This window comes from Hyperolius riggenbachi, chromosome 9 (genome assembly GCF_040937935.1).
Source record: "Hyperolius riggenbachi isolate aHypRig1 chromosome 9, aHypRig1.pri, whole genome shotgun sequence".
Lineage (NCBI taxonomy): Eukaryota > Metazoa > Chordata > Amphibia > Anura > Hyperoliidae > Hyperolius > Hyperolius riggenbachi.
The window spans coordinates 105,462,770-105,534,858 of NC_090654.1; the positions used below are offsets into that span (position 1 = coordinate 105,462,770).

At 43.3% G+C, this 72,089-nt stretch overlaps 1 protein-coding gene across 1 annotated transcript; it reads left to right on the forward strand.

Moving 5' to 3' along the window:
- The first annotated feature begins 15,280 nt into the window (after window positions 1–15,280).
- On the forward strand, window positions 15,281–48,133 carry LOC137533507 (olfactory receptor 6N1-like). The gene is made up of 6 exons (XM_068254883.1): window positions 15,281–16,159; window positions 31,992–32,211; window positions 32,264–32,338; window positions 33,888–34,225; window positions 44,319–44,373; window positions 48,108–48,133. Exons 1-6 carry the CDS (start codon window positions 15,281–15,283, stop codon window positions 48,131–48,133), a joined length of 1,593 nt encoding a protein of 530 aa, XP_068110984.1.
- Window positions 48,134–72,089: the final 23,956 nt, after the last annotated feature.

Here is a 72,089-nt window from a genome sequence, read left to right on the forward strand (position 1 = left end):
TTGATTCACAAAATCAACTCATCGTAATGCACGTGAAGGTTTACGCACATAAAGATTTACTTGCATGCACTACCTCAGCAACATGTGCGCATTAACACGTGAACACCTTTGTTAGTGCGCGCACGTAAATCTTTCGACCAAGGTGTTTGCGTGTTAATGCACGCACTTTGCCACAGTAGCGCGCATGTAAATCTTTATGTGCATAAACCATCATGCGCGTTACATTGCGTGCATGGTCATGCTATGCGTTGGCACGGTTTTGTGAATCAAGCCCATGTCTACCAACTGCAAATATGTTTAGAAGAACCTCTGAACAATGAAGCTAAGGACAAGGGGAAAACAGGGCATGTGCACCAGCACCACAAAGGTCAAAGCAAAAAAAAAGTGAAGTTTTGATTTTTAAAAGGAACTGTTGCAAAAATCTTAAAATTTAAAACACATATAAATAAGAAGTACAATTCTCCCTACGCTCCCCCTCTAGGTGTCGCATGCTGGTTTGGGGGTCCCGGGCGGTAAGAGTCCCCTTCTGTCATGTGCACCAGTGTTTGTGTTTTTAAACTGTCTACGACTTGGTAAGTATGTGGAATCCTCAAAGGGTACTTAAACTGAAAACGGGGAGAAAGAGGCACCCAAAGGTAATAAAATGTATTAAAACCAAAAAAATAAATAAATGAGAGGTGGCTTACCTCAAAGATGACTCACAGAACAATGTGAAATCTAGAAAGGTAAATTTGCACTAGGGCAATGCGTTTCATGAGTACATAGGACTAACTTCCTCAGGGCAAAAATTAGTGCCCGGGTACCAGAGTAGAGACCAGGGTACCAGAGTAGAGACGGTTGTACACTCCACCTGCCTTATTGGTTTGTTGCGTCTATTGCAACCTTATTTTGTGAGTACCAATTCTCAATCTGATAACCTATTACTGCAATCTAACATACTACACCTTCTGGGCTCCCATTCACTCTATCAATAAAAAACCATACACAAGCAAGCTGACATGCACTAGTTTGGAACAATAAATGGATAATGTGAATGCACTGGTCGCCCCCTCTATATTAACCAGTAACTTGTATATCCAGAGGTAGCGCCACACAGATATCAAACACAATCAATGTCCACTTGGATTTAACACTCTATGTATCAAAGCCGCATATGCTGCTCAGCATAAGTTATTCCTTCAATCTTCAAATTGCTGTCATCTAATTTCAGATACAGAATAGCCTCCACCACACCCTTAAAATAGGACTCATCATCCACTGAGACCCACTGGTGGGTCAGATGCAGCCTTGGGACCATTATTGGGTCATTCCCCACCTCCTTGGCATCTTCCTTATGTCTTTACCGTATAATCCTCATTCAGCATAATACTTTACTAGCTCAATAAAAATACTCAACATAGTGTAAAACCGTCTCACATTTATTGCTTATAAAGTTTTGTATAACGTGCTCTCCCTTTCTCGCTGGCCACGGGCAGGCTTTGCCTAGTGGTTCCACGTGCTGCACCACCAAAGTGCGCACCTCCGCCGGACACCGCTCATGTGGGATGCCAGCCACTCCAGGACCTTTGCGTGTTCAGTCTTGCTTCCATGCTTAGGCTCCGCCCGACATGTTTCATCACCATGTGACTAATCAGGGACCTACATGGTGATGAAATATGTCAGACGGAGCTTAAACACGGAAGCAAGACTGAGCACACAAAGGTCTCGGAGCGGCTGGTGTCTCACATGAGCGGTGTCTGGTGGAGGCATCACACTTCGGTGATGCAGTGGAACCACTAGGCAAATTCCCAGCGAGATGGGGAGAGCCCGTTATAAAAAACTCTCTGCAACTTTACTGAATAGTAAAACGTGAGTGATTTTATAAGCAAAAAATGTGAGACGGTTTTACACTATGTTGAGTATTTTTATTGAGGACACAGTTCCCATTCATTGATCTAAGTTACCATTAGAAAGACCGATTGCTTCTTTCAGAAGCCGCAATCTTTCTAAAGAAAAAAAAGTTTCCCGTCCTCCCTACACTTCCTGTAAGCGAGAGAGCTCGCCTACAGGACTAAAACATCTTTTTTGACTGTGGCCATCTTGTGGCCAAATAGTAAAACTACATCTACATTTTTTTAATAAATACAATTTATTACATTTAAAATTAACTGTTTATCCCCCAAAATACCCAAATAATTTGTTTAATTAAAAAAATGACAATAAAAAACAAAAAAACTAAGCATAAATAGTTACCTAAGAGCCTGAACTTTTTAAATATGCATGTGAAGAGGGAATATTACTATTCTTTTTTTAATTATAAGCTTGTAAATAGTGATGGATGCAAAACTGTAAAAATACACCTTTATTTCCAAATAAAATATTGGCGCCATACATTTTAATCGGGACATAATTTAAATTGTATAATAACCGGGACAAATGGGCAAATAAAATACGTGGGTTTTAGCTATGGTAGCATGTATTTTTTTAAAGGGAACCTAAACTGAGAAGGATATGGATTTTTCCTTTTAAAATAATACCAGTTGCCTTGATCTCCTGCTGATGATCCTGTGTCTCTAATGCTTTCAGCCACAGCCCCTGAAGTCAGACTGGATTAGTTGCATGCTTGTTTCAGGTCTGTGATTCAGCTACTACTGAAGCCAAAGATCAGCAGGACTGCCAGGCAAATGGTATTGTTTAAAAGGAAACATCCATATTCCACTCAATTTAGGTTCCTGTTAAAGCTATAATGGACAAAAACTAATAAATAATGATTTTTCCCCATTAAAATGCATTTAGAAAAAAAATAATTCTTAGCAAAATGTACCACCCAAAGAAAGCCTAATTAGTGTTGGAAAAAACAAGATATAGATCAAGTCATTGTGATAAGTAGAGATAAAGTTGTTGGCGAATGAATGGGAGGTGAAAATTTCTCCGAAGCATACGGTGAAAAATGACTGAAGGCTGAAGTGGTTAAGCAGAGCAGCATATGCGGCTTTGATACATAGACTATTGCATCCAAGTGGGCTTTGTTTGTATTTGATATCTGTGTCGCGCTACCTCTGGATGTGCAAGTCCCATTTACTCTGTGTTTTTTTTTCTTTTTTAAAGTACAGTTCTACTGTATCACACCAACAACTTAAACTGACAAGTGACATGTTGATATAAACATGTGTATGTAATATAAACTTGTGTATGTAAAGTCCTTCTCAGTGCACAAGTGCAGACCCTCTAGACCAGTGGTCCTCAAACTAAGGCCTGCGGGCCGAATGCGGTCCCCTGAGGCTTCTGCACTGGCCCCCAAACACTAAATGTATAACTTATACAGTAGATCTTGCCCACAGCACCTTTAAAGATCGGTGACCCGCATATAGAATAGCAGTGCTGGCATCATCCATCCACATACTGTAGAAGCCAGCAAGCAGTCATTCGCTGGCTTCCAATCAGGTTCATCAGGTCACGCTGCTGTCCAACTGGATGGCAGGCTGTCACCTGGGTATGCTTCACTGTCTGGTGCACAAAGATGTTCTTTGGGGGCCACATGACTGAATGGCTGCTGCTGGGAGGTCTCCTCCGAGCAACATTGGGGGGTGAAATCAATACATAGATTCAATGTAATGTTTTTCAATATCATTTTATGTATGTTCCGGCCCCCCAGCAGTCAGAAGTATGTTGACCTCGGCCTTTGACAGAAAAAGTTTGGGACCCTTACTCTAGACCCTCTCCTTTTTCCTTTTGTATAAAGTGCCACTCGCACATACTGTATAATGAGGCCATATTTATTTTTTGTATGTTTCTCACTAAAAGGGTTTAAAAATAAACATTCAGGTATGCAAATTACAGTTTTTCTGTAGTCTTTAGCATAACCTTCACTGATAACTAATTACATTCATAAAACCCTTTCCTAAAAAAAAGCACTGAGTGAAGGGATGAGATAACATAAAAAGGTCAATAGGTCAGTCATAAAATGTAGACCATCGTACAAAGTACACAGCGCTGGCAAGGTTAAATCAATGTTCACACTATTGGTGGTGCGCGTTCTAAAATCCAATCAAAATTACACAATTATACAAGCTAGATCGCGCTACTGCTTCAGTGAGTCCTTGCTACCATATACATGAATAAATTGTCCATAGACCTATCCGGTACGGTTCCATATATTTCTTCAAGCTAGACTGTGGGCGTTCAATACTGCTTAGGCTTCTGTGCATATACACCTCCACCACACCCTTAAGACTGGGCACTCACCCTTATCCACAGACCCTCTGCCAGATGGGTCTATTGTGCCTTGGGATACTCTTAGGCGATCCCCAGCCTTTACGATCCAAACTTGAAAGGTTAAGCAACTTCTTCACAAAGCATGCACCTCAAAGTAAAAGCACAAAGCCTCTCATAGCGTAAAACCGTTCAACTTGTTTAATAAATGTTAAAAATGCACACTCACATGTCCATAAGATAAAATAGCGCACAGAGTTTTTTAAAATGGGCTCTCCCCCATATGGAGGCCGTCAGGCAGGGCTAGAAGTGGAAACGGACCCCGGAACGTCTCATCCCCCTCGCCGCTGGTCCACCACGCCAATGCACTTCCTCTTTGATGTCTCCGCCCTACTAGTTTCGTCGATGACGACTCATCAGGAGCTGACCATTGAGGAAAGTGATTGTATCTATATATGTCAGTGTGGTCCCTCCCTCCCATACGTCACCTCTGCTTTCCCCAGTGAAAGCGCAACTCACCAGGTGAAGACCAAGGGACGCCGCCCGCTGCCTCCTTCTACGCCAGGACGCTATGCCCGCCCCTTCTGTGACATCACGCGCGAACCTCGCCGGATGCGTGCCACGCCCCCATGACACCTGACGCTCACGTACCAACAGCGCGCATGACTTGCCGCTGCTATGGCAACGCATCCCCCGCTCACCACTTTTGTCCAAAGCACCCGCGTGACGTCCAGGCATGTGGGTTGGGCTTCCTCTTAAAGCTACGAGCCAGGAAAGATAAAAACATATAAAACATCAATTTACCATACGTTGCAGATATTCTTTATTATTATTACATGCCTCTCTCCTTCTGCGCAACTCTATGGGTGCTTCACCATTCAACTTTAAACCATAACTCATACAATGTCATTACGTAAATTTTAACCATGTGTAAATGTGATCCACACTTTAACCCCTCTCAAAAACTCCAGAACCCTCCCAATTGTACCCTACAATATCTAATCCCTCCTTATACTACCCAACACCTTTGTATACATAACACCCAAGTCGCGCAGGTAGCCTCGAGGCATTACACTTATCCCATATACAAATCAGATCAATCTTTACCTAAAGGCATATACACACACATTTTCTTCTTTTACCCAATCACATTTTAAGGACACTAGCTTATTCTGATCACATATTGTCAGGGCTCAATTTTAGTCATTACTTAGAAAGCATATCAGGTCAATATCTGCATTCAACCCTCTAGGTCTCAGGGACCCCATATGGTGTATCCACCATGTTTCCCTCTTAGATACCTCCCTCACTGTGTTCCCCCCTCTCCAATGCTTCTTCACTTTTTCTAATCCACAAAATGACAGCAATGCTGGGTTTGACTGGTGCGCTTCTCTAAAATGGGCTGACACTGTGTGTCCCACCAGACCCCTCGCCACATTACGCAGATGTTCACCTATGCGTTCTTTGAGGGGCCTGGTGGTCCTCCCCACATACTGTAACCCACATGGGCACCACACAAGATATACCACATTTTTATCATTACAGGAAATAAACTGTCTGATTTTTGTTGTTCTCCCATTGGCCTGACTAACCACCTGGGTGGTCCTTATAGTTGAAGCTTCCCTGCATCCTTTACATCGTCTGCAGGGAAAGAACCCTGGCTGTTGCCACCCCTGGAGGGTAGGGCCCTTATTAGGGCCTCCCACACAGCTAGGTGCCAGTATATACCTTAAATTAGGACTTTTTCTATAGATAAATTTGGGTGCATTAGGCAGTATAGTTTTTAATTCATTATCTGCTCTCAATATATGCCAATATTTAGACACTATTTTCTGCATGGATATATACTGATTACTATAATCGGAAATAAATGCCATTTCAAATTTGTCATTATTTTGCCTATCACCACCGTGACCCGTGATTAGTGTATTTCTATCCATTTCTCTAACTTTGTGCAACTCTTCTTCCAAAAATTGCCCATCATACCCTTAGACTCACATTAACTTTCTTATGAGGGTGTTACAATATGCCATGGAAAGAAACTATTTCTGGCATGCAGGGGAATTTTATAAACAGCACAGGGGATGCGCCATGGGGGCGGGCTTTGCCCCTAGTCTGGTGAACCTGTTTATGGGTTTATGGGAAGAAGAGGTGTTGGCCAGTAGGGAAGCACGTGGTGTGGTGATATGGAAAAGATACATTGATGATTTATTCATTATTTGGGGGGGCACCAGGGAAAGTTTGATCACTTTTTTTGAATTCTTGAACAGGAATGATTTAAACATTAGATTGACCTTTGAGGCCAATGAGAATGAAGTGAATTTTTTGGATCTTACAGTACAGGTGGTGGAGGGTTCACTAGCTACTAAGAATCACTTTAAGAGTACAGACCGCAATGGATACATATCAGTCAAAAGCGGTCATTACCCTAACTGGATTAAAAATGTGCCTCGGGGACAATTCACACGACTTAGACGAAATTGCACTAATATAGGGGAATTTGAGTCTCAATGTGGCACTCTTGTAGCTAGATTTAAGGAAAAAGGGTATGATGGGCAATTTTTGGAAGAAGAGTTGCACAAAGTTAGAGAAATGGATAGAAATACACTAATCACGGGTCACGGTGGTGATAGGCAAAATAATGACAAATTTGAAATGGCATTTATTTCCGATTATAGTAATCAGTATATATCCATGCAGAAAATAGTGTCTAAATATTGGCATATATTGAGAGCAGATAATGAATTAAAAACTATACTGCTTGCACCCAAATTTATCTATAGTAAAAGTCCTAATTTAAGGAATATACTGGCACCTAGCTGGGGGGGGGCATAGCGTCCTGGCGTAGAAGGAGGAGGCGGGCGGCGTCCCTTGGTCTTCACCTGGTGATTTGTGTTTTCACTGGGGAAGGCAGAGGTGACGTATGGGAGGGAGGGACCACACTGACGTATATAGATACAATCACTTTCCTCAATGGTCAGCTCCTGATGAGTCGTCATCGACGAAACTAGTAGGGCGGAGACATCAAAGAGGAAGTGCATTGGTGTGGTGGACCAGCGGCGAGGGGGATGAGACGTTCCGGGGTCCGTTTCCACTTCTAGCCCTGCCTGACGGCCACCATATGGGGGAGAGCCCATTTTAAAAAACTCTGTGCGCTATTTTATCTTATGGACATGTGAGTGTGCATTTTTAACATTTATTAAACAAGTTGAACGGTTGTACGCTATGAAAGGCTTTGTGCTTTTACTTTGAGGTGCATGCTTTGTGAAGAAGTTGCTTTACCTTTCAAGTTTGGATCGTAAGGCTGGGGATCGCCTAAGAGTATCCCAAGGCGCAATAGACCCATCTGGCAGAGGGTCTGTGGATAAGGGTGAGTGCCCAGTCTTAAGGGTGTGGTGGAGGTGTATATGCACAGAAGCCTAAGCAGTATTGAACGCCCACAGTCTAGCTTGAAGAAATATATGGAACTGTACCGGATAGGTCTATGGACAATTGATTCATGTATATGGTAGCAAGGACTCACTGAAGCAGTAGCGCGATCTAGCTTGTATAATTGTATAAAATGTAGACCACATACATTGAAATGAAACCGAAAGCCCAATATAGTGTAGTATGTACTGCAAAATGAAGGGTATGTGACAGAGTACAATAGATATACTCACAAGGCAGGGTTACCTCTAAGGCAACCACTGTACAGGCAGGTGAGGAGATTGTCCTGTCCCCACTCAGGAATAAAAAGTCGCTATCTATAGATAGGAGAAATTGTGGTATCCCCCTCCACCAAGGGTGGCTGTATATACAGTAGCTATGTAGAAAAAATAGAGACACCAAAAGGATAATAAAATCACAATGATAAAAAATTTAAAAATGGACAGTCATTCAATGTATGTCACAATGATAACAAGTTTAAAAATGCTTTGATATATTTGATAAAAATGCTAGGATATATTTGCTTAAATCAAACATGAACTGATAATTACCTGATTAAGATAAACATCTATCCTCCTACTCATAAAAATGACCCTTTTAGAATCTCCCTGTTATATTTTCAATTTGAAAGCTAAAAAAGTAGGTTTAATGTTTTATTTTCTAAGCTGAATAACAGTCATTCAATGTACAGTATGTTACAATGATAAAACGTTTGAAAATGCTTTGGAGGCAGTGGTGGACTTACCTCCTGCAAGCAGACAATAGAAACTGTCAATTTAAGTAAATACAAATTTTATTGGCATACTCCAAAGGGGGCTTACACAGGAATAAACCTGCTTCCTAAGGCAATAACATATAGGAGGCGGAGCACACAACAGCATCAAGTCCGGGTGACACCAGGTACCTCTGTCAAGTCAGAGGCCCCTGGTGTCATGCAGACTTGATGCTGTTGTGTGCTCCTATATGGTATTGCCCGAGGAAGCAGGTTTATTCCTGTGAAACGCATTGCAGCCCCCCTTGGAGTATGCCAATAAAATTTGTATCTACTTAAATTGACAGTTTCTATTGTCTGCTTGCAGGAGGTAAGTCCACCACTGCCTCCAAAGCATTTTCAAACTTTTTATCATTGTAACATACTGTACATTGAATGACTGTTATTCAGCTTAGAAAATAAAACATTAAACCTACTTTTTTAGCTTTCAAATTGAAAATATAACAGGGAGATTCTAAAAGGGTCATTTTTTATGAGTAGGAGGATAGATGTTTATCTTAATCAGGTAATTATCAGTTCATGTTTGATTTAAGCAAATATATCCTATGGGATGTTTTAATAATTATTAAAGTTACTGCATGTGACATACTGAAAACTAGAAAACAACTACTGAATGAGTTCCTGTGTGCATTAGTCCCCAAAGAGTTTGTTGTCAATATTCCAATTAATTAACGTTACTGAAATGTATAAATAGTGAGCATCAGCGTGCCTATTGGGGAAAGTAAGAATCCCATTACTGATTGTTGCTTCAACAATCAGCTTTAACAATTAGTTCAGAAGATACTATATGTTCAGGTAATGGTAAATCAACTTTGTTGGAGCTTCATGTGCTGTCAAAGCAGGAATAAGGCCCGGTTTACATTAGCGTTCGCTATCCGGATTTTCCAGATCTGATCCGGACCGCATACTGTACAAATGGAACGTACGTTCCGCATAGCAATGTAAAGTCTATGCGGACGTTCACACGCGTCCGTTCCGTACGTACCGGAGCCGGATTGGATCCGGACTCCGGACTCTTTTCCAACATGCGCTATTTTTTGGGTCCGGATCTCCGGCCCACGCACCCGGACCGGAGCCGGACCTGAGCCTGACAGCACCATCCGGAACACAGAAACCAATGGGAAACGGAAGGCACAGAACACACTGCCTACAAAAACCTGACGTTCTACCCCACTTCCTATGCGTATCCAAGCGGCCATTTCGGATGGGGACACATGGGTCAAGCATGTCTGGAGTGGAGCAGCAGTGACAGACGTGCTGGAGCTGTTTGGCAGAATGTCGGAGGTGGAGGTGAGGCCTACAGCGGAGGAACCTGATTCTACAGGTGCACCAGGTGCACCTTCTGCTGACCCCAACATTTTTTTCTTAAAATTTCGCTATTTTTTGCCCACGGATCCGGATGGCAGCCTGATGCATGCCTGATGCAAACGGAAGAGATCCGGATCGGATCCCGATCGGAACCGTACGGTTCCGATCCTGATCAGGTCCTGATCCGATCAGGATCCGGTCCGTTTGCATGGCAAAACGCAAGTGTGAACGGGGCCTAATAACTTCAGAGGTAGAAAGAAAGTGTGCAGATGAATTTGCATTTTCATCAAATATAATCTGCTGTTGCTAGAGAATGTTCAACAATGCATTCTTGATGCAGCCTTAACCAAGTAAGTAGTACTATTACCTACCCTTTACCACTTTCCTTATTTGGGATGCATTACACTAGACAGCCTACCTTTTTTGTTTACCTAAACTTTCCTTTCTTTGTACATATATATCCATTGTCCTCATCAGCTCCTCCTCAGGTTCCCTTTTTTCTCTTCCCAAACATCCCTTTTTTGTAAATTTTAACCGCTGTCCTCACCAGCTTCTTTTTATTTGATCCATAGCACTGTGAATCATGCTTTTTGGTTTTACACTTTCATGTGTTCTTCAGAGACTGCCAATATATCGAGATCTTTACTGGAGTATAAAAGGGCACTGCACACATGTTTGGCCTATTTTAGTTTTGGCTGAAGAGTCCCATCAAAACCTTAGTGAGAGTCTTAACTCTACAACATTTCTACATCCCTATGCCTGCATAGTGCATGCAGTTCCATTTCTTGAAATTACAAGCACAGGCCTAGTCTTTGTCAAAATTTTGACTTATTAAGATCACTCTTTATTAGTCATATTTGGGAGGAGAATTAAGGAAATATAGGTAAAAAACAATCTATGAAAAGCCTTTCCAAGCACCCTTTTTAATCATAGGTATAGCAATTATGTATGGGCATCTTTAAGGATCCAACCAGGCAAGAACAATTGGTGGGCGTTGTACACACAGACTGATTGTCTGTTTAAACTACAACAATAGTGTAGCCTGTCAGTCAAGCCTAATTGATGGATGTCAGGTAGAGAACACTGAATTACCAATTATTCTGCACACAAACACCCCTTATTTTTCCTCTAGCTCAATTTCAGTTTTGTAAATAACAGATCAGGGTAAGGGGTGCATTAAAAGGGGTAGAATTCTTGTTTAGAATTCATTGAATCCATATTTGTGCAAGACAACTGGAACCATATAACTCACACCTGGCGTCACGGATGTAGACGGCCACAACTATGTCACTGACATAGATTCATGGCCAGTCTCTCCCAATCATCATTCCTCTTTATGGGGTGGTGTATAGTGAGCTGCTCCATTGGATTGCATTCGGCATGCATACAGTAATCACCACATCAGTAATAGTAGAGATCATATGAAGTATTTTTGGTGCTATTGCTTTTTTTAATACTTGTTTATGCTTTTTACTGTCCTAGGTCTCATTCGTCTTCTGATTACAGCATTTTACAGAGGACAGTAAAAAGCATAAAAAAGTGTAAAAACCCATACCAATGAAAAGACTTCAAAATATTCTGTACTACTGCTGATGACGATTACTGTATGCATGCAGCATGTCTAATGCAGTCCTGAGAAGAAGCAGCTCAGTATATATGTTACGGCCAGAACCCGAAGTTTGGCCAGAACTAGAAGTGGCCGGCCACTTCGGGTTCTGGCCGGCCAATGCGCGAACTGGCCGCTGCGCTGCGGCCAATGTGAGAAATGAAACAATTCCTGTAAGGTTTAATGTGATGTTGCGGCCGCAGCGCAGCGGGCAAAATGTATCACACATCTTTACTTTATTCAATGGCATTAAGCCGCCCGGCTTTTTCCTCTGCCTCTCTCTCCTCCCCCCCCCCCCCCCGCCTCTCTCTCCCCTTCTCTTATGGGCAGCCGGGCGGGGACACGCGTGTCCAGGAGAGTCGTTCCTCGCGGCAGGAGAGCAGAGCGGGGAGGCTGCAGACATTGCTTCTGCCAGCACCCGCTCTGCAAGAACGGCAGGATACCCCTGCCGCGACGAACGACTCCGGAGGGACACGCGTGTCCCCGCCCGGCTGTGCCCATAAGAGAAGGAGAGAGAGAGAGGCGGGGGGGGGAGGAGAGAGAGGCGGGGGGAGGAGGAGAGAGAGGCAGAGGAAAAAGCCGGGCGGCTTAATGCCATTGAATAAAGTAAAGATGTGTGATACATTTTGCCCGCTGCGCTGCGGCCGCAACATCACATTAAACCTTACAGGAATTGTTTCATTTCTCACATTGGCCGCAGCGCAGCGGCCAGTTCGCGCATTGGCCGGCCAGAACCCGAAGTGGCCGGCCACTTCTAGTTCTGGCCAAACTTCGGGTTCTGGCCGTAACATATACACGACATGACCATCTCATAAAGAGAAACAATGTTGGATAGACTGGCCACGAATCCATGCACTTGCTAAAAACAAACAACCCCACATCACCCTAATCATCAGAAGACTCAGAATGAAGGACAGGCTGGCGGACTGAACTGACTGACAGACAACAAGCGACTGGAATAACTGACAGAACTGTGACCAATACTGGGGCTTCCAGGAGGTGAGTGTGACAGGGTGGGCAGTGGGGGAAAGAGAGGGAAAAGTTGCGAAAGACTGACAGATAAAAGGTGGTAAAAAGGAGAGAGAATGCCTATGGATAAAACATAACATGACAGGTGCCTGGACTCACTGAAACACACTGCTGGGCTGTGGGCTGGCTCTGTCCTCTGTGTGTCACTCTCTGATTCCCTCGGAGACATGCTGGCTCCTCTGTGTCTCTTCTCCCCCCCCCCTCCTGTCAGCGTATGGCTTACTGCTCTCTGTGTAGTAGCTGAGACACGCTCCGGTGCTTACAGACTCTTGTCCTTCCTTCTCACTTGAATCTGTCTCCTCTCTTGAAATTTTGCGCTGGCCAGTGACGTATACCATGACAGACAGTGCCGGGGAGGAATCAGGAGGAGAGGTGGCACTTCCTGTCTGTAACAAGAAACAGTAGCAAGTGTGGGCGGGCGGCTGTTAAAATACTTTGTTTCACAGGCCCTCCTGCATCCAAGAAGTGTACTGCACACTGCACACAGCGGCAGCACATGAAAACGGGGACTGTGGGCAAAAAGCAGGTCAGGCACATAGCGCTCATCATGACCAGCGCTCATTGGCTGGAGCCTTTCCAGCCTCTGCCTCGGCCCGGCCCTGGGTAGGGAAAGCATTATCTAGGTCTGTGTTCTTGTTTCTCACTGACTAGTTGCTGAAAGCACCCCAAATAGCCATTTTGAGGTCTAGTACATCGGTCTCCTGTGTTTTTTTGTGTGTGTGACACTCCACAGCCCACTGACACCTACAGCTGTGCACACTACTGCTATTTGTTGCCACATTAGGTTGCAGGCACAGAGTACCACTCCAGTGCATTATTTTTCACTGTATTCTTATAGTACTATTGCATTTTTTTCTGTGTGTGACACTCTACAGCCAACTGACTTCCAGAGCTGTGCACACTACTGTTATTGTGACCACGTTATGTTGCAGGCACAGAGTACCACTCCAGTACATTATTTGTAGGAATGTAATGTGATTTCTGCCCTTTAGTGATTAAAACATGACTGCATCAACTCTGTAATTTTTGATGGGACTTTTGGCATGGATCCCCCTTCGGCATGCCACAGTCCAGGTGTTACGCAGAACGCAGAACATTTCTATTGCACTTTTCTTCTGGCGGACTCAAAGCACCAGAGCTGCAGTCACTAGGTCTCCTACTGAATAGGCCTACTGAATAGGCCACAAGCCTTGATGAAGAGGGACCCTGCGAGGCCCCCAAAACAATTGTCGGTGTACTCGTGGATATAATGGCTCAATAAAAGAGCGTGCTTGATTATGAAGACGGTGTGCTGGTATACTTGAAGCTCCTACTGAATAGGTGCTGGCTTACTGAACAGGAGGAGCCAAGATTCAAACCGTGTCAGAGGCAGAGTCCTTAAAGTGAATGTTTACCATTTAAAAAATAAAAAAGTCGGATACTCACTTAAGGAGAGGGAAGGCTCGGTCCTAATGAGCCTTCCCTCTCCTCTCCCGGTACCGGTCCCTCGCAGGATCCCCCGTGGCAGTATTCGACCAGTTCGGTCAAATACTGCCACTTCCGCATGCCGAAGGATACTTTCGGAAGCACTCGGGCTCCCGATGACGTGGCCGCTCCATACTACGCATGCGCGAGCGCACTCTATGACGCGCTCGCGCATACGTAGTATGGAGCGGCCCGTCTTCTGGAGCGCGAGTGCTCCCAAAGACCTCCGAAGTCCCTGCGGCGGCGGACGCGAACGGGGGAGCCAGCGCAGCACCGAGGGCACCGGGCGAGGAGAGGGAAGGCTCATTAGGACCGAGCCTTCCCTCTCCTTAGGTGAGTATCTGACTTTTTTATTTTTAATGTGGTACCCATTGGCTTTAACCATTACACTATCCAGCCACTGGAACAAGTTTTGCATCACTTTTTATGGCCAGAAACAGTGTTTGTAGGTTTTAAAATTTGCCTGCCCGTTGAAGTCTATGGCGGTTCGCTGAGTTCGTTTGTTCATTAACATTTGCGGAAGTTTGCATTCTTAGTTTCACCAAAATTGATGTTCAGGCAATCTCTATTTTATAGTTCTGTGTAATTTTCATAATAAATGTCTTCACATTGAAAAATATCAACGAATGTATTGGGCCCTATCCAACTCCCTTTTTCTCCTAACTTTTTTAGAGATAATCTTTTTTTTAGAGATAATCTTTAAACTTCTGTTTAAAATATTGTGTGTATGGAGAGAGAAGGCGAGGCCAGCACTGCAGTTAGGGTTCTTTATTGTTGCAAAGAAAGACACTTTCAGTTATGTTGCAGCCAGGTGTCAAAGCAGGGGGACACAGACCTGGCGCCCACTTAACCTGCTTTGACACCTGGCTGCAACATAACTGTAAGTGTCTTTCTTTGCAACAATAAAGAACCCTAACTGCAGTGCTGGCCTCGCCTTCTCTCTCCATACACACAAAATTTGCTACTTGACCTCTGCCGGAGCACGCAGTTTAGAGGGACCCACATCCTTACAGCTTACAATACAGCACAGCCCAGCCCGGCCTCCTGTTGCAATCTCAGCTGAGTGCTGGAACTCCACTTTCTCTTTGTTTACACCAATTCTGTTTAAAATAACTTCTGCATTTAGCAATTGAAAATTTGAAGCACCAAACAGAAGGTGAAAAAATACTGTCAAAATTATTCTGAGTATTTACTTGCTTGCTGGTAGCTTAAAAGGCATTTCATTTATAATGTGAAAATATCACCTAGAAGAAAACTTATGAGAAAAATTAAATGGATCGAGCCCATTGCGTTTTACTACTACCCCCCTAGTAAAGTTCTTTTTATTTTTTTCAATATACTGTTTATTTACAGTATATGTTTTGATGGTGGAATTTATTTATTATGTGAGCATGAATGGATGTTTTTGTCGGTATTTATTTATCTTTCTTGTAAGTAATTATTTTTCTTTTTATGTTTGTTAGATATCCATAACATGAGCCATGGAACGAGTAAACAAAACAACGGTGAAAGAATTTATTCTGCTGGCCTTTTCTAGTTTCCAGCAGTTCCAGATCTTATTTTTCATTGTTATATTATTAATGTATATGATAAGCATTATGGGCAACTTTTTTATCATCATTCTTGTTAAAACAGGTCCTTCACTCCACAGTCCAATGTATTTTTTTATATGCATTTTTGCAGCCTTAGAAATCTCTTTTGTATGTGTTACTATTCCCAAACTGCTTGCCAATTTGATTTCGGCTAGTAGACTAATTTCTTTCATTAACTGCTTTGTGCAATTATATGTCTTTAATGCACTCGGGATGACAGAATGTTGTTTACTTTCTGCAATGGCCTTTGACAGAAATTTAGCAATTAACCATCCATTAAGATATTCCACAATTATGAACGATGTATTGTGTATTGCTTTAGTGACTCTACCTTTTACAATCGGTTTTGTTATTACTTTTATTCTTACAGTCTTCACAGCAGAATTGGATTTCTGTGGACCCAATCAGATCAATCATTTTTTGTGTGACTTTGCTCCATTACAAAGTTTGGCTTGCTCTAACCCCTTAATAAGTATCTTAGTCACTAATGTTGCAGCTATTGTGGTAGGTTTGACTCCTTTCATGCTCATTATTGGGTTTTACCTCCACATAATCATCACAATCACCAAAATAAAAAGTGCAGAGGGTAAACTCAAAGCCTTCTCCACGTGTTCCTCTCATCTCACTGTTGCCTGCCTCTTCTACACTTCAGTCATCATAGTATACGTGAAGCCAAAGGGTAGTCAGTATGACATGTTTCTTGCTCTTATGTACACTGTTGTTATTCCTATGTTAAATCCTTTTATTTATACTTTAAGAAATAAGGATGTGAAGGAGGCATTTCACAAATTCAGCTGTTTTCCAAAAAAAAATTGTTATTGAGTAAAACATTCAAAAACACTGTCAAAATATAAAGGTCATACTTCTTATTACATGTTAAAGCAAACTTGTTGGGGGAAAAAAGAAAAGTTAGATACTAACCTCAGTAGAGGGAAGCTTTTAGATAATCCAATGGCTTGTACAATCCTTCTCCTCCCCATCACTGCTTGCCAAGACCCTCTTCTTCTTTGCATTTGTGCTCCTCCCTTCCTCCCTCCTCCCTTCCTCCCTCCTCCCTTCCTCCCTTCCTCCCTCTCTCACTCTCTCCTCCCTTCCTTCCTCCTTCCTTCCTCCCTTCCTCACTCTCTCACTCTCTCCTCCCTCCTCCCTTCCTCCCTCCCTCACTCTCACTCTCTCCTCCCTTCCTCCCTCCTACCTCCTCCCTTCCTCCCTTCCTCCCTCCCTCTCTCACTCTCTCCTCCCTTCCTCCCTCCTCCCTTCCTCCCTCCCTCCCTCTCTCACTCTCTCCTCCCTTCCTCCCTCCTCCCTCCTTCCTTCCTCCCTAAGTGTGGCTGCACTGCATGGGAGCAAGTACGCCCTGCACCTGTGCAGTAGCATAGAGCCACTCATGCAAAGAGGTAAAATCTGTGCACAGGGGCTGTAGCTACAAATCATGGTGCCACCCGCAAAACTTTGATGGGGCTCCTTAATCTTTACAACCCTTCCTTTGCCTCTTCTTGGCTCTCACAGCCTGGGGGGCATCTTACAAGGGTCATAAAACAAATGTGGCTATCAGAATTTTCACACCCATAACATGTAAACACAAAAACACCTGATCTAAAGAATCAGAGAAAGGGAAGGTTAATAGTTTGGGTCTCCTCACACTTCTGGGCCCCCTGCAGGGGCTGCTCCCCTTATTTACACCAGTAGCTGTGCACAAGCGGCTAAGTACTTCTGTGTGGGTGCAAACTGTACTTGTGGCTGTGCTCAAAAATGAAAATGAAAAAATGACCACTAGAACAAGCTCTTGTTGAATATCTTTAGATGGTCCCAACACTGGATCGATGGGGTCAAAGAGGGTGGGAAAGCCTCCGGACTATCCAGAGGCTTCACACTACTGAGGGAAGTATTCAGTTTTACTTCTTCTTTCACTTCAGATACCCTTTAACAACATAATGACTGCTCCACGCCAATTGGCGTGGATGCGGCGGCAGTGGGGGGTGTGTTTTGCAGGAGCTCGGCTCCGCCATCAGTCTCCCAGTGGCGATCGCTGGTAGGAGATGTTAGACAGCAAAACCACCATCTATTTACTCCATACAGCGCTGCAAACTGAGGCAGCGCTGTACTGGGGACAGCTGTGTGACACGGCTGTCTCCCTGGCAGGCTCAGGGGTGATCAGCTGTCATAGGCTAATGCCTATGTTGCCTATCACAGTGATTGGCTGGCGGGGGGAGGGAGGGACGAAATGTAGTAAAAAAAAAAAGCAAAATATATTTTAAAATAAAAGAAATAAATATTTGTATAAAAATAAATAAACATCCCAGCTGGGATCAGAGCCCAGAGCCCACCAACAGAGAGCTCTGTTGGTGGGTAGAAAAGGGAATCACTTGTGTGCTGAGTTGTGCGGCCCTGCAGCAAGCCCTTAAAGATGCAGTGGCCTTAATTGTAAAAAATAGCCTGGTCACTAGGAGGGTTTAAGACGGTCTTAAACCCCCCTAGTGACCAGGCTATTTTTTACAGTGGTTAAAGAAACTCCTTATGTTGTTCATAATCTAAATATCAACTAGGAATAGGTCTTGAAAATGCCAATTACACCGTTATAAAATTCTTAGTGACTCAGGAGTTATCAGCTGCAGATGTTTTTAATAATTCCCAAATTGACTACTCTTTGACTAGGTGAATGATACTTAGGTTAAAGTTAGTGATGATTGTAATCAGCTATTTACAATTACGCGAAATTACACGTACATTTTTGCAATTACGCCTGTACATAATTACAAAATGCTAATTCAATTGACTTCGCATAATCGTTCATAATTATGCATGAATTTACACATAATTTAGTAGCGACTTTGGTGGTGAATAGCAAAGCCCCCCATACACACTATTGCTACATATGCTAAGGAGAATAGTGGGTACAAGTTAAAAAATAATTCTTCAAAAAGCCCTTGTAGTTTTTGAGGAAATCGATTTTAAAAATGCAAAGAAGAATGGTTTAAAACTCACAAAAATGACAGTGTTTGTAAAAGATTTTCTAAAAAACTACAAGGGCTTTTTGAACAATTCTTTTTGTAATTTGTACACACTCTTCGCCGCCAAAGTCGGCACAAACTTACACGTAAATTACTCATCAATTCATGCGTAATTACGAATGCTTACAATTACATATGGAATTAATTATGCTGTCCCCCCTAAATTTTGATTACGATGCATAATTGCGAATTACTATGCGTAAATATGCATAAGCGTAATTTCTGCTCATCACTAGTTAAAGTACATAAAGTACTTCGAACTCAGCCTGCCGGGCAGAGCTCGGCAGGTTCCCACTATGGCTGACTATCCAGCAGAGGGTGCTCTCATACTGGGCGCATATACAGAGCAGCAACCCCAGCACTTACCACCATAAAGCCTCACTGAACCAGGGGGGCGAGGCCATACCACGCTCTCTCAAACAAAGCATCAGCAGCCAGCCCAGCCGAGACCACCAACACAGGCTGACAAAAGGCCAAATAAAAGGGACTATAGAAAGCTGCAAGGAATGATACATAGAGTAATGGAGAAGTGGCATAAAAAATCCCAGAAACTCACCATCTACCAATCACTGCAGAGAGAGTACACAATGGCTCTGTATCTGGAGAGGCTACACCACCACAAAGACAGACAGACCTTGAGCCTGTACCGTCTGATGCCCACAACCTGGAGATAGAGACAGGGCGACGCAGAAAGAGATGGAAGCCCCGGGAGGAGAGACTTTGCAGGCAATGTGACCAGGGGGTCCTGGAGGATGAGGCCCACTTTCTACTACACTGCAGCAAATATACACCTTTGAGGACTGCCCACTAACAGATACTATACGCCCACATCCCAGATTTCACCTCCACAGATGAGGAGAGGAAACTCTACATTCTACTGGGGGAAGAGGAAAAAACTGTGCAAATAGCTGCCCGATATGTGACTGCCAGTGGTGCTCATCCGGATTCCGGATATCCGGGTAACCCAGATATCCAAACTGTAGGTTTGGTTAGGGATTAAGGAATAGCATTACTGTGTAATTGTGTAGTTAGTACTGTAGTACTGCTGCAGTCAGTGCTAGTAGTTGTTAGAGTAGTAGTACTACTGTGTTAGCTTACTACAGAACTGCTGTGCTGCTGAGCAGTGCCAGTGTGACAGTTAGTGTGCACTAGTGTCTTCTCCTCTGCTGTCTGACTGTCACTCGGCACTTGGCACTTGTCACGTGACATGTGCCAAGTGCCACGTGACACGTGCCAAGTGCCACGTGACACGTGCCAAGTACCACGTGACACGTGCCAAGTGCCACGTGCCAAGTGCCACGTCCTGCATGCTCCTGGCACACATTACACCTGCTGCTGCTGCTGCATTGCCCTGCTCCTGCTGCCTGTGCAGCTCCCACCGCCAGGGTGCCACAGGCCACTGATACCACCTATATTTAACCCAAAACACCATTGCTGCGTAATTTTTTGGAGGTGTCTTGGCTGAAAATTGTCATGTCCCAGTTGTGCGGTTGGACTTTGGACACAATGTAGGCTGCACGACCGCTGTCTGGAACCTAGGCCTGATGTTAATTGACAGCCATTATTTTTAACTCTTTTTAGGGGTGGGGGCGGGGTTAAGTCTCCACATCATCAATTAGTTTTCCCCTTTAAAAAATAATGATGATACATGCCTCATTTACCCTAAAAACCGTTTTTAAAGCAATTTAAATGCCCCTTCCGGTTTTTCTATCCAGATATCTGAATACGGCGGGATACGCCGGATACTGAGGTCGGATATCCGATCCGGATCAGAAAATTTTGAAATCGAATATCCGACCCGGATCGGATATCTGGGTATCCGGATCCGAATCGGATCCGGATTTTGAAAAGGGGTATCCAAGCAGCACTGGTCACTGCCTGCCACCAACTGAGAGGAACATGATACCACATGGACTGTATACTCCTCTCCCCTATGGACAATATATATATATATACCCCCCTCCCCTATGGACTGTATATTTCAGGCCCCCATACCATCCCTTACATCCTCCACACCCCTATGGACTGTATATATATACCTGCCACCCATGTTGTTAATGTTTTGTTTTGCTTTGGCAATGCTAAATGTATTTGGTCCTATTTGGGCTTTTTTTGGATTTGGATTTATTACGATGCTCAGCAAGCCTACTTAACTTCTGGGGAAAAAAATACAGTCATTGCAGTAACAGGGCAATAATCTTTGATTTCCAAACCAGCCCTCAAGTTCCACCAAAAGTGGTGGCTTTGTGGATATTCACACAGTTTTTTTATTTCCGATTGCAGAGACACCAACTACCTCTTTTGTGCACATAGAAGGTTACCTCAAATCATGGACAGATGGTTGGACTAGAAGACATATTTGGGAAACACAGTGACAAAGCATTTTTTTTTACAATCATTAAAGCCAGATTTCAAGAAAAACATGAATTATGCAATATAATTACTGTACACAAACTAATTCAAGTTTGACGAATTTGAGTAGAGCATTGTGATGTTCTTATTTAAAGCAGATCTCTGGGAAGGACTTTTGGAAGGAATGGCTGCTTTTTTTTGTTCCTTAAAAAGCACATAAACCTTGGTGGCTGAATGACATTATTGTTTTGTGTAGTTGTGCAATCATGGTGTTATAATCCTTTCCTTTACCTCTTTTTCTCTTGAAATGGACAACTGTGTTACGGACCTATACACTGTCGCAATGCCTCCTGGAAGGGCTATGGCCTATCGTACTACTTACGTTCCATCCTGCTGGCAATGCATTGACTGTTATTTCCCTGTTCCTGCATAAAAAGGGGGCTTGACATGGACTGCCTTGTGGGAAAGTTTGGGCCAAAGTAAGGAGCATGTTTAGGAAAGCAAACTATGTTTCTAAAACTTTTATAGCTAGGCTTTGGGAAAAAGACAAGAGTTCTTAAAAAAATAGTGGGATTTTGTTTTTAATTAGTTGTAATTGAATTTCAGGTTTTTTTTAATTAAATCTGTAAAAGGCTTAAAATAGTTTGAAAACAAATTGCTATTTCAAATAGCTTGTTGCATATTATACTACTATACTATCATCATTACACTCCATGTATCCTACCAATGAATTTTTTTTCAACAGGCTAAACAGGAAATGCACAGTTAAGGCCTTCATTATGCAGGACACTACTTTAGGTTCTTCATGGGGACCCCACCGCCCCCAGGCCAAATGAAAAATGTCCTCTCATATGCCACTTTTTTTTTTTTAATTAATTCAGCTGTTACTTTGGTGGAATTGAGTTTCTAGTTTGAGGCAAAAGTAATTTCAAAAAGTTTTTCGTCTATTATGGAATATTAACCTCACAGTAGCATGGTGAAAACTGAGACTAGGCAAGCAGCATATCACACCTGCAACAGCACTTTAAAGTTCTGCGTATGCATCTCTATCACAAATCACCATACCATGCAAGGCTACAGCTACCAGCCTGGTAAGTATGGATGATTTGCTGCATTTCACTAAATCAGCAGAAAATACTTCTGTATTAATGCATTAACCATATCACTCCCAGCCAACGGAGGATGATGGAGGTAGCGTGCAGCCGGGCATGCATGTCAAAGAGCGATTGAGCCAATGTACCAGGCCATACGGTCTGGGACCGGAGTGGCCCGAGGAGATGGTGAGGGACCAAATGGCCTAAAGGTGGACGGAGGATGTCCCAGGCAAGTATAAATCCTGGTCAGTATTCATCTCAGGTTTCCTTTAATAAGGAAAATATCTGTTTTGCAAATACACTGCTGATGCCTAGGTCTACAAGCACTCAGAATGGGCAGTCAATAAAGCATATGTATTCAGCTTCCTGAATTGTGAGTCACTTTGTAGCATGAACTCTAAGTTTAAACATGGAAAGGAAACTCCAATGGTAATGTAACTTCCTCTTGCAGCATCTGATGTCAATCCAAGCATGCTCTGCTCTATTCCTATCAGTAACCTTTTTTGTAGGGACTACATACTGATGGATCCCTGCATACATTGTTTCAGATAGGGGGGTACAATTTGTTTCCCGATTTTGGCGTGTCTTCTGTGAACTAGTGGACATCAAGTTGTCCTTCTTGTCTGGGTTTCATCCCGAGACCAATGGACAGACAGAGAGGACTTATCAGTTGTTAGAACAGTACCTTCATTGCTTTGTGTCAGATTGTTAAAGAGAATCTGTATTGTTAAAATCACACAAAAGTAAACATACCAGTGCGTTAGGGGACATCTCCTATTACCCTCTGACACAATTTCGCCGCTCCTCGCCGCATTAAAAGTGGTTAAAAACAGTTTTAAAAAGTTTGTTCATAAACAAACAAAATGGCCACCAAAACAGGAAGTAGGTTGATGTACAGTATGTCCACACATAGAAAATACATCCATACACAAGCAGGCTGTATACAGCCTTCCTTTTGAATCTCAAGAGATCATTTGTGTGTTTCTTTCCCCCTGCAGCTATCTTCCACTGAAGTGTCAGGCTGCTCTTTTCTTCCTGCAGACAGCTCTGCCTGTATGTAATTCCTCAGTATGTGAAAGCCCAGCCAGCTCAGAGAAGGATTTATCCAGCTTGTAAAAGATAATAGAGCAGAGAGAAGCTGCTCTAATCTAAATAACACTCAGGCAGTGTGCAGAGAGGGGCCAGAAGGGGGAGTTCATAGCAGAACCACAACACTGAAGAACTTGGCAGCCTTCCAGACACAGGCCGACAAGTCTGACAAGAGAGAGATAAGTTGATTTATTACAGAGATGGTGATAGTAGAACGTGCTGCAGTAAGCCAGAGCACATTAGAATAGCTTTTGGAACTTGTAGTATGATAAAAAACAGGATGCAATTTTTGTTACGGAGTCTCTTTAAGAGTCATGGTCAGAATTTTTGTCATTCGCTGAGTTCGCCTTTAATAACTTGCTTAATACCTCCACCAATTGTCTCCATTTTGGGTAGTTACTGGTCAAAACCCCTAATTCACATGCTTTTTGGCTACCAACTCCTCTTTTCCGGTTTTAGAGGAGTGGAGCACTCATGTCCAACAAATCTGGCCACAAGTACAGCAAAATTTGAAAGAGGCAGTATCCCATCAGAAACTGTATGCCGATGCCCACAGAGCTCCAGAGTATGAGTTTTCTCCAGGGGATCTGGTGTGGGTATCTACTCGTAATATCCCATTATGTCAGCCTTCGGTCAAGCTGGGGCCTAAATTTATTGGTCCCTATCCCTTACAGGAAAAAATTAATGATGTGGTTTATAAAGTGACACTTCCCCAGTCGATGAGAGGGGTCAAGTCAATTCATGTCTCCCTGCTGAAACCTGCCGCTAATACCATCATACCATCAGCTCCTCCTCCTGTTGAGGTAGATGGAGAAATGGAATATGAGGTAGAGAAGATTTTGGACTCTAGAAGAGTTTGAGGGTCTTTACAGTATCTTGTAGACTGGAAGGGATATGGTCCTGAGGAAAGATGCTGGATTCCAGCACGTAAAATTCATGCTGACAGCTTGATTAATGAGTTTCATCTGAAATTTCCTGATAAGCCCAGTAATGAGTGTTCGGAGACCACTCCTCGGGGGAAGGGGGGTAATGTAACACCCTTACCTTCCAGCGGTAGGTCCCGCGGCATCTCCGGCGTGGTCCAGGCGAGCGGCGAGACTTCACAGCAGGCATCCTCTGGCAGCATCCACAGCATCCCTCTGGCGGTGTCTTCCGAGTCACACACGACCCGAAGGTCGCATCGCGCACGCGTGAGTCTGAGTGGGCCTTATAGGCTCAGGAGGAGGGTTTAGGCGGCCAGCAGGGGGATGGCCTTGTGACATCACTCAGAGAGGGAGTGACTGCTAATCTTTGAGATTGTATATAAGGCAAGTGTCTTTCACTGGCCTTGATACTAATCAGTTCGCTGGTTCTTGGCCTAGCTAGCTTCCTCTGAGTTACATCCATATATTGTGTAGACGCACAATATATATGTACTCTAGTTAGTCAGTCGTGTCTTGTTTGATTATTGATAGCTGTAATTGTAATTATTCGTAATATCCTCCTGATATTATAGAAGTAACATCTTATTGTATATTTACCTGTGTACCGACCTCTTGCTTGTTTCCTGACCTTGCTCTAGTCTAGTCCTTCTGTACCGCAGCCATCTGATTGCGTTAACGACTGGGCCTGTCCCTGACTCTGTTATTGCCTGATCCTTGCTATACAACTGACATCTGATACCTGTTACTGACCCTGCTTGTATTTGACCATGTTTTTGCCTTACGACTTTTGTACCTCGATACCTAGACTTGTGCACAAGCTCTCACCTGTCTGAAACTATACTTTACCGTTATTGTATTATATCTGTAAGATATCTCGTCACGCACCAGCGTGATAGTGTGTCTTACTTATGTGCCTGCAACTAATTTCATGCTGAGTTTCCTACGAAATAAAATATCTGTTCTCATCATACCATCTGTATCACAATTTCTTTGCTCTTCCGCTCATTGCAGATATAGTAACTCTTTCTGACTTAGGATGTGTGTTTGGGTAATTGTCAGGGGCTAGAATCCTAAAAGATCCAGAGCACCAAGGAAAATGGTAGCAGAAAAAATGAGTTTAGCTATGCTGTGGGCATAGCCAACTGTAATTCAAAAGGGCTCTGAGTTTTTTTTCTAAAGACACAGTTAGGCAAAGTGATCTTAAAGGTGATTAGACAAAGTTTCCCCCCAAAACCCACACATAATACAAGGCAGCATTTTCCCCACAAACCCCCACACAACAATACAGTGTTTCCACCATGATGGGGTGGTCTCACATCATGGATGTACAGATGATAAATCTGCAGAAACAGTGTGATGCCGTCACGTGAATATGACCAAAATCTGAGGGATGCCATGAAGAATGAAAAAAAGTTCTAAAAGCAAAAAGGGGTCCAACTAAGTACAAGGAAGACGTAACTACTATATTAAAACAAACACTACGCCACATATATAATGCAGAAACTATTACCCCAGATGTCAAATGCAGAAACCATTACTCACAATGTCAAAATCAGAAACATTAACCCCAAGTGTCAAATGTAGAAATCGTTACCACACATGTGAAATGCAGAAACATTTACCACAACTGTCAAATGCAGAAAAAGTTACCACACATGTGGAATTCAGAAACGTTTACCCCAAATGTCAAATGCAGAAACCATTACCACACATGTGAACTGTAGAAACAGTTACACCACATACTGCAAATGTAGAAACAGTTATCAGAGATGTAAAATGAAGAAATAATTACCACGGATGTGAAATACAGAAACCGTGACCACAAATGTGAAATGCAAAGAACATTACGCTATATATTAAATACAGACACCATTACCACAGATGTAAAATGCAGAAAATGTAACCATAGATATAAAATGAAGAAAACGTTACCTCCAACACATGTGAAGTGCACATATTACTCCACATATATGGAATACAGAAAATGTTACCTCAGACATAACTGCACGTTCCCTCTGCTGGATGCTGGTGGGGTTAGATGGATAAATGCTGGGTGCAGGTGGAGTGGGAGGCAGGAAGGAATAAACACTTGGTGGAGGTGGAGTGGGATAGAAGAAAGTATAACTACTGGGTGCTGGTGGGGTGGGAGGAAGGGATACATGGTGGCTGTTGGTGGGGTGGGGGGAAGAAGAGATAAATGCTGGTAGCTGGTGGGGGTGGGTGGAAAATGCTGCAGTGGTGGGTTGGAAATGCCGGTTGCTGGTGGCTGGTGGGGTGGGAGGGTGGCAAATGTGGGTAGTTGGTGGGGTGGGAGGGTCGACTATTACCCAGCTTGTGCCTAGTGGAGTGGGAGCATTGGCTATTACCCTGGAGGCTGGTGGGGTGGGGGTGGGGGGGGGGGGGGTGAGCTATTACCCAGTTCGTGCTTGGTGGGGTGGGAGGGTGATTGTGCAACTCAGCTTGGGGCCCCTCACCTCAGGGCCCCCCTCCTGTCACTGTGCCTCCCCTTAAGGGTTAGAAAGCTTCAAAACTCACCAAGCTCCATCTCTATCTGAAGCTAGAGTGCCACCCAACATGTCTATGCTGTCTCCTCTGCAATGCCTTTGTTCAGGCCAAGCAATCCTGAAGAAAGGCTGTTATTCACTTAAAACAGCAGGGCTGTCTCTGCACAGCAGATCTATCTGTCCTTTTATTGGGTTTTAAGGATCTTGAAATTAAGAGCTATGTTTAAATAAAAGCTTAATTACATTTTTTTCAGGCGGTGGCGACCCTTCCTGGATGTTTGTAATTGCTGTCCTAAAGGTACTTAAGGACAGAAAAGGTTTAGGCACTCAGCTCTTTTTGGTTGTTTGACCACTGCATGGGTGCAGATCTCCTTCTTTTGATATCAGTGGGGTTTTACTGTGCGTCTTATACTATCTCACAGATAGATGTGAGAAATGTCTGGCCATAAAAGGACCAGAGCCACAATGTCCTGGAATGGTTAAACCATTACTTTAAGAGGGTCCATAATGATAAATAGTATATCCATTTTAACCTTAATTATGACCTAAAGAGAGCAGAAAATCCATCACTATCCAGTTTAATTTTGAGTTAATGCAAACAGACGCAAAATTGTGATGCTAAGAAACATTAGTTGCAGATGCATACATTAATACTTAGCTTGACTAAAGTGCTGAGGTCTGGAGAGTGGCGGTGAGTCTTGAGTCAAGCTAAGCCTCACTTTGATTCCTTACTAACCTTAATTATTCTGGCTTCATCTTCAGAAACAGTCATATCTATGAATTGCTTTATATTGCCATGTAATCTTGCCCCTCCCCCCATGATGTTTAGCGTAGACCATGATGTCATGCAGCCTTTTCTTCCAGAAAACTCTGGGAGAATATGTGACCTTCCTGCTAACTTTACAGAGGGAAGTAAAAAGTAACACATTGATTCACCTTGCCAGCAGTAAATATGTTGATATCTATGGAATGATGTAAGTTTTACTATGGGCAAACACTGGCTAAAAAATTGCAAATTAATACTATAAAAAGCAATATACTATTTTATTTATTAAAGCAGACCCAAACCAAACTTTTTTTTTAATTCAAAATATTTAGTTGCACCACTCTGACACATACAAAGATGAATAAACACTCCTTCAAGCCTATGAGCATTTCAATGCTTGCTTTTCACCCTTCTCTTTCCATAACTAGGATTATACTGGGGGCAGCCATTAGCAATTCCTCCTTTGCTGGACACCATCTACTCCACCAGTTTGCCGGATTATTTGCCGGCAATATGAAAGGAAGGGAGGGGCTTCTCCAATAAATGTAAAATATTTTATATTTGTCATCATGCAGCTGAAAAAAGGCTGCTATTTATTATTATAATTTAGAAAATAGATTTTATTTCTGAAATCTTGTATTTTTAGTTTGGGTCCACTTTAATCTGTGTATGGTAAAGTCCCTCTTTAAATTGAGACTATGAGGTCAATTCATAAAGCATTCCCGCATGCGATAATGCTCAAAACAGCTGACTTTACCGACCACTTAGCAAAATGTCAATTCATAAAAGCCGTTTCCGCAAGGAAAGCTTACATTCCTGAGAAGTGCGGGAAATAATCGCCTTGTACGGTGATTATCTCAACACGTCACTAAATGTCAATTCATAAAGATTAGAGCAGGTGGTATTGGGATGGAGAATACTGCTTGCTTTGAAGAGGTGATAAGGGTGCGGATAAGAGCAAAGTTAATGGAGACAGATCTCCCAAGCAGCAGTGGTGAGAGCAGAACAAACAAGGCTTTCCAGAATACCCCAGGCTGTGTTTTTTTTAACCTCTTGGGTACCTGTTTTCATATGTTATTTACATCAGAAAGCCTGCATGTGTAACACTTCTTGAATTTCTTCTAAGCTGTGGAAATTAAATAGATTGTTTAGAAAGACTAATAGACAGATTCAGAGCAGATGCAGGGCAAAGAGAAGCAGTATAAAAAAATGCACATCTACAGGGAAATTGGGGATGCCTCTTTTATTGTAATGCTGTCTCTGCAGGGAGGAAATGAATCAACTCAGGCAGCTTCTCGTGTTACCGACAACAGCTTAGTTCGGGAAATAACCGAACTTCTATTGCAACTGTAAACATTTTTATGAATTATCACACCGAAGTCTAAAATAATGAATGTGGTATTTTCCCGCCCAGATTTTTTTACCGAACATACTTTTATGAATGATATCCTATTTTGAAGTTGATCAATGCAACTTGGATCAAAGAGCAAAGGGAGTTTTCATTTTCAGTTAATAAGTTCCATCTACAAAAATAAAAATAAATCTTATTTTTATAGCTCCAGTTTTGCGTCAGTAGATTTATGTCCACTTTAAATTCATATTTAGATACTTGTGAAACTTTGATCATTACTTACTGTAGTTGTGTCAAATAATGCAAAAGGAGTCTGACTTTTATTAGTCACTATTTGCTTTAGTATACTCTAAATTACATTTAAAAAATATTTTTATTTTGGATTTCCACTCTATCAGTGTTGGACTAAGTGGAGACATCCACCGGAAAGCTACACATTGCTTGGCAGTGAATAAGGTCTCTATCAGGAATGTTTTCTCAAATTTGTTTATATCTTCAGGTATAATGTTTAGGATACACATTTTAATGTCTAGGGTGGCCGGGGAGCCCATACGATCATGTAGAAAGTCCACTACCTGCTTCCAAAATGCCTCCACGGGGGGGCATTGCACATTTAAAAAATATTTAACTTACTTGATAGACAAATTAAAACGTACATAAATTAGTCCCAAGGGGCTTGATACTCATAATTAGCACAGTTATGGTAAACACAAGTAAACAACTACAGTCATAATGCCTCAGGGTATTGGTCTCTCCTGATTTTCTCATAGTAATTGACTTCTTTGAGATTTATAAATATTGAATCTTGAAGTGGCTACCTGAAGCACAAAGGATCTCATTTTTATTCTTGATTTTAAAGAGCCATTCAATCAGATGACAATCAGTTATTATTATTATTTATTGCATTTATAAAGTGCCAACATATTACGCAGAGCTGTACAATATATAGGGATACATACATGTACCAAGGGGTGACAAACAGAGAGGTAGCAAACTGTTATACAACATAACACAAGGTTATACATGCAATCAGGGTATAAAATGCGTTTACAGAGACCCAGCAAATGAAGTCTGGGTTGGTCTATGAGAAGGGTGTCATTGCTGGAGTAGCAAAATTAAGAAGGACACACTGAAAGGGAAGGGGGCCCTGCCAAGGCTTACAATCTAAAGCAGTTGCATTCTAATTACAGGTAAATCTAGGCTTGTGGAATTATGGCTTCCGCTTAAACACAAGAGGTAAATCCAGATGTCATATGATAATTACATATTTACAATAGCATTTTGCTTAGTCAATGATAAGGAACAGCAGTCAAGATAAGGGAAGTTTGGCTGTTGGTTGCACCTTTGCCTGCAGCTCCAGTTACAAATCCTCTACTACACTTTGAAAATTTCATTTGACTCCCTTGACAGGATAGGTAGCATCAGTATCCTCTCTGCAACCACATTTCAACTAGGACTTGGCTAGCTAAATTCAGAAAATTGCTTTTACTGTGAGTATTATGTTTTTGGTAGGGCAGAGGACCATTTTAGTAAGCACACAATTACTTTTTGCAATATGAGAGTCTTCATGATCATTATTATTTTAGTAAAAACTGGTATTTTTTGCAGAAAATATGGGTTCTTTTGTCCCATTAATTTCAATTAAGGACAATATACTGTGACTCTTTTCACTGTTGTGAAACTGCTTTTATTTTCAAACATGTATAGTCTTTGTCAAAACTATTGCAAAGCAAAAATGGCCATATTTCCTCATAAGTAATCACAATATGCTTACATCCCAGTTGCTAAGGCTTTCTACCCATACTGGGGTCCATGGCACCACTCATTTTTGAATTGGATTATATAGCTACTACTACAACTTAACTCCTTTTTTTTATACCTTGGTCATTATCCATAGCAACCACCATATTTTGGGAGAAACAAATGGAAGGTAAAACATTTTAAGTCCTCAAATCTCTCCAGGCTTATATAGGGTTATAGGTATAGGATTCCCCAAAACGTTTTATCAAGATCAGATGACCAATGCATAAGATGTTTAGCAGCTGCATCTACTTTGTTTTCTTATTCCATGGTGAATAAAATATAAGGATCTGTAGGCAATTTGCCATCATTAATGGTTGGTTATTAATGGACCACTACTGTGCAAAATGGTAAAAATTTAAAATACATGTAAACACATACAAATAAGAAGTAAGTAAAATGAGCCATAAATTACCTTTCTCCTATGTTGCTATAATGATCCGCTCAGCTGGCTGCACAGGCAGACAGCTGTTTGACCATTCCTTAAGTCTGTGGGATGCAGGTCTCTGGATAATAGACCTGTCTTTGCTTTGCAAGCTTCAGACCTGCTCTGCTGCTGAGGAATTTGCATATACTGATTATGCAAATTGCCTAGTCGCCTCCCTTGAAGGCTTGCAGCATAAATACCATGTGATCCCACAATCCTTTGCTGGTCATCATGGTTTGTTACTTCTATAACACTCCTAGAGTGTTAGCCTTGCCATTGTTTGCTAAAGATATTTTAGAGTATTCCTGGGGATTGCATTAGGCATCCCTCTAGTACAGTCAGGTTGTATAATTTGTGCTGCCTATTCTGTCCTGTCTTGTCTGTCGTGATTGCGCTGTCGCCAGCGGTGGTTGATAGCGAATCGCTCTGTCTTGTTCGGATCGCACTAGCCTCTAGCGGTAGCGGCTGTGGATCTCTATTCTTGGAGTGTAAGCTGGAGCAGCGGTTGCTACTGGCTACCTCATTTGTCTGTCGTGTCTGTTTGTGCTCATTTGTGTTACTTGTGGCTAGTTAGGGTGTGTCACTTCTAGCAATCGCCTTTCTCGCGATTGCATTCCTACTTTGTTTCTGCTGTCGTGTGTTCACCGTCGCGGGTTGGCAACTAGATTGGTGCACACACACACATTCTGTCCCTGTGCTCATTCTCATTGGCAATCGCATCTCTTGCGATTGCGTTCTCACTTGGTTTCCACTGTTGTGTGTTCGCCGTCGCTGGTTGTCGACTAGATTGGTGGACGTACATACATTTCTTCTCTGTGCTTATTCAGTCTTGTGTCGCTGTTAGCAATCGCCATCTCTTGCGATTGCTTTCCCATCTGGTCTTCACGGTTGTGTGTTCATCGTCGCTCTGGCGACTGGATTGGTGGACACACATACAACCTGTCTCTGTGCTCTCTCTCCTTAAGGGCTATCTTGCCCTGCATGGCTTCCCCTCGTACAATTCCTATCTGGCATCTGTGGCTGGGCAGAGGATCTGTTCCTCTGCACTCCACAGCTCCATCTGCCGGCAGGAATTCCCCTCTACAGGTGCATAGCACCATTGCTGGGTTCTCTCAGATTATACGCTTGTGGAGGATTTCCGCAGTGTCAGCGCGCATCCTGTGTGCTGACCACGGGAATAATTCCACAATCGTTACAGTATGACCAGCCAAACTGAAATTCCCAGTGTAGAGGGAATTTCCGATTTGTACGATTTTATCGAATATGGGTCCTGTATCTTTAAGAGGTTTAAGATACTGGACTCTGAGACCAGAGATGATTTCATATCAGAATGTTCCAAATTCTTGGCAAATCCTGAATTTCAGGCCACCAACATTTCCACTTGGAGTGTTCAGATTGCTTACAATCTATTCCAAGGAGATCTGCTTGTGTGGGCTGCTGAGTATGCCAGACACAAGAATCTGAGACATAACCCTCGCAGGTTTCTTGCTCATTTGTTCTCTCGTAAGCTTGGAATTCCCATGCCACGCTATTTCTATGAGTTTTTTTCCTGCAGTGCAAGATGCTGATCAGATTGGTTTATGCAACACCTCTCAGTCTTTATCATATGCTAATGAGTTGGTGCTTGCAGGTCAGTCTGCTGATTCGGCTTTTCAGCCAAAAAATCCGTTGCCCATAGCAACTCAAATAAGGAAATTATTTCTGTCAAGTCTGAAATGTGTAAAACATTTGGGTGTGATGAATTCAGAGAGACTTCTCAGTCTCAGGGTTGGTTGCCCCAGGCTAAAGCATATGTGGAACCTATGATAGGCAGAATTATTTGGTATATTAAAGGTGTAAGAAAATCTATACATACTCCTGATCCCAATCTATATGAATCTTACTTTGATACAGGCTTGTTTGACCCCCCATTTGCTTAATTGGATATTGGGGCGTTGGTTGAGGAGCTTGAGTTTGATTGGAAGGCCTTTTGCGATTATTATATCGCAAAAAGCGAGGTCACTCTTAATGCTTGTGTTGACTCGGTGTACGCTTTGATTGGTTCTGATGAGTGTAACGAATGTTTTGTGGATCCGCTGATTTGTGTGTGGCAGACGATTTTGGATGAATGTGTGCAACCAACCAATTGACTCCAATAAAACGACACCATGGTCGGATGATTGTTCCTGTCTTTCTGGGGTAAAGCGAGTTTAGACACTGTGCGATCTGAAATGAATGGTTGTACTACGCTGGTGGACACCTGTGTGAACTCTGAAAGATTCTCTCCTGTTTCTGCAGATTGTGATCAACATAAATGTGTTAGTTTTGTCAAAGATATGTGGGGTCCCTTGTCAATTAAAAACAGATCTTTAAGACCTTCCATCTATGATTCTGCTATGGGGAAAATTCCTAAACTATGCAGCATAAAAAGTAAAATTAATGTGTTTAATAAAGTTTCTCCTGTTGTTGTCGCAACTTCTTCTGCATATGAATCGATGTCCCACTCTGTTCACACCTGTAAAGGCCGTTGCCTGATGACAGTTGCTCCAGTGTTTCTGTCCTGAACACCTTGCAGTCTGGTCCACAGATTGCGGACGTTTGCGTTAAGGAAGCGCCAGTTTTGCAACCTAAAGCGATCTTCGATTCGCAAATTTTGCGTTCTGACACCTCGGATTCGACATTGTTAGCTGAGTCTAAGGGTGAGACAGCGCTTTGGTTTTGCGAATCTGATACTGGGGAATTTTTGCCTTGTCCAGAGAAGATCTCTAGGAGCCTGCCCTGTTCCATGAATAAAAGCATGATGTACAGTCGCACTGACATTTGTGAGTCCCTTTCTTGCTCAGAGGCTGGTGCTGACTCTCCACCCTGTACTCTGGATGAGTCAGTATTGCCTTGCATAAAATCTCCTGCAGTGACCCTAGTGGCTCGTCTAGGTATTGCTACCATTCTCACCTGTTTTTCTGCCATTTTGGAATTGCAGTCTAGTTTAACTGCTATGCAGAATTCTGTGTGCAGTGGGATTGGAGTTAGGGAGTCAATGTGTGTTCCAGTAAATATTCCTGTGCATCCTGTTCATAAAGATAAAATTCAGTCTCAGCGGATTGTAGAACCATCCCTGGGACATTTGCTCTGTCCGCAAAATGTATCTGATGTTTTGCCCTGTAACATGGATAGTTCAGAATTCTTGATTTCTTTGTCAGAGAACTTGGGAAACGATGCTCCTGAGCTTTTGTCTGTTGTTCTGGAGGTCTCCGATTTGGTCCCAGAGGGTGCAGAACTTTTAGGAGGTGCCTCCTGTCCCGCAGGGTCACCTGAGGTGTTGCCCACTTCAGTAGGCATCGCTGCTATATTGACTACTTTTGCAGCTCTTGGGAAGCTTCAGTCATGCGTAGTCAATGATGAAGGTTGGTTGGATACCAGTACAGTCATGGAGATTTCTAAGTCTGAGTCCAAGACTTCTTTTGTAAGTCCAGTGCTTGTGATCACTACTCGTGATGATTCTCTGCCCGGTTTTGATCTTGTCGTGACGGACTCTGAGGTTGGCAATTCCTCGATGTGTCCTGAGGTTTCTCTTGTGCTAGTGTACCCCGATGTGCTCTGTGACCCAGAAAGCCCAAGTGTGTCTCGGTTGCCAGCATGCTCAGATGCTTCCTCAGTGGAGACATGTTCTGATATTGCCTGCCTGCTTGCATGCCCGGAAGTGGTCCCTGAAGGCCCTGACCTTGATGCTTGTCCTAGTAATCCTGAATCCGGAATTGTCATTGGTTCCATAGGGGTTCCTGGTAGTTCTCCATGCGAGCCTGGTGATCGTTCTGCCCTCTTGGGATCTCTGCGGAGCTTCAAAGTGTTCTGGTAGAAATGTTTACTGGTACCCTGGATGAGATCAACAGTGGCTTCTCAGTGGAAAGGGACACTTCAAATGGGTATTGTGGCAGGTTTGGTGCTTTTGGACGATCCCTGGAAGGTGGTGGGCATGGCTCGGAGGGTGTCGATAGGGTCTTCTCTGGCATTCACAGTGCTGATGGGTATTACGCTGAGACTTGTAGTACTGATGGGCATGTTTCGATGGCTTCTGCTTCTGATGAGGTCGGTTTCAGGGGAGAATTGACTCTGGAAGTGGGCCTAGTCGGGCTGTCCTGACCTTCATGAGTCTTCAGTCAGAGTTTTTTTGCGAATACCAGTTTTGAGAGACGTCTGGGAGCCTTCTCTAGATTGGGGGGGGGGTGTACTGTAATGATCCGCTCAGCACAGGCAGACAGCTGTTTGACCATTCCTTGACCATGTTTGACCAAATCAAATGCCGCAAAGTGACCTGTGAAATCCTAAAGGTACTCATTGGACTTTGGGCCCCTTAGCACAGTTAGAGTGCAAAAAAGTGCCACACATGTGGTATCGCCATACTCGGGAAAAGTTGGGGAAGGTGGGAAGTGGGGTCTCAGAGGCAATCAAACAATCACAGGACAATAAAAGTTGATCACGGGACAATCAAATACAATTACAGCACAATCGAATCCAATCACAGCACAATCAAATCTGATGCACTCGGAAGGTGATGAGGGGTGGGGGTGGGGGTGGGGGGGGGGGGGGTTGGGGTTGGTGGGAAGTGGGGTCGTAGAGGCAATCAAACAATCACAGGACAATCAAAGTTGATCACGGGATAATCAAATACAATTACAGCACAATCGAATCCATTCACAGCACAATCAAATCTGATGCACTCGGAAGGTGATGGGGGTAGGGGTGGGGGTGGTGGGGGGGTTGGGGTTGGTGGGAAGTGGGGTCTCAGAGGCAATCAAACAATCACGGGACAATCAAAGCCGATCATGGGACAATCAAATACAATTACAGCACAATCAAATCCAATCACAGCACAAGCAAATCTGATGCACTCGGAAGGTGGTGGTTGGAGGTGGTGGGGGGGAGGGTGAGGTTGGGGGTGGCGGGAAGTGGGGTCTCAGAGGCAATCAAACAATCACGGGACAATCGAAGCAGATCACGGGACAATCAAATACAATTGCAGTACAATCGAATACAATCACAGCACAGTCAAATACAATGCACTCGGAAGGTGATTGGGGGGGGGGTCTGAGGGCGATTTGAGGGGGTGGGGGGTTGATCAGGAGCCCGCACGGGGCAGACTGAGTCCTGATCTGATGAGAGGCAGACACAGGGGATTACTGATCGAAGATCAGTTAGTGATTGCTGGGGAGGACAGATGTAAGCAATGCGCAGGGGATGTAATCAGGAGGGGGGTCTGAGGGCAATCGAGGGTCTGGGCAGGTGATCGGTTGCCCCCGTGGGGCAGTTAGGGTCTGCTCTGATGGGTGGGGGTGCTGAGGGGTGATGGACAGGTGATAGACAGGTGATCAGAGGGGGATCAGAGGGTGATCAGGGGGTAAGCTACCTGTATACAGATGTATACAGTATACAGGGGGGTAGTCTGGCAATAGTCTGGCATGGGGTCTGGGGGTGATCTAAAGGTAGGGGGGAGATCAGGGGTGATTAGGAGGCAGTTAGGGACCTAATCTAGGGGATAGCGTTGATAGTTAGTGACAGGTGGGGGGGTGGGGGTTTTAGAGGGGTGCAAGGGTGCTGGCAGGGGTCTGCTGGGGTGATCAGGGGCGGGGTCTGAAGGCTGGGGTGGGAGATCAGGGGGGCTGTATGAAAAAAAAATGTGTGGTGTATACTCACTACTGCTTCCTCCTCGCTGGTGGTCTCTGGAACAATGAGACCACGAGGCGAGGAGGAAGCATGTATACAGCACTTTGTTTACCTAACCAAGTGCTTTATACACTGTAATGGGGCGAATTTCCATATTCCTCCGCCCTGGAGGAATCGATGACCGGGCTGGAGGCTAAATGCCCGGTCATCGATCCCCGGCGGAGGATCGCGTCACGGATGACGCGATCGCTCCGCCCATGCCCGTAAAAGGACCGCTGCCCTTGTGCGTGAGCTGGTCCTTAGGGCTTCCACTTTCCGACCGCCCCTGTGCAGTGGGCGGTCATTAAGTGGTTAAAGAGACTATGAAGTGAATAAAATTTGTTATTTGTACCCGCTAGTTTGTTTAACCCTCTGGGCGATACAATTATATCGCCCAGGAGGTGGCGCAGCACTATTTTTTTAATTTTTTTGTTTTTTAAATCATGTAGAGAGCCCAGGGCTCGCTACATGATAGCCGCAGCGCAGCGGCATCCCCCCACCCACTCCGATCGCCTTCGGCGATCAGAGTAAGCAGGAAATCCCGTTCAGAACGGGATTTCCTGCTGGGCTTCCCCGGTCGCCATGGCGACGGGGCGGGATGACGTCACCGACGTCTTGGACGTCGTGACGTCAGAGGGAGTCCCGATCCACCCCTCAGCACTGCCTGGCCTGATTGGCCAGGCTGCGCAAGGGGTCGGGGAGGGGGGGGCTGCGCGGCACGGCGAGCGGCGGCGGATCGGCGGCAAGCAGCGGCGATCGGAAGTTACACGCAGCTAGCAAAGTGCTAGCTGCGTGTAACAAAAAAAAAATTATGCAAATCGGCCCACCAGGGCCTGAGAAATCCTCCTGCGCGATATACCCCGAGCTCAGCTCGGGATTATCGCTCAGGAGGTTAAGGACTATAAAGAGAGGTGAAATGCTGCATTCCAGCGGCAAAGCAAGGGCTTTATACCCTCCAAATCCCGGGGCAAACATCCACGGCTTTCAAAGTCGGCGATTTTGCTGCCCGGGGAGGCAGAGCTTAGCGCTGTAGCTCTGCCTCTAATGAAGTCAATCACCGTGCAGATCTCTGCCTCTCCCCGCCCCTCTCTGTGAAGGAAGAGTGAGAGGGGCAGGGAGAGGTGGCGATCAGTGGCAATTGACTTCAGTAGAGGCAGAGCTAAAGCGCTAAGCTCTGCCGCTTTCCGGAGGCGTTCCACCAGATTTTCCCCCGGGGATTTGGGGGATATAAAGCCGTAATTTTGCCGCTGAAATGCAGCTTTTCACCTCTCCTTATAGTCCTTAAACAAACTAGCAGGTAAAAACAACAATTTTTATTCACTTCAGTCTCTCTTTAAATAATCAGGAGTTTCATGCATGTCTTATTCTAGATATTTTTGTACAGTATGCATTATGCCAGATAATATGTAATTTGTATGAACTTGAAAGTAATTATTTATTTTTGTTTTTGTTAGATATCTGTATTATGAATCATGGAACTAGTAAACAAAACACAAGTGAAAGAATTTATTCTACTGGCCTTCTCCACTTTCCAGCAGTTGCAGATCTTGCTTTTTATCATAATATTACTAATGTATACGATAAGCATCACTGGCAATTTTGCAATTATTATCCTTGTTAAAATAGGACCTTCACTCCACTCCCCAATGTATTTTTTCATCAGTGTATTTGCAGCTTTAGAAATTTCCTATGTGTCCACTGTTATTCCAAAACTTCTTGCCAACTTGATTGCGGCAGACAGAAAAATCACCTTTCTAAGCTGCTTTGTGCAGTTATGTGTGTTTACCACAATTGGAATTATAGAGAGCTGTATGCTTGCAGTCATGGCTTTTGACAGAGATTTAGCAATCAACCATCCCTTAAGATATCCCACAATTATGAACAATGTCATGTCTTTTGCTTTAGTGTTTATCCCTTTCATTTTCAGCTTTATTAATAGTTTAATTATTGCTATATTTACAGCCAGCATGAATTTCTGTGGACCCAATCAAATCAACCATTTTTTGTGTGACTTGGCACCAATTCAGGACTTGGCTTGCTCAAGTCCTTTAATCAGTATCCTGGTCACAAATATTGCTGCTGTTTTGGCAGGTTTGGCTCCTTTTATACTTTTAATAGGGTTCTACATTCACATAATCATAACCATCACAAGAATAAAAAGTGTAGAAGGTAAACACAAAGCTTTCTCCACTTGTTCCTCTCATCTGACTGTTGCCTGTCTCTTCTATGGTACAGTCATTATAGTCTACCTAAAGCCAAAGGGCGACCAATATGATAAGTTTCTTGCTCTTACGTACACTGTCATTGTTCCGATGTTAAATCCTTTTATTTATACTTTGAGAAACAAGGATGTGAAGGAAGCTTTCCATAAGTACATAATATTGAAGCTGAAAAGTTGTAAATGTGTGTGACATTCACAGTCTTTACAAAATAGTAAAGAAAAAAGAATTGTCTTTATTGTATAGTGTGATGACAACAAAGATAATGTGCAAACAGTTCAATAATACTTCATAATATATTTACTGAAGACTTTATAAGGAACATTGGGCCTGAGCCAAGAACCTATGGTATTATTGCCATGCACAGGCAGTGCACAGATATACTGCCAGGTACTAATGCCAAACAGAGTACTGCACATTGCGCAATTAGCGTAACTTGCAATACGTGGGTAACGTGAGCATTACTATGGTGATATGCATTATGATACTTATGTTACATGTGTTCCAATAGCAATGCTCATTTACCCATCCTGTGTTACCCGGCAATATTGCCTTTGGTTCATACATCAGGCCCATTATAACAATTCTAAAAAGGGGTGTACTTTCACCTGCTAAAGAGCCTTAGTTCTTTATGTTATAAACGGTTTTGTGAAATTCTTTCCCAGCTTTAAAGGGAACCTGTACTGAGTACAAGTATTTAAATTAAACAATTGAGGTAACTTCAAATGAACATTAAATAGTTACCTCGCTGTCAGTTTCTCTCAGAAGCTCACTATTTTATTCTGACAATAATAGCTTCCAGTTCTGACAACATTTTGTCAGAACTGAAATATATCAGTTGCTGTCAGTTATAGCTGAGTCGACAACTGATGTGCCAAGTAATGTTCATGTTTCCCTATGGCTCAAGTGGGTGATATTACAGTTTAACAGTGTGCTGCTGAACAGAAAGCTGTTATGGGGTAATGGCCATTTTCAAAATGGAGGACGGAGAATTCCCCTGATCACAGTGGACAAACAGGACGCGGGAGAGGAGAAAGAGATTGAGGAGTAGACTACACGGGAGGTAAGTATACCCTGTGTATGGTTATTTTGACTTTTACTTTTCAGTTCAGGTTTTCTTTAATGGGTTATGGCCTGTGGCAGAATGGGTTGACTAACCTATATCAAGTACTCTCATAGATGCACTGCATACCACTCTACATCTTCCCAAATGTCTGCCTTCACAACCTGAGCAGCATGCAGTGCAGTGGTGAAAGACATCAATAGAGGTAAGTTAACCCATCCTTCCATGGACCGTGCCCCCATACATGCTGAGACAGTTGCAGTTCCTGCTCATCCTTAGTTATGAATTCCACATGATTTCCATTTGAGATTCTGATCCACATTGAAATTACTGCCTAATGTCACTTCTGCACACCTGTTAGTACACCTTTATCCTATGAATCTCCTATTCAGCTATACTCACCTAAAGTAACCAGCGTTTGAAAATCAAGCATTTACAAAATCATGCATTGAAATACAAGACCAGCTCAGAATGTTGAGTGCCGATTTATATGGTGAACCTAATGCAAATCAAGTATAAAAATAACTGTCTTGCTTGTACCGTATTACATCATTTTTTTTAAGTCTGGAATTCTTTTTTTCAGTTTTATCAATTTTATTTGTGCCACAATTATTATAAAAAAGAGTCAAATAAAATGATATTCATTGTGTGGATCTTCACTTACTAATTTGACAAACATTAAAGTAAACCTCCGGATTAAAAATATATAATTAGCAGAACTGAAAAGGCTTGGTGTTTCTTTAACAGTTTCACAGCATCAGAACTTTGTTTTTCTTACAAAAGCATCATTTTTAGCTGCATTTTTAGCTAAGCTCCACCCATCAAAGCAAAGCATGATGGGATTTCCTATGTTGTTGTTAATGTTACCTAGCAACCTGGAGGGGTGATCAGCACACAGGACAGTTGGAACTGTGTCTCATTCTCCCTGTCAGCTCCTTTCAACCAAAAAGATGGCTGCCGTCTTGAAATCAAACATTTGTCTGTTCTTTTAAAACAGGGTGGGTAAGAGATTATATTACCTATCTATTTTAATTAACATAACTAATGTAACTTAATGACAGTATGTTTGTTTAGGCTGAAGTTCCTCTTTAATAACAGACAGCTTATTTTAGAATACTTCCATAGAATTTCCCCAATATTGTGCATTTGCCTGAAAGGTCTCAGGGGTAGCCCATCATAACTTGATCTAAATAAACTTCAAATGGTCTACGAAAGAAAGTGAGTTAAATATATCAGCTGGAAAGGGTTATAAAGCAATCTCCAAAACTTTGAGACTCCACATAAACCATAGTAACAGAGATCATCTCAAAATGGTTAAAAATGGTTAGCAAAATTACTACCAGAGTGCACAGAAACAAATAATCTGGGAAGTTACAATAGATCCAGACCAATATCTAAAAATGCAATTTTTCTTAACCCAATTAAAGTCACCCTTCACATTTATATTGGCAGAAGTACCCTTATCGAAAACAGTATCCATTGGAGAGTTGCAAGGAAGCATACCCTGCTAAGTAAGATGACTAAAAGTCTCATCTAACATTTGAGAATGCAAAGACAAGGAAAAAGTCTGGCACAATAGTTGTAATGGTGCATGATGCAAACAACACTGATGCAAATGTTGCAAGGGTTGAACATTGTGAGCAGCTGGTAGTATTCAAAACAAAGCAGTGCAGCGTCAAAAAATTGTATAGCATCAAAAATACCTTGATGGGTGCGTGGGCGCAAATGGGTGTGTGGCTTTACAACCGTTTTGCAAGGGAAATGCAAGCTTCTTCTGAGGCCAAGGTTGGCCTCAGAAAAAGGTTGCATTTCCCCTTGAGAAATGGTTGTAAGGCCATGCACCCATTTGCGCCCACAGATGCCTCCCCACCACCGAGGTATTTTTGATGCTGTACAATTTCTTGACGCTGCCCTGCTTTGTTTTCTATGCTGCCAGCTGCTCACAATGTTTAACCCTTGCAACATTTGAATCAGTGTTCTTTGCATCATGCACCATTAAAACTATTGTGCCAGACTTTTTCCTTGTCTTTGCATACTTCAGTGACTCTCACTCCTGATAGTCTTGAGCACATAGTTTCTCCTGGGTGTATGCACAGGCTACCAATTGTGTTCCACAAACAGTCTTTTCTGTACACAGCAGTACCGAGTGCCTGCCAACTATCTCTTACCAGTTGTTGCATCATCTAACATTTGCCAGAACATTAAAACATTGTGAATACAAAAAAACCTTGGGGATAATGTTCTGTGGCGTGATGATTTTGGAAGACATAGACTCCATAACATCTAATGCAAAGCTGTCAGAGCTTACCATTATAAACACATCATGTCTACAGTAAAACATAATAGTAGTAGTAACATTGTGCATGGATACTATGGTTGCTACTTTCGGGCTTTGGTGTCACAGCATAACTGAAAGAGGAAGCATAAATTCAACTCTCGACCTGAGAGAAGTGTGAATACAGATCTCTGGAGAAAAAAATACTTTTTGTTCCTCAGTCCGTGATCTTATGCTAGAGTGGCTTAATTAAAACAGTTCTGAAGAAAACATTAAGACAAAATTCCTTTACAACAAATCCACAGCCTGATTATTTCCTGTTACTGGAAACATGTGACTGAACTTCTATATGCCTAAGGTGGCACAACCAAATATTACATTTAGGGAGCAATTACTTTTTCAAATGGGGGATGTGAGTGTTGGTGAATCAATTTTTCAACAGATGTTGTACTTTGGTCACTAAAGTTGTCTTTTGTATTAATCAAGATTGGTTGTAGAGGAGGAACAATCAAGTGATATGGTCAAGAAAAAATAGAGGGAAACAGGAGGCACACATACTTTTCACATTACAGTAAATAGCAATTTTTTGTACCTTTTAACTTTCAGAATAGTGGAGGTACTCTGCGATAGTCCAAGGAATACCCAGACACCTCATGGTGACCAAGGATCACTGGAAGTTAAAGATGGACAAAATAAACCCAAAAAATCCCTTTATCAAAAAACACTGAGGATGACCAAATAGCCCAAACGTATGTATGTTGTATGTATGTATGTACGTATGTTGGATTGGCATGGCTCTAAAAAATGTATTATGTATAAACTCACTATATACTACACCAGTGGTTCTGGTAACTGTTACTGAAATGTAACTGTGTCACAACACAAAGTGTTCCCTCCTCCTGCAGAATTTACTCTGACTATGCATTGGTGCCAAGCTAGAGATCTATGATGTCCAGATTCTCATTCATTGCTTGTCATGCACTTTAGAAGTTAAATGGATCTCAAAGGACCCTGAGAATGCACCTAATGGCAACCAGTTAGGTTCCAGCAGCCAGCAATACGTAACCATACCTTTATATAAGCCCTGAGACAAAATCACAGTGTTTCTGTTCCACTACATAGCAATGACAAACCTTGCCTTTCATACCTTGTAGGCAACAATGGAACTTATTTTTATAGACTTAATGAATGAAGGTGTAAGCAGACCCTGTATGCCTTTGCTTTTGAAGACCAGAAGACCCATTTCTAGTCAATAGAATTACATACTGTTATGATTGCTTCTGCAGCATGTGCTGCTGGCTGCAGTTGTATTGCAGCCAAGCAGTTCTGATTTCTTTACATGCATTTGCTTGCATAGTTTTGCTTGCACTCACATTAAGTGTTGATTCCATCTGCAATAGCTCTGCAGTTCATGGCAGCTTGAGATGCTCTTGTGAATTCAAACATTGCCTGTTGCAGCTGAGCTGCAATTCCTTTCATGCAGGTTGCATAGTTTTGTCTGCCTTTTCCTTCTGTCAGCTTGTGACTGATTACCATTCACCTGTGTGGGAATTTGCATGTCCACTCCCATTTGATGACCTCAGTAAAAAGAGTTGCTTCCTGCTGTGCTCCCTGCCCATCATAGTTTCAATCTTAGCCTGTCTAAGCTGTTACCCTGGGGCCCCTGTTCTTGGTTCCTGTATACCCTGTGTGGATTGCACTGACTCCTGCGGAGGAGCAGTGAATCCTTACAGTCCTGTTCTTGCGAAGTAAGCCATCGCTGCGGTTGCGATTGGCTACTTTGTTCCAGTCTGTCTTGTTTGTGAACGCTTGCTGTCACTGAAGCAGTGACAATTAGTAAGCATTCTGTCTGTCTTGCCTTGTGGATTGCGCCATCTCCTGCGGAGGAGTAGCGAATCCTTCCAGTCCTGTTCCTGGAGATTAGTCGTATAGCTGTGGTTGCTATTGACTATCTCACTCTTGTGTGTTGTCTACGTATGAACGCTATCTGTTGCTGAGGCATTGACTGGATTAGCAAGCGTTCATTCCGTTTGTCTCAGTCCTTGTTTATGTGTGTCCTTCGGGATCGTAGTTAGTTCCTGATACGTGCATATATATTGGTTCACCAGTATATTTGTATCTCAGTTAGATTTGTTATTTTGCTAGTCATATATTGGTTCATTGCGAATATATACGCATACTAGCACGTTTGTTATTTTACATATTGCGTCGCGGATTATTGCATCTTAGTTAGTGTTGCGTCATATATTGGTTCATTGCCAATATATACGCATACTATCGCATTTGTTATTTTCCATATTGCGACGCGGATTACTGTATATATTTGTGTATTTCCTTTACTTGTTTCTGGCTCTGCCTTTGTCTTGCCTTGTAGATTGCGCCATCTCCTGTGGAGGAGCAGCGAATCCTTCCAGTCCTGTTCTTGCGAGGTAAGCCATTGCTGCGGTCGCGATTGGCTGCCTCGTTCCAGTCTGTCCTGTTTGTGAATGCTTGCTGTCACTGAGGAGTGACTAGATTAGCAAGCGTTCATTCTGTCAGACTGTTCTTTTCTCTCCGAGTTCTGGTTAAGAACGCTCAGTGCTGCTTTTGCGCTGAGCAACCTTTGTTAAGTGTTGTCGTGGTTGCTCGGAGCTATGCCTGCTCTGTGCGCCACATCTCCTGCTGGAGTCAGTCCTCTCCTCCACCAGTGCGTTCGCACTATACCCTGAGTTTTCATAGTTTTATGCCTTGCTTGCGTCTTGTGTGTGTGTCTCCTTTACGTCAGAGTGTGCATTGCGCGTTGACCGTGGAGGATATACCGCCAAGCGTTACACATACAGTATAAAACTACAGTATATCAAAGAATATACAAATATTTCTTAAGCATGCATAAACAATCCTACCATAGTCACAGCCTAATGCCCTACCATATTATTATTATGTATTTACATAGCACTGACATCTTCTGCAGCACTTTAAAGATTACATAGTCATGTCACTGGCTGCCCTCAGAGAAGCTCAAAATCTAATCCTACCATAGTCATATGCCCATCGCAGTCTAGGGCTAATTTTAGGGGAAAGCCAATTAAGTTATACAATACAATACAATACAATAACATTTGTAAAGCGCTTTTCTCCCATAGGACTCAAAGCGCATGTTATCTGCATGTTTGGGATGTGGGAGGAACTGGAGTGCCTGGCGGAAACCCATGCAGACATGGGGATAACAAACAAACTCCATGTAGATAGTGCCCTAGCTGGGATTTGAACCAGGACCCAGTGCTGCAATACAAGAGTGCTATCCACTATGGCACCATGCTGCCCACACATTCTAGCCACATTATGCTAGAAAAAGACAAACAAAATTATAGACATCATTAGTAGAAGGCTGTTAGTAGGCTGTTAGCACCATCAAAGGGAGACCACTGGCAAGTAGGTGTTTGTTTGTCCCCGGGGGGGGGGGGGGGGGGGCCTGGTCAAAAAAATTGCTATGGGACCCAGTGAGTTGTAGCTACACCCCTGAAACTACATACTAATCCTTAAACAAATTGACATACTACACAATATCAGGCTGTTGTGTTTTTGTTTTCTGTCTCTGCCCGATCTGTTATATCTATACATCTCTTTACACTGGTGTGTAATCCTGCCCTCCCAGTGATGCTTAGCATAGCCATGATGTCATGCAGCCTCTTTAGAGCACTCTGTGAGAGTGTGTGGTGTTCCTACTCACTTCACATAGGAAAAAAAAATTGCACAATCATTCCCCTTGCCAGCAGCAAAGCTGTTGATGTCTCTGATAAATTTAAGAATGTAAATTGGGATGAGAAAAGGTTTTACAATGGGCAAGGGCAAACACTGACTAAATAGTTTACAAATGAAAACTATAAAAAATAAGCAATTTTATTCAACATAAGTTTCTCTGCAAATTGAGATTATCTTGGAGTTGATCAGCGCAATTTAAATCCAAGTGCAAACGTAGTTTTCATTTGTAAAAAGAAAAGTGTCATCTACAAAATTAAAAATGTATTTTCTTTTTTTTAGATTCAGTTTGCAGTTACTATTTGCTTTAGTATACTGATTTATTTAGCTTTGAACATTACTTGATAGGAATATGCAAACTTACATAAATTAGTCCCAAGGGACTTGATACTCATCAATCCCATACTTATGGTAAACACAAGTAAACAACTACAGTCATAATGCCTCAGGGTATTGGTCCCTCCTGATTTTCTCATATTAATTGACTTCTTTGAGATTTATAAATATTGAATCTTGAAGTGCCTACCGGAGGCACTAAGGGTCTCATTTTTAACCTTGACTTTAAAGAGTCATTCAATCAGACAACAATCAGTTGCATTCTAATTACAGGTAAATCTAGGCTTTTGGGATTATGGCTTCCACTTAAACACAGCAGGTAAATTCATAAGACACTAATTACATATTTAGAATATAATTTTGCTAAAAAATAAAGGAACAGCAGTCAAGATAGGGAACGTTTTGGCTGTTGGTTGGACATTTGGCTGCAGCTCCAGTTACAAATCCTCTACACTTTAAACATTTCATTTGACTCCATTGACAGGACAGATAGCATCAATATCCTCTCTGCTACCACATTTCAACTAGGACTTGGCTAGTCATGAAATTGCTTTTACTAAGAGCAGTATACAGTATTTTTGGTAGAGGAACATTTTTGTAAGTAGTACACATTGCCTTTTGGAAATACGGGAATCTTCATGAACATTATTATTTTTGTAAAAAAAATAAATATTTTCAGGCATTTTTTGCATAAAATATGTCTTGTCATGTGCCATTAATGTCAATTAAAGGCAATATACTGTCACTCTTTTCAATGTTGTTAAAATGCTTTTATTTGCAAACATATGTAATCTTTGTAAAAATCTTTGCAAAGCAAAAATGACCATATTTCCTCAAAAATAATCATGACAAGCTCACATAGCAGTTTCTATGGTTTTCCACCCATAATGGAAAGACTGAAAAAGAGAGCCCGTGGGGTCTATGACCCTTCTAGGTTTTAGATTGGTTTATACACCTTATTTTTTGGGAAATAAGACACACTTTTTTCCCCACAAAAGTCAGTACATCTTATATACTGAAGGTCTGCCCAGGAATCCCCCTCACAAGCTCTTACCAATCCAGAGATGCGCGCCATTTCCTTCTGTCTGTCTCCGCTGCTGTATACAGACTATTTGAGTGCTGTTTACACTCATCCTGTATGGTCTCTATGCTTGACTGGTGCTAGCTGCACATGGCATCAGCATGTCGAGCGCACCTAGAGCACACCAGTGAACCTGGAAGTACGCAGTTAGATGGTGTAGTCAGTTTAGATGCGAGTGTAGTCAGTGTAGTTGTGAGTGTAGACAGTGTAGCTGGGAGTGTAGTGAAAGTAGCTGGGAGAGTAGTCAGTGTAGCTGTGAGTGAAGTCAGTGTAACTGAGAGTGTAGTCAGTGTAGATGTGAGTGTAGTGAGAGTAGCTGGGAGAGTAGTCAGTGTAGCTGTGAGTATAGTCAGCGTTGACCTGAGAGTAGCTGGGAGAGTGATCAGTGTAGCTGTGAGTGTAGAGACAGTAGCTGGGAGAGTAGTCATTGCCAATGGCAGTGTAGTCAGTGTAGAAAACAGTGTAGTGAGGGTAGCTGGGAGAGTAGTCAGTGTAGCTGGGAGTGTAGTCAGTGTAGCTGGGAATATAGTCAGTGTAGCTGTGAGTTTATTGAGAGTAACTGCAAGAGTAGTCAGTGTAGCAGGCAGTGCAGTCAGTGTAACTGGGTGAGAAGTCAGTGTAGCTGATCAGTGTAGCTAGGGCACAGACAGTTTGGGGGAAAAGGCCCATAAGATGCCCCCAGCACAATAGATGCACCAGGCTTAGTATTTTTCTTATTTTCCTGATTTTTGCTTTCTAAACCTAGGTGCGCATATATGCTGGAGCGTCTATAAAAATGCAGTATCTACTACTTCAACTTTATGCCGGTTTTATTTTTATATTAATTTTCCATAACAACCACCATATTTAGGGAGACTCAAATAAATGGAAGGTAAAATATTTGAAGCCCATATATCTCTCCAGGCTGTCTTAGGGTTGTTGTAAAATTCCAGAAATAGTTTTATCAAAATCAGATGACCTGTGAGTGAGATTTTAGTAGCTGTGTCTGCTTTGTTTTTTTATTTGCAGGGTCAATAAAATATGAGAATCTGTAAGCAGTTTGTCTTCATTAATGGCTATTAATTGATAAGGATTTTCATACATATCTTATTCTATATATTTGTGTACAGTATGCATTATGCCAGCATAGGTAATTTGTATGAACTTGAAAGTAATTATTTACATTCTTGTCTTTGTTAGATATCCGTATTATGAATCATGGAACTAGTAAACAAAACACAAGTAAAAGAATTTATTCTACTGGCCTTCTCCACTTTCCAGCAGTTAGATCTTGCTTTTTATCATAATATTATTAATGTATATGATAAGCATCACTGGTAATTTTGCAATTATTATCCTTGTAAAAATAGGACCTTCACTCCACTCACCAATGTATTTTTTCATCAGTGTATTTGCAGCTTTAGAAATTTCCTATGTGTCCACTGTTATTCCAAAACTTCTTGCCAACTTGATTGCGGCAGACAGAAAAATTTCCTTTCTTAGCTGCTTTGTGCAGTTATGTGTGTTTAATGCAATTGGAATTATAGAGCGCTGCATGCTTGCAGTCATGGCTTTTGATAGAGATTTAGCAATCAACCATCCCTTAAGATATCCCACAATTATGAACAATGTCATGTCTATTGCTTTAGTGTTTATCCCTTTCATGTTCAGCTTTATTATTATTTTAATTATTGCTATATCTACAGCCAGCATGAATTTCTGTGGACCCAATCAAATCAACCATTTTTTGTGTGACTTGGCACCAATTCAGGACTTGGCTTGCTCAAGTCCTTTAATCAGTATTATGGTCACTAACATTGCTGCTGTTTTAGCAGGTTTGGCGCCTTTCATACTTATAATAGGGTTCTACACTCACATAATCATAACCATCACAAGAATAAAAAGTGTAGAAGGTAAAAACAAAGCTTTCTCCACTTGTTCCTCTCATCTGACTGTTGCCTGTCTCTTCTATGGCTCCGTCATTATAGTCTACCTAAAGCCAAAGGGCGACCAATATGATAAGTTTCTTGCCCTTACTTACACTGTCAGTGTTCCGATGTTGAATCCTTTTATTTATACTTTGAGAAACAAGGATGTGAAGGAAGCTTTCCATAAGTACATAATAGTGAAGCTGACAAGTTGCAATTGTGTGTGACAAACTAGTAGAAGAAAGAATGGTCTTTATTGTATATTGTGATGACAACATGGATAAGGACAGAGCAAACAGTATAGAAATACTTCATAATACATTTACTGAAGTCTTTATAAGGAACATTGGGCATGATGCTTTAACTTACAATACTATTGCCATGCACAGGCAGCATACACCTTTATTACCAGTGCTAATACCAGCAGAGTACCGCATGATGCACAATTAAAGAGAGTCTGAAGCGAGAATAAATCTCGCTTCAGACCTCATTGCCCCTGCTAAAACGCCGCTACCCCGCGGCTTAACGGGGGAGCGCTTCCTGGTTGGGGCAGGGCTAACCGCCGCAGCCCTGCCCCACGCGCGTCTGTCATAGCGTATCTCCGCCTCTCCCCCGCCCCTCTCAGTCTTCCTTCACTGAGAGGGGCGGGGGAGAGGCGGCGATGCGCCGCTGACAGACGCGACTGGAGGCAGGGCTGCAGCCATTAGCCCTGCCTCCAGAAGGCAATAAATCATGACCAAATCTGCGACCAAGTGTTGCAGTGGTCGCTTTGGGGGTGAAGGGACCCCCGTTAAGCCGCGCTATAGCGGCGGTTTAGGAGGGGCACACATGCCCCTGCTAACTATGAGCTCTGAAGTGAGATTTATTCTCACTTCAGAGTCTCTTTAACATGACCTGTGATACATGGTAACGTGAGCATTGCTATGGTGACACACGTTATATTACTTGCTTAACGTGTTACCATTAGGAATGCTCATTCCGATTCCGTGGAACAGAAATTTTCACATTTCCGATCGGAAAGCACATTACTGCATCGGAATGTGGAACATGGAAATTAGAGTGCGAAACGCGGAATTCATCAGAAATTTTTGATATACCGATATAATTGGTAATTTTAAGCCAATCAGAAGACTTGGGATGAATAAACCAATCAGAAAATGAGGATTTGTATTGTGGTAAGCGATAGTGGAAATTTCTGTGGAAATCTGCCTCACTGATAGTCGGTAATTCCAAGCCAATTAGATGACTCGGAATCAATAAGCCAATCAGAGAATGAGGATTTGTAGTGCGGTAAGCGGTAGGCCGCATTTTCCACAGAAAACAGAAATCTGTGGAAATCAGAATACCGTCGGAATACTGCTAAATACCGTCGGAATACAATGGTAGCGGAAATCTGCATTGGTGGAAGGAGGAATTTTGACCATGCCTAGTTACCGTAGCAATGCTCGTGAACCGCAATATTACCATCAGTTCATCCATCAGGCCTATCATACCAGTCCTAAAAAGAGTGTATGTTCACCCACAAAATAACATTAATTCTTACTGTTATAAAAGGATGCTCAGGAACCTACTTGTCAAATGAAAAACTGTCCAAGCATGTCCAGGGCATGGTCTGCAGCAGATTGAGTTACCTTGCCTATATTTTTGCCTCTCCTCTATGCACTGCTATCACTCTCCATCTTTCCAACACTCCTGCCTTAACAACCTGAGCAGTGTGCAGTGCAGTGGGGAATGGTGGCATTATAGATAAACTGTTCCGCCATGGACATGCGACCCATATATGCTAACGCGGTTTTGCGTTTTACAGAACTGTTACCACTCATTCCTAGTTATGAATTCCACAAGACATTGAAAAGTCTTTGAGTTTCGGATCCATGTTGATATGATTGCATCTTGACACTTCTGCAAATCTGTTACTGCACATCTAACCTACAGTATGCATTTCCCATTCAGCTTTATTAACCAGAAGTAACTAGCGTTAAAAAATCAAGCATTTACAAAATCATGCATTGAATTACAAGAGAGGCTTAGAATATTAAGTGCTGATTTATGTAGTGAGCCAACTACAAATCAACTGCAAATCAAGGATAAACGTTACTGTCTTGCTTTTATCATGCTAAATCAATAAAAAAAAATGTCTGGAATTCCTATTTTCAGTTTCTTAAATTTAATTGGTGTCATACTAGTGAGATTTTTTTTAAATACATATTAAATGTCAAATAAAATCATATTCATTGTTTGGATCTTTACTTGCTAGTTTGAGAAAATATTAACACAACATTTATCATTGTAAGATAGAAAAATCTCAGCACTCTTTTAAACTATAAATTATTTTTCATTTCAACTGGAAAAAGAGTCTTTTGAGTTGGAACCCCTTACAAGTGCTTCTGCAGTGCTTTGCTTATCGGCAGAGATCAGCAAAGTACTGCAATAGTGGGAGCCTATGAGGGTTGTTCCTCTGCAGTGTTGCAATCGGGGAGGGGCCACAAAAGTGCTACATGCAGCATTTGTGGAGAAATCCATTTTCGGAGCAATGCATTTTTGGAGCGATTGACAAGACCACTTCAATCTGGAGTAAGCAGAAAAGTGATGGCTTCTTGTTTGCCTTCACCATAGTGTAAGTGAATAATTACATATAACCTATTTCACCCTTCACTGGGGCAACAGATGTGCCACCTGCTTATTAACATTAGGAAACAATACTTTGCAAGATGTATATAGCATATTTTAGCATCTTAGCCCTTCTAATACAGCCAGTGGAATTAGAACCCCTGATCTGCAAACTTACTCTGGGTCTGTCAGAAATAAATAAAGCTGATGGGAAAGACGTTCTAGTTCATAGTTGTGTCTACAGTGTTGCTCTCTCCTTGGTTCACTGTGCACAACCACAAAAAAACAAAAACAAAAACACAGATACTTACAAATAAATCCATGTCCACTGTCTCCCAGTGATGTCACACAAGTGTTCCGTGCAGGAAATCAAATGGTACAATCATTGTAATGCGTTTTAGGAGTGGCATAACACTTACCCACAGTCATGGTCTCCCATGCTGGAGGCAAGTTATTGTCAGTGGAAGGTGCATGATTTCGGCATTGGAAGTATGTGGATGGAGGTGCTGTTAATGACCTAAGAGATTTCATTATGCACAGAGTTGGTTGGAAAATGTATGTTAAACTTCTTCCTCAGGACAGTTCATTGATCACTCTCATCATTAATACAAGGAATACCTCACTGGACAATAGAAAGATTTCTTCTCTAATCCTGGTTTAAAATAACCATTAGTAAATAAAGGAATCATTACTGAATTCTAAGCTGTGAGATTGTACTTGAACCTAGCTATGGAGCAAATTTTGAAGTATAGATTTAAATACTTAAATTTTTTCTTAATGTGTTAATGCACTTATAGGTTAATAAACTTAAAGTGATCAAAATCAAAATTTAGATACTTACCTTAAGAGAGGGAAGCCTCAAGATCCTATTGAGGCTTACCTCTTGTGAGGGGGGGGATCATGCTCAGTGCGGGGGGGGGGGGGGTGCTCAGCAACAGGCGGGCACCTGAGTAGAGAGGGAAGCCTCAATCGGATCCTGAGGCTTCCCTCTCCTAAGGTATCTAATGTTGTGCCTAAGCTTGGACTCGGGTACTCTTTAAAATAACTTAAAGTGGACCCAAACTGTAAATTACAATGTGTAAAAGAGGCAAAATGACATCTACTATGATCGATCTATCTTTTTTACACCTAATGCAGAAAAAGGTGCATTCTATATTAAAAGTACACATTTTTTTAAAAGTTGTAAACTTCATTTGGTAGTGGGAAGTTTCTCGATGGTCTAGAGGCTTCTCAGACAGATCTTCCTACAGCCCACTGTTTTAGCAAAGGGTCCCTCTATACCTATTTGACTCTCACCAGTCAAATAGGTTTCTTGCAGCCATGGTTGAATGCAGCCAGAATGGGCATGGTTAAGTTAGGCCCAGTAAAATAAAATAAACAGAGGAAAAAATTATTGCATGAATTTAACCTCACACATGCCCAGTCTGGATGTAGGTAAAACTGAGACTTCTCCAGAGATGAATTTATTCCCTCTTCCTGCAGTTGACACACACTTTCTCTAGATATTTTTCATTTTCTTCTGTTATTCGTAAAGAAAAATAATACAAAAAAATAGCAAAATCATCTGGCTAGACTAATATTTTTATCAGTAGCATTTCACCCATTTTCTTCTCCAATCACTGTTTGGATTTCTTCTTCTAATTGAACAATATTAAAAATGTGTACACTATTTTATAGTTATTCTACCACACCTGTATAGAATTAATACAGAACATTTACAGTAAAAGTCAGATCTAAATACCCTTAAGGTGTTTTAAATCATCATTGCATGAAGTCAGAAAAGCTCTGCTAAACCTATGTCTGGGAATATCTTAAATTCTCTCCAACGCTTCACAATCCCTTCCTCTTTCCACACTGGATTGACTACGTGTTTAAAAATCCCTATAGTCCTATTTACAAGCTAACTATATAGATATTTTATTCAGATTCATGGGTGGCAAGGAGTGAATTAGTTAAAAAAGAAGACTGCAGTCCTTCTTCAATTAAATTTTTCTCCTGAGTTTTCTTCTAGAAGATAATTTTTCAACTTGTCAAACTTTTTAGCACTTAGCAATTGAAAAAAGTAGGTGAAAAGGTAATATCAAACTTATTTTAAGTATTTTCTTGCATCGTGGGAGCTTTATAGTTATTTTACTGGTACTGATTGAAAATATAGCCTTGAAGAAAAGTCAAGAGAAAAGTTCATAGGACATGGAGAAAGAGACTAGTCTAACAAAATCACTGCAGTAATCACTGCAGTAGAGTCAGGAGGACTTAGTAGGTAGTCAGTAACATATAGCCAGAAAAAAAGATTAGGTACCAATGAGCAGATATGAGTGCAGGTAGTTGTAGTGTTGTAGTCAATAGCACTCTCGCCTTGCAGCGCTGGGTCCCCAGTGCAGATCTGAATAGAGTTTGTATATTCTCCCTGTGTCTGCATGGGTAGGTTTCCTTCATGGACTCTAGTTTCCTACCACATCCCTAAAACATACAGATAAGTTAATTGGCTCCCCCCCCCCCTCCTAAATGGTCCTAGACTACGATGGGCAGGACTATGGTTGCTAGCAACAATACTAAATGTACTCTGTACAGAGCTGTGAAAGATGTCAGCACTATACAAATGAATAATAATAATAGTAAAGGAGCGGAAACAGGATGTAAGAGATAGTTAGTAATGTTTAACCAGCAAACCTGACCAGGGAGCAGAAAGGAGGGAAGTTAGGAATAGCAGGTTAATTGGGTCAGAACCTTGTTGAACTGGCCAGGCTTGGTTGATTTAATGAAGGAGAAAAGTGAAGCTCTCCTGGGATTACTTATATGAAAAACTGCCCTTTTAATCGCTTAATCAACTAATAATCCAAAGTTCAATGAGAAAGGGGAATAATTTGAATATTTACATTAGTGATGAGCACAAATTCTCATAATAACAATTTTGCATCATAAATAATTCCCTATTACAATGCAAAATTGTAATGTGAAATTTTAGAAAAAATCATAATGAATTTACTTTGTAACCATAATCTCGAAACGTAATTTTGCAATTTTGTGTAATTTTTGCATAATTTTGTGCTAACTTAAGCAGTCAATAGCAATGCCCCTATACATGATATTGTCACCAAAATTGCCATGCATTTTAAGGAGAACACTGAGAATTTTTCAAAAAAAAACCTTGTAGTTTGAGAAGATCGATTTTAAAAATGCACAGTAAAAATTGTTTTGAAACTGTTATTCTTCTGAGTATAAAACCCGTTTTTCATTTGTATTTTCAAAATTTATTTTCTCATAAACTACAAAGTCTTGTTGAATTTTTTTTTTTTTTACTTTTTTCCACCACGTCTCTTAACATTCAGTACACAGCAATTTTGGTGACCATAGCATGCATAGGGACTTTGCTATTTACTGCTAAAGTCAGACAAAAATGATGTGAAATGTTGTGTAATTATGCAAAATTATGAGTGATTTTTGCAAAATCAATTCAATTTCCAAATCGTAATTACATATGGACATAATTGCAAAATTTTGCACATAATTTCACATTATTGTAATTAGCAGATTATGATTATCACTAATAAGCATCCCTACTTGACAAGAGACAGCTTATTTGATTTAAAATAATTATTCCATAGAACCTTCCCAGCACTTTGAAGTAAAAAAGGTCTTAATGGACAGCCCATCATAACTTGATCAAAATAAACTCCAGATTATCTACAAAAGAAAGTGAATTAAATACATCAGCTGGAAAGGGCTATAAAGCAATCTCTAAAGCCCTGAGACTCCACCTAAACCATAGTAGCATGATCATCTCAAAATGGATAAAACGTGGAATGTTTAAAAATGCAATGTTTCCTAACCCTCCTTAGCAATAACCCCAAGTCAGGCTCGAGCCTGAAATCCACAGCTCAGAGTATTAACCCCAAGCCTGATTTGGGGTAGCCAGTGGGAGGTATATGCAGAGCCTGTGCGTAGCAGGCATTTGTAACTCCAGATACTGGCAGCCATTCTTTTTCTGATTATCGGGGGCTCTCGATCCCTCTGGTAAGATTGCATTTAGAAAGAGATAATTTGCATAGTTGGAACTGATGCCTCATGGGAAACCAACGTTGCTCACTTACTGCTGAATTATTACAAATACTTTCTATTTTAAAAAGGCAAAATAACATTTTGTGATAATACAGAGACTTTACTTTGTTGAAGGTTCTTTAGCCTTAGACCTTTTAAGAACTTAGGGTAATTTTTTTGGCTGTGCTTAACCCCTGGAGTGGCACTGGGGTGCAGGGGCGTAACTATAAATCCTTTGATGGGGCCCTTCAATTTTTACACCCTTCCACTTGCTAACCATTTATGACCCTCACAGCCTGGAGCTCATATTCCAAGGGTCATAAAACAAGTGAATTGCAAGGGTCATAAAACAAGTGTGGCTCTCATGATTTTCACACCCATAACAAGTGTAGCCTCAAAAACAGCCTGATCCGAAGGATGGATCCATTTATCAGAGGGGGTGTAGTAGTTGAGGGTCCCTTACAGCTCTGATCTACCGTGCAGTTGCAAGGACTGCTCCCCTCTAGTTACACCCTTGCTGGGGTGCCAGCATCCTAGGTTCTGTATTTTTGGCTTCATTGAGTTTTGTACATACTATTGCAGTCAATAGATTTCATTGCAATCGGTACATGAAGCTAAAACACTGCCAGTAATTTCTTTACAATTTTGCCCTCACTAGATTATATAGTTTATTTTGACTATGCTTGAGTCATATTGTATAAAATATTGGAAACAAAATCGTGGAGGTACATCATAAAATGAACCCTTCTAGTACCTCTGACAGGGAAAAAAGTCAGTAGGCCTACTCTATGTCTACAGTGACAGCTCTGTTTGTGACTGCAAGTACAGGAATGTAACATAGGGCTCTTTGAAATGTAACTGTAACTGTGTCACAACACAAAGTGTTCCTGCCTCCTGCAGAGCAAAGAAATGCAAAAAAGGAAGATGCAAAATTTGCTCTCACTCTGTATTGATGCCAAGCTCGAGGTCTATAGAGCTCCTGATACTAATTCCCTGCATGTTGTGCACTTTAGAAGTTAAATGGATCTCAAATGACTCTGGGAATGCAATCAGAAGGAAGAAAACACAACTCCCCTGACTGCAAAATTTTTGATTTTTTGCAAAATGAATTTTGCTCAAAACTGGCACGCAACTTTACTCACACGTGCAAAGAAAATAAATCCTAACTGGTTGCCATAATCCTTCTGAAAACCAGTTAGGTCCCAGCAGTCAGCAATAAGTAATCATACTTTTATATACTGTAAGCACCAAAAGAAAATCACTGTTTTTCTGTTCTACTACATAGCAGCAACAAACCTTGCCTTTCATACACTGAATGCATAAATGGCCTATATGCAATTCACTATTTCTCCCGAGTTTTCTCCTTGGTGATATTTTTACAATTCATCTTAAAATTACTTTTAAACCAACAGCAAGCAACAAAATACTCAAAATAATTTTGATACTTAATTTTCAACAACTTTTAGGTACTTTTTCAATTCCAAAATGCTTAACATTTATGACAATTTTATCCTAGGAGATAACTCAGGAGAAACAGTTAATTGCATATAGGCCAATGGAACTTATTTTTTTTATATACTGCATGAATTAAGATGTAAGCAGACCCTATGGCTATATGCAAATAAACTTTTCTCTTCAGTTATCTCCAAGGAGATAATTTTCATATTCTTTTAAATTAACTACTTTACCACCACGGTACAGTATATCTATGCCCCTGTTAACATCCTTTCCCCACAAGGGGCGTAGATATACGCACCCCCGCCGCTACCGCCGCTGACCGCGCTCCTACTCACTCGTGCGAGCATTCCCGCGCTTGTGCACGCCGCCGCCCGCTCGCCTGGAGATCAATGAACGGGAAAACTGTTCCTGTTCGTTGATCTTACTCCCCGCAGCAATGATCGGCATGCTTCCGTGAGAAGCTGCGCGATCATTGTGAAAAAAAAGGTTTCCCAGCCTCATTGCTCTTCCTGTAAGCGTACTTCCTATGCTTACAGGACGCATTAACAGAAAATTACTGTGGCCATCTTGTGGCCAGATAGTAAAACTACACCCAAAAGCATTTTTCATATATAAATATATAGTTTTACATTATAAATTAACTCATTACCTCCCACACTCCCCAATTTTATTTTATTTTTTGTAATAAAAAAAAATTACAATAAAAAAATACATAAATAGTTACCTTAGGGACTGAACTCTTTAAATATTTATGTCAAGAAGGTATAACACTGTTACTTTATAAACTATGAGCTTGTAATTAGGGAAGGACACAAAACTGAAAAAATGCACCTTCATTTCCAAATAAAATATTGGCGCCAAACATTGTGATAGGGACATCATTTAAATGGTGTAATAACCGGGAAAAATGGGCAAATACATTTCATAGGTTTTAATCACAGTAGCATGCAGTATTTAAAAACTATAATGGCCAAAAACTAAAAAATAATAATTTTTTTCCCCAATTTTTTCCTATTTTCCTATTAAAACACATTTAGAATAAATTAATTCTTGGCATAATGTCCCACCTAAAGAAAGCCTAATTGGTGGCAAAAAAAAATAAGATATAGTTCATTTCATTGTGATAAGTAATGATAAAGTTATAGATGAATGAATGGAAGGAGTGCTGAAAGGTGAAAATTGCTCTGGTGCTCAAGGAGTAAAACCCCTCAGTTGTGAAGTGGTTAAAATAACTTTTAAGCATTTTGCAACTGAAAAAAGTACCTAAAAAGTACTATCAATATTATTTAAGTATTTTCTTACTTGCTGGTGGCTTAAAAGGCATTTTATGACAACTAGAGATGGGCCGAACCTCCAATTTTTGGTTCGTGAACTTCCGCGGAAGGTTCAGTTCGCGCGAACTTTCGCGAACCGCAATAGACTTCAATGGGGAGGCGAACTTTGAAAACTAGAAACACTTATGCTGGCCACAAAAGTGATGGAAAAGATGTTTCAAGGGGTCTAACACCTGTAGGGGGGCATGGCGGAGTGGGATACATGCCAAAAGTCCTGGGGAAAAATCTGGATTTGACGCAAAGCAGCGTTTAGAGGGCAGAAATCACATTGAATGCTAAATTGCAGGCCTAAAGTGCTTTAAAACATCTTGCATGTGTATACATCAATCAGGTAGTGTAATTAGTGTACTGCTTCACACTGACAGACCAAACTCACTGTGTAACGCACCGCAAACAGCCGATTGGGTACTGACGGCCATGTTGGACTGGTGCGCAACATGGCGAGATTGCTCTTCCTCAGTGATATCAGGTAATGTCTGACTGCCTTATCAACTTTCAATGGTTCTTTTTCTACCATTGTTAAAGCTTAGCTTACATCTATTTTTTTTTCTAAATTAAATTTTCTACTTGCTGTTCAGTACCTGCAACGAGAATCTGTTATGGAGGGCAAGTCTGCCATTGTCACCACGGGTAATGGCCAGGGAATCAAGGTTCGATTCCGGTCCGAAGTGGGAGCCTGAGACCCATGCTGTACCTGCCCTGACCATGCTTTGCAGACCAGGCATCTGTGGTCAGATGGACACTTGACCCAGCGGAAGACAAACCAACACGAAAGCATTTGCCAAGAATGTTTTATGGAGGGCAAGTCTGCCATTCATTCAACTGTGTGAAACTTTCGATGGTACTTTCTCAGTACCATGGTGACTGACCACGGGTAATGGCCAGGGAATCCGGTTTCTATTCCGTTCCGGAGGTGGAGCCTAAGAAACAGCTACCACCACACATCCAGGCAAGGAAGGCAGCAGGCATGGCATGCCCGCCCTGAGGTAGTGACCAAAAATAACAATACGGGAGGACTTTTGAGGCCCTGCTGTGTATGTGAAATGAATCAACTTTAAATCCTTTAACGAGAATCTGTTATGGAGGGCAAGTCTGATGGTGCCTTCACTGCGATTCACCAGGTTGGTCTCCTCTTCAAGGAGGCGAAAATCTTTTATGGAGGGCAAGTCTGCCATTGTGAGTGACCACAAGTAATGGCCGGGGAATCCTGGTTATATTCCGGTCCGGAGTTGGAGCCTAAGAAACGGCTACCACCACACATCCAGGCAAGGAAGGCAGCAGGCATGGCATGCCCGCCTTGAGGTAGTGACCAAAATAACAATACGGGAGGACTTTCGAGGCCCTGATGTAATGAATCAACTTTAAATCCTTTAACGAGAATCTGTTATGGAGGTCAATGATTCCATCATCACCCTCCTTTATGAGAATCTGTTCTGGAGGGCAAGTCTGCCATCCATTCAAGTGAAAGGTATGCACTGACTGCCAGGTATAATACAATGTGCAGTCACAGATGCAGCGAAAGGTATGCAGTGACTGCAAACAGCCGTTTGTGTAGTGACGGCCATGCTGGATTGGTGCGCACCATGACGAGAGTGCAGGTGATGGTGGCTTTACAGCCCATATGGTCGCCCGGCTGATGTAGCTGAATGACAGAACAGTGACTGTCCAGCTGATCAAATTTGGTCTGACCACAATGAAGCAACGACCTTATTATCTTTGGTGTGCCAACCCCTGAGACACTCATATAGCCGGCGGTCATTGCTTCATTGTGATACGCAAGCCCCTTCACCGCGGCAAGGTAATGATCATGAAGGGGGATGGGCACATGTACATGCCTTTTGTTTTGTTGTTGCATCCGCCCGCAGTGCAGCCAGAAAAATTAGGCAGGCATGTAGACACCCCAGAAAAATTATTATAGTGGCTGCTGCTTGCAGCGGCCTAAAAAGTTCAGGAATCCACCTGGAGTCCTAGACCCTGTTGGTGGTAGTGGAGAAGGCAGTCAAGCGGCCGGCGGGCAGAGGTGCTGTGTGGAGAGCGACTTAGTCTTGGGGCAGGCAGCCAGTCACACGGCGTGCAGGCAGAGATGCTGTGTGTGAGGACTGACTTAGTCTTTGGGTGGACATGCCTCATTCATTTTGATATTTTGATAAAGGTGAGGTACTGAACACTTTTGTGACTTAGGCGACTTCTCTTCTCAGTGACAATGCCTCCAGCTGCACTGAAGGTCCTTTCTGACAGGGCGCTTGCGGCAGGGCAAGACAGAAGTTGGATGGCAAATTGGGACAGCTCTGGCCACAGGTCAAGCCTGTGCACCCAGTAGTCCAAGGGTTCATCATCGCTGCTCACAGTGTCTACATCCACACTTAAGGCCAGGTAGTCGGCTACCTGCCGGTCCAGGCGTTGGTGGAGGGTGGATCCCGAAGGGCTACGGCGAGGCGTTGGACTAAAGAATGTCTGCATGTCCGACATCACATTGAGATCGCTGGAGCATCCTGTCCTTGCCTGCGTGGACATGGGAGGAGGATTACTGGCAGTGGTACCTTTATTGCATTGTGCTGTGACATCACCCTTAAACGCATTATAAAGCATAGTTGCCAGCTTGTTCTGCACATGCTGCATCCTTTCCGCCTTCAGGTGAGTTGGTAACAGGTCCGCCACTTTGTGCCTTTACCGAGGGTCTAGTAGCGTGGCCATCCAGTACAGCTCATTCCCCTTGAGTTTTTCATACGGGGGTCCCTCAACAGGCTGGACAGCATGAAAGACGCCATCTGCACAAAGTCAGATCCAGACGCACTATCCATCTCCTCTTGCTCTTCCTGAGTGACGTTACGTAAGTCCTTTTCCTCCCCCCAGCCACGAACAATACCACGGGAACGTGGAGTAGCACAAGCCCCCTGTGACGGCTGCTGCGGTTGTTCTCCTGCACCCGCCTCTTCCTCCTCCACAGAAACACCTTCCTCATCATCCGAGTCTGACTCCTCTTCTTCCCCACATGACTCCTTTTCTTCCTCCTACTCCCCCCTCTGTGCTGCCGCAGGTGTTGAGGAAACATCTGGTTCAGATGAAAATTGCTCCCACGACTCTTGCTGCCATAACTGTTCCTCTTCACGCTCCTCCACAGCTTGATCCACCACTCTACGCATGGCACGCTCCAGGAAGTAAGTGTAGGGGATCAAGTCACTGATGGTGCCTTCAGTGCGACTCACCAGTTTGGTCACCTCCTCAAACGGCCGCATGAGCCTGCATGCATTTCGCATCAGTGTCCAGTTCGGTGGCCAGAACATCCCCATCTCCCCAGATTGTGTCCTTCTACTGTAATTGTACAGGTACTGGGTGACAGCTTTCTCCTGTTCTAGCAGGTGAGAGAACATGAGCAGGGTCGAATTCCAGCGAGTCGGGCTATCGCTTATCAAGCGTCTCACCGGCAAGTGGTTTCACCGCTGAATGTCTGCAAAGTGTGCCATGGCCATGTAAGACCGCCTGAAATGCCCACACAACTTCCTGGCCTGCTTCAGGACGCCTCTAAGCCTGGGTACTTTGACACAAATCTTTGAATGACCAGATTCCACACATGTGCCATGCAGGGTACATGTGTCAGCTTTCCCAAATTCAAAGCGGAAAGGAGATTGCTGCCATTGTCACACACCATGTTGCCGATCTCCAGCTGGTGCGGGGTCAGCCAGTGCTCCACCTGTTTGTTAAGAGCAGCCAGGAGAGCTGGTCCAGTGTGACACTCCGCTTTAAGGCAAGACATGTCTAAGATGGCGTGACACCGTCGTACCTGGCATGCAGCAAAGGCTCTGGGGAGATGGGGCTGTGTAGTGGGAGAGGAGATGGCAGCACCACTAGAGTTGAACTGCCACTCAGTCAAGGAGGAGGAGGAGGATGGCAGCGAAGAGGATGTAGCAGGCAGAGAGGAGGTGGCAAGAGGCCTGTCTGCAAGCTGTGGAGGTGTCACTAGTTGGTCCTTTGCGCAGCCACGTACTCCCTGCTTGCCATCGTTCACCAGGTTGACCCAATGGGCTGTATAAGTAATGTAGCAGCCCTGACCGTGCTTGGCAGACCAGGCATCCGTGGTCAAGTGGACCCTTGACCCAACGCTGTTTGCCAGAGATGACACCACTTGCCTCTGAACTTCACGGTACAGTTTGGGTATCGCCTTTCTAGAAAAATAAGTGCGGCCTGGTATCTTCCACTGCGGTGTCCCAATGGCCACAAATTTACGGAAAGCCTCAGAGTCCACCAGCTTGTATGGTAATAGTTGGCGAGCTAATAGTTCCGCCACGCCAGCTGTCAGATGGCGGGCAAGGGGGTGACTGGCAGAAATTGGCTTCTTCCGCTCAAACATTTCCTTCATGGACACCTGGCTGCTGTGGGCAGAGGATCAGGAACCGCTCAAGGGCAGAGGCGGAGTGGAGGAGAGTGGCTGTTAAGGTGCAAGGGAGAAAGCGGCCGAAGATGCTGCACCTGAAGGAGGAAAAGGAGAAGGAGGGTGGCTTTTCTTTTGTGCTGCTTTTGCTCAGGTGTTCTTCCCATTGCTGTTTGTGCCTTTTCTCCAGGTGCCTTCGTAAGGCACTTGTCCCTACGTGAGTGTTGGCCTTTCCATGGCTCAATTTTTGGAGACAGAGAGAACAGATGGCTTTACTCCAATCTGAGGCAAACACATCAAAAAATGTCCACACTGCTGAGCCACCCTGGGGTGATGGCACTATGGTGGCCTCAGAGTCAGCAGCTGACGTTGAAGGGCATGTTGGCTGGCTGTCCATAGCTGGCGATACATGGCGCCAGACACTGCCACCAGCTGTTTCTGAGGACGAGCTCCCCCTGCTTCTTTCAGGAACTCGTCTCCTCCTACTCCTCTCTAACTCCCCCTCCGAACTGTCCCCCTGTTCATCTCTTCTATTGGGAACATACCTGGCATCCGTATAATCGTCATCATAATCATCCTGCCCAGCTTCGATTTCCTCAGACACCTCCAAAACTGAACCAACAGCAGGTACTTCATCATCATCATCCTCCTCCATTACATCCATATTGTCGCCTAACTCATACATATGAGGTGGTGTAACTTGCTTAGTGCCTTCATAATGTTGTAGCAGTAGTGGGTGTGAATCAGTGATTTCACCACCAAATAACTCCTGCGAAGTGTCAAATGCAGCGGATGTGGTGCTTGTAGTAGCACTGGTGGCTGCGGGAGATTAGGTGTTCTGTGTTAAATAGTCTACCACGTCCTGACAATTTTGGGAGGTTATGGGACGTGCCTTCTTCTGAGCACTGTACTTTGGGCCGGGCCGCACGAAATCAAATCAACACGACCACGCACACACCTGCCAGGTGGCCTTCCTCTGGGTCTGCCGCTACCTCTTCCGCGACCTGATTTGTCCGTTTTGTCCATATCGGGGGGGGGTGTGAAGTGAAAGGTATGCACTGATTTGACTAATACAATGTGCAGTCACACAGGTGCAGCAGTTAACAGGTATGCACTGAGTGGTATATCACACTGCGTGCACTCACGTAGGTAGGTGGGTTCACTGAACCCAAAAGCTAGATAGGTACATGCAGTAATGGGTATTACAATGTGCAGCTGCCTATCACACACACAGGTACAGTAGTCACTGTATGTGCTGGGCCTGGGCTGGCAGTGGCACTGCACACAGTATGAATTACAAAAGCTGTCGACGCAACACAAGTGCAGTAATGGGTTTTACACATTGTGCAGCTGACTGACACAGGTAGTCACTGACTGTCTGAAAGTGCTGGGCCTGACTGGCAGTGGCACTGCACACAGTATGAATTACAAAAGCTGTCGACGCAACACAAGTGCAGTAATAATGGGTATTACACAATGTGCAGCTGATACAGTTAGTCACTGAATGTGGTGGGCCTGGCTAGGAGTGGCACTGCACACAGTATGAATTACAAAAGCTGTCGCCGCAACACAAGCGCAGTAATAATGGATATTACATAATGTGCAGCTGATACAGTTTGTCACTGAATGTTGCGGGCCTGCCTGCCTGGCAGTGACACTGCACACAGTATGAATTACAAAAGCTGTCGCCGCAACACAAGTGCAGTAATAATGGGTATTACACAATGTGCAGCTGATACAGTTAGTCACTGAATGTGGTGGGCCTGGCTGCCTGGCAGTGACACTGCACACAGTATGAATTACAAAAGCTGTCTCCGCAACACAAGTGCAGTAATAAAGGGTATTACACAATGTGCAGCTGACTGACACAGGTTGTCAGTGTCACTAGTCACTGACTCACTGTCTGATTGTGCTAAGCCTGGGCTGGCACAAACACAGTATGAATTATCAAGGCTGTCTATAATGCAACACAAGTGTCAGTGACACAAAGAAAAAAAAAAATCACAAGAACAGGATTAGCTATCAAAAGAGCTGTTGTGGGGTGCTATTATAGCAATATGAATCAGTCAGGAGCAAGCTAACAAGCCAAGAGCCTAACTAATCTTTCCCTAGGAGAAACAGTCTGCAGCACCTCGCCCTACTCTCACTATTGCAGGCTCACGAGTGAGTGTAATGGCCGGCGGAGCCTGCCTTATATAAGGGGGGTGGCTCCAGGACTGAGTGTAGTCTGATTGGCTACAATGTGCCTGCTGATGTAGAGGGTCAAAGTTGACCCTAATGGAGCATTATGGAGGCGAATCAAACTTCCGGGAAAGTTCGCCTTCGCTTGCGAAGGCGAACCACCCAAAGTTCGCTTGGAACCGTTCGCCGGCGAACCGTTCGGCCCATTTCTAATGACAAGGTGTGAAAATAACACCTGGGAGAAAACTCAGGAGAAAAAGTGAATTGCATATAGAGTATGTCTTTGCTCTTGAAGACCAGAAGACACATTTCAACAAAAATACAGTATAAAACTACAGTGTATTAAGGAATATACATATATATGTTACGCATGCATAAACACAATTCATTATCCAATTTTTGCTAAAAGAGTTTTTTAGTTCAGGTAACATAAATTATACTTTAGACCATAATGTTTTATCACGACTATTGCTAGACTGTGTCTTTTGCCAATTAATAGGACAGATCAATATTCCCTAAGGGTATTTTTAACAAGCAATTACATTATTGCAAATCCCATAGTAAACATCGGTGAAAGCTATTAGTGCCGAACAATGTAAGTCTCCGATGATTATGTAATTGTTTGCATTTATTTATGTTCACTCCTAAGATTTATAAATACTGTATTTTGTAGCACCTGTTCATTTTGATCTGGGATTTCAGAGAGGAGTCTGACTACGAAACATTAGATATTTTTAAAACATAGGTAACGCAAGATTTTTGCAACCACTTCTGTCATTAAAGCTTTGATGGTAGATTAAACTATGCAATTCTTTCAAGCTGCATATAATATTTACATGCATAATCATTAAGTAAGATTAACATTTGAAATGAGAAAGATCTTCATTGTTCCCAGGTAGTGTTGGGCGAACAGTGTTCGCCACTGTTCGGGTTCTGCAGAACATCACCCTGTTCGGGTGATGTTCGAGTTCGGGCCGAACACCTGACGGTGCTCGGCCAAACCGTTCGGCCACATGGCCGAACTAAGAGCGCATGGCCGAACGTTCCCCGAACGTTCGGCTAGCGCTGTGATTGGCCGAACGGGTCACGTGGTTCGGGCCCGAACGCGCTCTGATTGGCCGAACGGTCACGTGGTTCGGGTAAATAAATACCCGAACCACGTCATATCTCCGCCATTTGTCTGTGGGTTTAGCTTTGGGTAGGCAGGCAGGGTAGTTCGCTCTCCAGCCACGCTAGCCAGGGTCCCCCCCAGTCATTGTGTGTCGCTGCTGGGAACAGTAGTACACCGCTCGCTCAGCCACACTATATATAGCATTGTTTACTGCCACTGTGTACCTCGCTCAGCCACGCTATATATATAGCATTGTGTTTTCTGACACTCTGTGTACACGGCTTAGCCTGACTAATATAGCATTGTGTGTACTGCCACTGTGCACCTCGCTCAGCCACGCTATATATAGCATTGTGTGTACTGCCACTGTGCACCTCGCTCAGCCACGCTATATATAGCATTGTGTGTACTGCCACTGTGCACCTCGCTCAGCCACGCTATATATAGCATTGTGTGTACTGCCACTGTGCACCTCGCTCAGCCACGCTATATATATAGCATTGTGTTTTCTGACACTCTGTGTACACGGCTTAGCCTGACTAATATAGCATTGTGTGTACTGCCACTGTGCACCTCGCTCAGCCACGCTATATATAGCATTGTGTGTACTGCCACTGTGCACCTCGCTCAGCCACGCTATATATAGAATTGTGTTTTCTGACACTCTGTGTACACGGCTTAGCCTGACTAATATAGCATTGTGTGTACTGCCACTGTGCACCTCGCTCAGCCACGCTATATATAGCATTGTGTTTACTGCCACTCTGTGTACACCGCTCAGCCAGACTATATACCATTGTTTACTGACACTCTGTGTACACCGCTCAGCCAGACTATATACCATTGTTTACTGACACTCTGTGTACACTGCTCAGCCAGACTATATACCATTGTTTACTGCCACTCTGATTCTGCTGGGAACAGTAGTACACCGCTCGCTCAGCCAGACTATATGGCATTGTGTTTACTGCCACTCTGTGTACACCGCTCAGCCACACTATATAGCATTGTGTACTCTGCCAGTCAGTGTGTATATTGCTGGGATCAGTAATACTCCACTCACCGTCAACCACTATATGAGCTCAACATGAGTTCCCCAGAGACCTCCGCTGTGAGCAGCACTCCCAACAACAGCAACAGCCAACGCCCCACGCAAGCTATAACATCCACCCCAGCAGCCAGTGGTCAGCAGCAGCCCTCCCCAGAGGAGAACGTTGTGTCCATCGGTCCGGCGCCAGAGCAATTAATGAGGGCTGCCATTGAGGAGATGATGGGGCCTGATGTGGAGGAGGAGGTCTGGCTCAGGCTAGCATCCCAAGTTAATGTTGAGGACGATGAGGGGTCTGTGTCTGGGGATGTTGGGGTGGCAGAGGTGGTGGGTGGGTCAGACTCAGGAGAAGAGTTGTATGATGAGGATGATGATCGGGACCATCTGTATGTGCCTCAGAGTCTGACCCCGGAAAACATGTTGTATCGTGTGTTTAGGTACTAAAATCTGCGTTCCCTCCCAGTAGTGTTGGGCGAACAGTGTTTGCCACTGTTCGGGTTCTGCAGAACATCACCCTGTTCGGGGTGACTATATAGCAGACTATATAGCATTGTGTTTAATGCCACTCTGTGTACACGGCTCAGCCACACTATATAGCATTGTGTTTACTTCCACTCTGTGTCTGCTGGGAACAGTAGTACACCGCTCACCCGCCACTGTATAGCATTGTGCTCTGTGTCGCTGCTGACAAAAGTGGTACACCGCTCACCCACCACTGTATAGCATTTCTGTACTGCCACTGTACTGCTGCCAGTCAGCGTGTACTTTAAGGATAAGTGAAATGAGGAAGAAATCCGGTGAAAGAGGGAGGGGCAAGGGAAGAGGTGTTTCCCCTGACGGTTCACGTACAGGCCACAGGGGAGCACCCAAGAAAACCCACTCAATACCGCCCATGTTGTCCAGGACAACAACCCTCACAGATCCAAAAGAACAGGACCAGATAATTACTTGGATGACCTCTCAAGCGTCCAGCAGTGGGTTAAGCAGCACCAGCACATCACGCACGAGGTCCGAGTCCTCAGCCAGTTACAAGGAGCCAGTGGGCACAAAGCTGACACAACCGGCAGCGACACCACGCACACAACTGCCAGATAACCAGACGACGTTGGAGTGAGCTGCGCAGAGGTTGTTCTGGGGAGCTCTACTCCACGGCGGCGGCCCCCCACAATGACATATGACGAGTTTGAGGAGATGGAAGAGGAGGGTATGGACAATGTGGACATAGACCCAGATTTTGTTTGTGAACGAGAACATCGCCGTCGTAGCAGCAGCACAGATGAGTCTGTTGAGGAACCCACTGCTGCACGAGTTCGCCTTGTGCCACAAGGTAGGCGGCGCGCAATTTCAGGCACCGCAAGCATGGTTCAAGTGAGAGGCAAAAGAGGCGCAAACAGAAATCGCCAGCAAGGCAGGTGCTCCAAAGTCTGGGCTTTCTTTGAAGACTGCACTGAGGATGTTACCATGGCGATTTGCAAGGTGTGCAAGACCCGCCTGAGCAGGGGGAAAAGTATTAACAACCTCTCCACCACCAGCATGAGCCGCCACATTCTATCCAAACATCCCACACTGTGGGCAAACGCGGCAGGACAGGGTACCACCAGCAACACTGCCTCCCTTGGGTTCACCAGACTCACCACCAGACCCGCCTCAGCAGCAGCAGTAGTCCAGCCATTGCGTGGTTCACAACATTCACAAACATCAGACGATGCTGACACTGTCACTTTCCGGACTAGTGCTCTTGAGGTCTCCCAGTGTTCATCAAACACAACAACCAACAGCCCTTCGGTGTGCAGCCCTACGGTTGAGTTGTCTGTCTCTGAGATGTTTGAGCGCAAGAGGAAATTGCCAGCAAATGACCCCCGGGCCGTGGCAGTAACAGCCAGCCAGCATAGCCAAGGTTCTGGCCTGCGAAATGCTGCCATATCGAGTGGTGGAGACAAACAGCTTCAAGGGCATGATGTCAGTGGCCATCCCACGTTACGTGGTTCCCAGCCGCTACCACTTTGCGCGCTCTGCAGTGCCTGAGTTGCATGAGCACGTGGTCAGCTAAATAACCCGAAGCTTGAAGAATGCCGTTGCCTGCAAGGTTCACCTCACCACTGACACCTGGACGAGTGCGTTCGGCCAGGGTCGATACATCTCCCTTACCGCGCACTGGGTGAACCTTGTGGAGCCTGGCAGCGATTCCTCACCTGCTACGGCGCGGGTGTTGCCCACGCCGCAAACAGCTGCACCGCCGTCCCTCCCACTGGATAACAACAGCAGCACCTACCTCTCTGACTCCTTCTCCTCCAACGCATCTCAAAGCTGTACCTCATCCGGAAACGCTAACCCAGCACCAGCAGCAGTAGGATCGTGGAAGCAGTGCAGCACAGCTGTTGGCATGCGTCAGCAAGCGTTGCTGAAGCTGATCTGCCTTGGGGATAAGCAGAACACAGGGGAGGAAATTTGGAGGGGAATAAAGGAACAGACAGATTTGTGGCTGGCACCGCTGGACCTGAAACCGGGCATGAAGCTAGACACCTGGCACGAACTGGCAATGTACGCAATAGAGGTGCTGGCTTGCCCGGCAGCCAGCGTTATGTCGGAACGCTGTTTCAGTGCTGCCGGAGGCATCGTCACAGATCGGCGTATCCGCCTCTCCACAGAAAATGCAGACCGTCTGACTCAAATTAAAATGAATCAATCCTGGATTGGAAACGACTACGCAACACTCCAGGACCCCAACCAAGTAACATGACCAATGAACATCTGGGATGGTTTAGCGTTTCCGGTCCCTGTTTATTGAACCTCTCATCTGTATTACATTTATGACTGCATGGCGGTACAAAGCATGCTATCCGCACGCTTCTTGTCCTCATGCAAGGCCTGGGTTGTTGTGTCTCACAAAGCGTGGCCTTCTCCTCCTGCGCCTCCTCCTGTTCCATCACGTGTGCTGCTGCTGCTGGGTTAGCGTTGCCGGTCCCTGTTTATAGAACCTCTTATCTTTATTACATTTATGACTGCATGCATGGCGGTAAAAAGCATGCTATCCGCACGCTTTTTGTCCTCATGCAGGGCCTGGGTTGTTGTGTCTCACAAAGCGTGGCCTTCTCCTCCTGCGCCTCCTCCTGTTCCATCACGTGTGCTGCTGCTGCTGGGTTAGCGTTGCCGGTCCCTGTTTATGGAACCTCTTATCTTTATTACATTTATGACTGCATGGCGGTACAAAGCATGCTATCCGCACGCTTCTTGTCCTCATGCAAGGCCTGGGTTGTTGTGTCTCACAAAGCGTGGCCTTCTCCTCCTGCGCCTCCTCCTGTTCCATCACGTGTGCTGCTGCTGCTGCTGCTGGGTTAGCGTTGCCGGTCCTTGTTTATGGAACCTCTTATCTTTATTACATTTATGACTGCATGGCGGTACAAAGCATGCTATCCGCACGCTTCTTGCCCTCATGCAAGGCCGGGGTTGTTGTGTCTCACAAAGCGTGGCCTTCTCCTCCTGCGCCTCCTCCTGTTCCATCACGTGTGCTGCTGCTGGGTTAGCGTTACCGGTCCCTTTTCCTGGAACCTCTTATATGTATTACATTTATGACTGCATGCCGACAAAAAACATGTTACCTGTGCAAAGAAAACAGACATTTCCCGCATTTAAAAGACAGTTTTCCCTTTGAAACTTTAAAATCGATTTTTCTCAAAAACTATAAGCTCTTTTTGCTAATTTTTTTTTTCCTCTTGTACCCACTCCCAAGGTGCACATACCCTGTAAATTTGGGGTATGTAGCATGTAAGGAGGCTTTACAAACCACAAAAGTTCGGGTCCCCATTGACTTCCATTATGTTCGGAGTTCGGGTCGAACACCCGAACATCGCGGCCATGTTCGGCCTGTTCGGCCCGAACCCGAACATCTAGATGTTCGCCCAACACTATTCCCAGGCAGTAAGAAGTATGTTAACCCTTTGGAGTTATATGGATTTCTACACAAAATGGTCATAAAATGTGATCTGATCTTCATCTAAGTCACAACAATCGACAATCACAGTCTGTTTAAACTAATACCACACAAATAATTAAATGTTTCTATGTTTTTATTGAACGCACCATGTAAACATTCACAGTGCAGGTGGAAAAAGTATGTGAACCCCTGGACTAATGACATCTGCAAGAGCTAATTGGAGTGAGGTGTTAGCCAGCTGGAGTCCAATCAATGAGATAAGATTGGAGGTGGTGGTTACAGCTGACCTGTCCTATAAAAAACACACACCAGTTTTGGGTTTGCTTTCCCCAAGAAGCATTGCCTAATGTGAATAATGCCTCGCACAAAAGACCTCTCAGAAGACCTACGGTTAAGAATTGTTGACTTGCATAAAGCTAGAAAGGGTTATAAAAGTATTTCCAAAAGCCTTGCTGTTCATCAGTCCATGGTAAGACAAATTATCTATAAATGGAGAAAGTTCAGCACTGCTGCTACTCTCCCTAGAAGTGGCCTTCCTGTAAAGATGACTGCAAGAGCACAGCGCAGAATGCTCAATGAGGTGAAGAAGAATCCTAGAGTGTCAGCTAGGAACTTACAAATGTCTCTGGCATATGCTAACATCCTTGTTAGTGAATCTATGATATGTAAAACAATAAACAAGAATGGAGTTCATCGGAGGATACCACACAGTAAGCCACTGCTGTCCAAAAAAACATTGCTGCACGTTTAAAGTTTGCAAAAGAGTTCCACAGCAGTACTGGCAAAATATTCTGTGGACAGATGAAACAAAAGTTGAGTTGTTTGGAAGAAACACACAACACTATGTGAGGAGAAAATGATGCACAGCACACCAACATCAAAACCTCATCCCAACTGTGAAGTATGGTGGTGGGGGAATCATGGTTTGGGGCTGCTTTGCTGCATCAGGGCCTGGACGGATTGCTATCATTGAAGGGAAAATTAATTCCCAAGTTTATCA

Bases quoted from the DNA above. Each gene is read 5' to 3' on its own strand.
- LOC137533507 (XM_068254883.1), top strand. From the start codon at position 15,281: ATGGAACGAGTAAACAAAACAACGGTGAAAGAATTTATTCTGCTGGCC. The intron at 16,160-31,991 runs GTGAAGGAGGCA...TGTATCTTTAAG, and splicing joins ATACTTTAAGAAATAAGGAT to AGGTTTAAGATACTGGACTC. The intron at 34,226-44,318 runs GTTGGCAATTCC...CTTGCCTTGTAG, and splicing joins TTGTCGTGACGGACTCTGAG to ATTGCGCCATCTCCTGTGGA.